This window comes from Malania oleifera, chromosome 13 (assembly GCF_029873635.1).
Source record: "Malania oleifera isolate guangnan ecotype guangnan chromosome 13, ASM2987363v1, whole genome shotgun sequence".
In the NCBI taxonomy this organism is placed as follows: domain Eukaryota; kingdom Viridiplantae; phylum Streptophyta; class Magnoliopsida; order Santalales; family Ximeniaceae; genus Malania; species Malania oleifera.
This window is the reverse complement of record NC_080429.1, coordinates 75,788,272-75,860,360: the sequence shown is the minus strand read 5'-3', so window position 1 is coordinate 75,860,360 and position 72,089 is coordinate 75,788,272. Positions and strand designations below refer to the sequence as shown.

At 36.4% G+C, this 72,089-nt stretch overlaps 2 protein-coding genes across 4 annotated transcripts; both read right to left on the bottom strand.

Annotated features, from left to right (window-relative positions):
• Positions 1 to 31,492: 31,492 nt before the first annotated feature.
• On the bottom strand, positions 31,493 to 48,979 carry LOC131146642 (NADH dehydrogenase [ubiquinone] 1 beta subcomplex subunit 10-B). Of its 3 annotated transcripts, none has more exons than XM_058096370.1 (3): positions 48,263 to 48,979; positions 48,057 to 48,104; positions 31,493 to 31,743 (listed from the first exon to the last, which is right to left on the bottom strand). In XM_058096370.1, the coding sequence occupies exons 1-2, from the start codon at positions 48,549 to 48,551 to the stop codon at positions 48,082 to 48,084; spliced, it is 312 nt and encodes a 103-aa protein (XP_057952353.1). In that variant the 5' UTR covers positions 48,552 to 48,979; the 3' UTR covers positions 31,493 to 31,743; positions 48,057 to 48,081. The 3 variants fall into 3 exon arrangements, with proteins under 3 accessions (XP_057952353.1, XP_057952354.1, XP_057952355.1); XM_058096371.1 differs by lacking the exon at positions 31,493 to 31,743 and adding an exon at positions 33,875 to 34,117 and having other exon boundaries at positions 48,263 to 48,745; XM_058096372.1 differs by lacking the exon at positions 31,493 to 31,743 and adding an exon at positions 37,263 to 37,733 and having other exon boundaries at positions 48,263 to 48,745.
• Positions 48,980 to 60,507: 11,528 nt separating this feature from the next.
• On the bottom strand, positions 60,508 to 62,058 carry LOC131146641 (LOB domain-containing protein 40-like). Its single transcript, XM_058096369.1, has 2 exons — positions 61,525 to 62,058; positions 60,508 to 61,421 (listed from the first exon to the last, which is right to left on the bottom strand). The coding sequence occupies exons 1-2, from the start codon at positions 61,712 to 61,714 to the stop codon at positions 60,820 to 60,822; spliced, it is 792 nt and encodes a 263-aa protein (XP_057952352.1). The 5' UTR covers positions 61,715 to 62,058; the 3' UTR covers positions 60,508 to 60,819.
• Positions 62,059 to 72,089: the final 10,031 nt, after the last annotated feature.

Genomic DNA, 72,089 nt, shown 5'->3' with positions numbered 1-72,089 from the left:
TATGTTAGAATTGTACATGGTTCAAAATTTATTCCTATAGTAACATTTTTTGAAATATAAGATTTTTATAAATGCACATAAATCATTGCAAGTATTTCAATAAAATTATCATTATCGTAGACAGCATGAAAACTTAATAATAAAAATAAATTAAATTAAATTCATGTCAAAAAAAAAATGGTCAACTCATAACAAAACAATTAACTAAAATTATACTTAATATAAGAGCCCAAAAGATGTTATTAATAATAACATTAAATTATATGCCCATTGCCTGATTTTTTAAAGCCCGTCACTCATTATAATAGATTTATCAAATGTAATTGTCTAATTACTTTCTCAATTAATTATTTATGTACTAATTTTTTTAGGTTAGGGAAAGATTGAATATCTTTTTTTACGTGACAAAATAGTCAAAATCCTGACTATTAAATAGATGTAATTGTCTAAATTTAGCAATTTAGCAATGACAAGCTTTTTCATATTTAAGGACAAATATATTATTAATTTAAGACTAATATGAATAGCTATAAATAAATTTATTTTCTATATTAAAAAGTAATAATCCCGCCTGTGATTCACTTAATGTCCTAATTTTTTTCACACACAGCCGGTCCCAAGCCCGAATTAAGGAGGAGGGTTGCGTTAGGTAGCTGACAGCCAGCGTAAAATTTGTCAGATTACTATGATATGAATCCTTACCGAATATTTGCTGGGGCGTCCCCTACGAGTGACGCGTTGCACTTGAACCACCCAGGTGTAGCGAAAAGTGGGCGAGGGTGGGCTAGGTCATCGCCCCGAAGCGACGCATCGTGTCGGCGCCCGTGTACGGTGTCAAATATGCGAGGGTTCCTGCATCATTCTGGACGTGGGCAGGTAAAGACGTTAGTTCAGGAAACTAGGATTAGATTAGCAACTTAGAATATAGGGACACTTACGGGTAAAAGCATGGAAATTGTGGATACAATGATTAGAAGAAGAATTAATATAATTTGCTTTCAAGAAACTAAGTGGGTGGGGGAGAAAGCTAGAGAAATCGATAAATCAGGATTTAAACTTTGGTACACTGAAAAAGAAAAACATAAGAATGGAGTAGACATTATTATAGACAAAAACTTAAAAGATAGCATTGTAGATATAACTAGAATAAGGGATAGAATTATAAAAATTAAGATGGTATTAGGACAAGAGATAATAAATATCATTGGTGCTTAGGCTCCTCAAGTTGGCTTAGTAAAGAATCTTAAGAGGCAATTTTGGGAAGATATGGATAGTATTATACAAGGCATACCGGGGACTGAGAAAATATTTATCGGAGGAGATCTGAATAGACACGTTGGAAGAGATAATAAAAATTATGAGAGGATAAATAGAGGATGTGGATATGGAGACAAAAATGAGTTTGGGGAGATGATCTTAGACTTTGCTATGTCATATGATATAGTATAATGAATACTTGCTTTAAGAAAAGAGAAGAACACTTAATAATCTTTAAAAGTGGACAAAATAGAAGTCAAATAGATTTTTTTTTAACTAGGAGGATAGATCGTTTATCATGCAAGGATTGTAAAGTTATTCTAGGTGAAAGCCTAACCACACAACATAGAGTCTTAGTGTTAGATATATATATTAAAAAATGGAAGAAAAAAGATAAAATAAACCAGTGTAGGAGAACTAGATGGTGGAACCTAAAAGGAGAAAATATAATAAAATTTAAAGATAAAATGATCAAAGATGGGGATTGGACCTCAGAGGATGGGATAGATACTAATACTCTTTGGAATAGATTAGCTAGCTCTATTAAAAAAATAGCAAAAGAGATTTTAGGTGAATCAAGGGGAAGATTCTCGAATAGCAAAGAAAGTTGGTGGTGGGATAAAAATGTACAAAAAATCATAAAGACAAAAAGAATTTGGTATAAAACGTGGCAAAAATGTAGAAACAAAGATAACTTTGAAAAATATAAAGAGGCAAGAAAAAATGCAAAAAGGACCGTTAGTGAAGCTAAATATAGATCATTTAATAGTTTGTATGATAGATTAGGTACAAAAGAAGGGGAAAGAGATATATTTAAATTTGCTAAAGCTAGAGAAAGGAAGGGCAAAGACTTAGGAAATGTAAAATGTATAAAAAGTAAGGATGTGTCTTGGTTAGGGGCGAAGATATTAAAGAAAGATGGTAAAGTTACTTTAGTAAGTTGTTTAACGAAAATCAAATAGAAAGCTTAAACTTAGAATTGTCAAATGAGGAAAATACTAAAAATATAAGATTTATTCGCAAAATTAGAGTTAACGAAGTTAAGTTTGTAATAAAAAAGATGAAAAACGGGAAAGCTATGGGACCAGATAACATCCCAATTAAAGTTTGGAAATGCTTGGGTGAAAACGGAATTATATGGTTAACTAATTTATTTAATACAATTGTAAAAACTAAGAAAATGTCAGATGAATGGAGGAAAAGCATTTTAATACCTATATACAAAAATAAAGGAAATATTCAAAATTGTAAAAACTATCGTCTAATTAAACTTATGAGTCATACGATGAAACTATGGGAAAGAGTAGTTGAATAAAGATTAAGGTTAAAAACGAAGATCTCAGAAAATCAATTTGATTTTATGCTTGGGAGATCTACCACAGAAGCTATTTATCTTTTAAGAAGATTAATGGAAAAATTTAGGGAAAAGAAGAGGGACTTGCATATGATATTTATTGACCTTGAGAAAGCATATGATAAGATACCTAGGGAAGTTCTATGGTGGGTTTTAGAAAAAAAAAAAAAAAAAAAGGGTGTATGTTGTAGGTATACCGACGTCATTAAGGATATGTACGATGGAGTAATGACTAGTGTAAGGACTATAGGTGGAGAAACTAGAGAATTTCCAATTACCGTAGGTATACATCAAGGATCTTCTTTGAGTCCTTATCTTTTTGCTTTAGTGATGGACCAATTGACTAAGAGTATTCAAAAGGAGCTTCCATGGTGTATGCTATTTGCAGATGATATTGTATTAATTAATAAAACTAGGAATGGAGTAGAAGTTGAGTTAGAATTATGGAGAGAAGCTTTGAAATCTAGAGGCTTTAAGATAAGTAGAAATAAAACATAATATATGAAATGTAATTTTAGTAATGATAGGAGAAATATTGAAGACAAAGTTAAACTTGATGATGAAGAAATAAATGGCACTTGTAGATTTCGATACCTTGGATCTATTATGCAAGTTGAAGGAGAAATTGAAGATAATGTAATGCATAGAGTTAAAGCAGGTTGGGTAAAATGGAGAAGTGCTTCAAGTGTGTTATGTGATCGTAGAATACCATTAAAATTGAAAGGGAAGTTTTATAGGACAGCTATAAGACTGACTATGCTATATGGATCGGAATGTTGGGCGACGAAGAAACATAACATCCAAAAAAGTAAAAGTTATCGATATGAGGATGTTTAGATGGATGAGTGGTATAACATTGAAAGATAAATTAAGGAATGAACATATTCGTGGTAAGTTAGGTGTAGCTCCTATAGAAGATAAGATAAGGTAGGGACGACTCAGATGGTATGAACACTTGCAACGTAGGCCTTATAGTGCACCTGTGAGGAAGAGTGTAACAACCCAAAAAAATAACGATATTTAAATATTAAAAGAGAGGAAAAGGGAAGCAAAAACAGAAGAAGCTCATAGTTGCACACAGGGCTTCGTCGACGAACACAGGGAGTTCGTCGACGAGGGCATAAAGGATTTCGCCGACGAACACAGGCCTTCGTCAACGAGAAAGTACCGAGAGGAGTTCTGAGGGTAGCCTGAATTTCGTCGATGAACATAGGGCTTCGTCGACGAATTTAATGAAGGACTCATCGACGAGGTGACGTATCTTGTCGATGAATCTGGTAGTATAAATATTTGAAAACTAGGATTTTTATCCATTTACTAGCGCCCCTCTCTCTCTACGAATCCTCTCCTTTTTCTCTTCGATTCCGGCCCCACCAGTGGTCGGATCGACGATCTGAAGCTACCACGACGCTCTTTGGCGAAGTTCTCTACAAGTTTGCTTGAGTGGATCGTCGGGAAAATAAAGTTGAATTTTATCCCAAATTAAGGGTAAGGTCTTTTATCTAGATTTTGGCCTTGTGACAGTTATAGGAAATGATGTAGGCGGGAAAATACTAATATTTTGTTCTGGGATATTGTGTTTTCAGGATGTTGAATTAGGAATCTTGTAGGTATAGAGCCAGCATTATATAGGGGCTTTTCAAAGTTAAGGTAAGGGAAAATATGCTATGCTAGGAGTTTTAACAAAGTTAACAGCGATTTTATAGATGTATATTTATGCCAGTTTATTATACAATTTTTATCAAATATGAGTTTAAATGATTGTGTGGCCTAAGTGATTTTCATGAGATGAAGTAATCTATATAGCTTTTATAATACATATATCATACTATACGAAATGCATGGAAGTAGACACTATGTACAGTTTATATTATTCTTCTCAGTATATGAAATTATGCAAAATATACAAGTGTAGATATAGATATATTCACAGAGACTATACAGAGAGATTTACATGCACATACAGTATTCTTATGAACAATTTCATGAAACAGATAGATACATATATATGTATACACGCATACAGTTTTATTTAGATCAGTATTTATATTACAGCTTTATACAGAACAGTACACATAGAGTTTTAGCCTGCCATGTTCCTATTACCATAACATACAAAGTATACAGACAGAGTATATAGACAGAATATACAAACAGAGATACAAAGGTAGCATCAAGACGCTACGAATGCGGTATACAATTTTACAGTATATATACAGTACATAAAGATAGTATTATGGTAATTTTGGAACATGGCGAAAACAGTAAAAGAATATATATATATATATATATATATATATGTATATATGTATATAGTATCAAATCCCTGTGAAAAATTATAGACAGACATAGTACAGATATAGTTTACAGAGCACGGTACCGTTGCTATATTCAGATAGAGTGCAACCACACATTTCAGATAGTGTGTGGGTACCGTCTAATCGTGCTCGAAGAGGATGCAGCTCCCTAGTATGCTGGGTAGAGGGGGCTGGTTAGACGAGGTAGCAGCCAGTCCCGCGCCTAGGAGAGGATGCAGTTTGGCTGGGCTGAGGTAGTGTAGAGTATATTGACTTATCTAGAGGGCCGACCAGATAAAGTCCCACCTACGGGCCGCACAATCTTGTCATGAGGGGTCAAATCATGACGTACAGAGTCCTAAGGATAAAGCACAGTTATGTATATGCATACAGTATTACAGTATATAATGAGTATAGTATGATATTATCAGTATGAAAAGTAGAAAATACAATCGATACAACATATTTTAAATTGAGAAAGATAGACATGCTTGAAAGATGTATTTTATAGATCGTTGCATTACAGTTCAGTTATTATTTTTAAAAGTATTCATAACTTAGCTGCCACACACTAGTAATAGCATATTTCCTCTTACGGAGCGTTGACTCACCCCATTACTCTAACATTTTTCAGGTGAGTCAGTTAGGCGAGCAGATCAGACTCGTGGATAGAGAGAGAGTTTGATCACCCTGGTTTAGGGTGAGTTTTTGACAGAATTGGGTATATTTTTGAGTAGATGATGATAGAAGGGCATTTTTGTATGGATATAGTTTGTAGATATTGGATTCTGGTATTGTTTTGTATATATATATATATATATATATATATATATATATATGTAAACGGTTACATGATTTGTGTTTTTGCTACTTAGGTATGGATGTAAATGCACATATATATATTTTTTTTTAAAATGTATGAATTTTGAGGATGTTACAAAGAGTGACTTAGTTACTGTGGGGGGCAGTAGAAGGGGTAGGGGTAGACCTAAAATAACTTGAGAGGAGATAGTGAGTAAGGATTTAATATCCTTGATCTATCAAAAGAAATGGTCCAAGATTGCATAAATTGGCGGAAAAGGATTCATATAACTAACCCCCACTTAGTGGGAATGAGGCTTGGTTTTGTTGTTGTTGTTGTTATATTAAAAAGTAATGATATAATAGACATTGCACAAATCTCTATTGATACTATTATTGACATAACAATACTATTACTTTCATTTTTTATTGATTTATATTTTTTATCATTATAATATAATTTATTGCTATGGATATGTTCAACCAACCAAAATAATAAGAACAATTTAGTCTAAAACTTAAATTTTCCATGGAAATAAATTCGTATGCACTTTACTTCAAGCATCGTTGTCGGTTCTTCTTTCATTTTCTCTCTTGTAGATACTTTCAGTCTTGGTTTTCTTGATCTATGTTGACAATAGCTTGATTTCAATATCATAAACTTCAGTTTAGGATACTAAATTTAAAGGATAATTATTACTCATATTAGTTCCATTTTTAATAGGATGGGGCACTTCTGAGATGATTTTCTAAGCAAATTAATCTCAAAATATGATGAAATTTTAGTGTGTGCGTGTGTCTACATATATATGGTAATGAGATGTGACCTGTTTGGATTTGTTCCCTTTAGTGGATCAAAAGGATGCAAAGAATGAATCTAAAGAAATTTTCGGAGAAGTTTTAAGAACCATCATACTATAAAATAATATTAAATGTAGACAACTGAATAAAATTATTTTAATTCTAAGAATGGAGTTAGTTGCTACAAGAGCAGTAAAAAAGAGATTTGGTTCAAAAGTTCGTAATATATTGACTTCTCAGTTGATCCCATCTCTTTTTCCTTCTTCTTTTTTTTACTTTTAGATTTTTTCTAACTATGAATTAGCTGTTTTTTTTCTCACGATTGGTTCTTGTGGGAAAAAAACTCTTGCTAAAAAGAGAAAAAGATAGGAAGAAGAAAAGGTTATAAATTAACGTTTACTTAGTCATTCAATAAGGATGAGTATACATCTTTTGTTAGCTAATGTCAGACAAGCACATGTTTTATGCTTAAAGATCTTTGTTTTTATAATTATCATTTCAAAAGAATTTTTTAAAACTTCATGACTTTTGCATAGAAGCTAATTCATTTACGATTAATTGTTAGTTTCTTTTGTTAATTTTGTCTTTAATCTCTTGGGCTTTGAACTTAAAATCCATAAAGTTAATCAAATGCTTTTTCTTGGTGAGTGACTTAATATATGATATCTTACCGAAATATAGGTTACGTTATTTATTGTGTGTTTGGTACATAGGAACATGGAATAGAATCAGAGGAAATATAAGGGAATTTATCACTTGATTTCATCATACTTTCCATTGTAATTTCATTTCTTTCATTTTTGAACACTCATTCTATTTCGTGAATCAAACATGACGTCTTATATATAATAATAATTTATTATAACTAAATAATGTTGAAACATAGGTCATTTCTTTTTTTGCCTAACCCGATACAATTGTTGATGATCATTGTATAAAAGAAATTCCATTTTTTTTAAACGCACAATTAATAAACTGTAACAACCTCCTTATAAAGATAAATTCTCTACTAATTTAAATTAAAACAATTCCCTACACAGCGGAAAGCAAATAACATGAAACACAACCTTATATATATATACAATACTAGAGTGTCTAAATATTCCACAAATATTACATATTTCACTGTACTCTCAAGAACTACTCTTACTAATACCAGGGCTAACAAAATGGAACCCCTAAAACACTCACCCTCAAAAAGGACAGACTAATAGCTCCTCTGCGAGCCTGCTCTGCTTGCCCAACTAGCTCACCTAAAAAATAATTCAACACTGGAATGAGTCAAAACTCGGTAAGATGAAATATGTTATCACTAGTGTGTGGCTACTGAGATGTGGATCTGTAAAGATTAATCTGAGTTAAGAGTAGTACGAATAACTAAATCTGAAAAATGTTGATACCACATAACATATTATAACACCTTTAACTACATAATTTAACATATCAAACTATATGGAATTTCTTTTCATAATAATACTACTATTCTGGAAAATCTGATAATATTATAATATCTGATAATATTTCCCTGGATGGCTGTGTGTTATGATTTAACCCCTCATGACAGGGTTGTGTGGCCCGAAGGCTGAATCTATCCTAGATGACCGACCAAGGTAAACCACTCTACTCCTCGGTCAGATTGGCCCTCCTCAATCCATATCTGATGGGGAGCCTATCCACAACTAGGCACAATCAACCTCATACCACTTACTATCTGAGTTAAGTGGTTGCACTCTGAACTGAATATTTGTATATCTATAGTTACGGTACCGTACTACTGTCTAATCCATCAAGGTCTAATACTATATAATACGTTTCTATATACAACTAACTGTTTTACTATGATTCTGTAATAATTGTATAAACCATAACACTGTAATAATCTGTAACTATATCAACTGAATTTTTCTGATATAACTGTAAATCTACCTGTTATGGTGCTGTAAAACTGTAAAATCATGGTATTCTGAAAAATATTGAAAATGCATTTCACTGTCTGTATATTCTGTAAAAAATATACCTAAAAACACTGTAAAAACATGTTTCTATATTGTTTTCATACTCTCATGTCACCCCAATAATTTAAAATATTTTAACATCCATAATAAATTGCATAAATTTCTACTCTGAATAATAATCTGGTAAAACATAAACTTCATACTGAAATCATACTAGGTTTTTCCTAGCATAGCATGTTTCCCTTACTTAACTGTCGAAAAGCCCCTATCGTATACTAGTTCTACACCCACAGGGCTTCCTATTCACACCCTGAAAATCACATTTGTCAGAACAAAATATCAATATTTCTTGACCTACATCATTTTCTACAACTACTAGAAGGTCAAAAACTGAATAAAAGACCTTACCCTGATTCTGGGGAGAAATTCGACTCAATCCCACCGACGATCCACCCCAGCAAACTTGAAGAGAACTTCTCCAGGAGCGTCGTGGTGGCCTCAGATCGTCATTTAGGCGGTTGACGGGGCCGAAATCGAAGAGAGATGGAAGAGAGGCCGTATGAGAGAGAGCAGCACTAAATTTCTGAATTAATCCAAAGTTTTGCACTATTTATACTGCAGGATTCGTCGACAAGTCCTTCAGTAATTTCGTCGATGGACCCTACCTCCTCGTCGATGAATTTCAGACTGCCTAAACCCCCCCCTCGGTATCTTCTCATCGACGAAGCTTGCCCTCATCAATGAGGCCCTAATAAATTTATTGGGGTATTTTTCCCAAAGTGTGATGTCATCGATGAAGTCGACTGCCTCCTTCTGTTACTGTTTCCATTTCTCTCCCTCTTTATTATTTAAATACCATTATTCTTTGGGTCGTTACATAAACTATTAGGAAAAAAAGGGGGTGAATCCAACAAACAAAGACACTAACACACAAACACATAGAACACAAAATAATTGCGTGGTTCGGCCAATCTCGGCCTACATCGACGGGAGAGAAGGAGTCACACTATATGATCAATAAGGAAAAATACAATGGAGGAGGAGAACACACTCTCACTCAACTCTAGCTCAAACCACTCTGCCTAACGCACACAGCACGCAGCGATCTCTGTTCTTCTCTCTGTATATTTTATTTTCACACACTCACAGCTTTACAAAGCAGTGCACATATAAATATATGAGATAGGAGCATTGAGATGGAGCAGCATTGAAAACGGAATGCATGCTCCACGAGCTGTGTCTTCCCAAGCAACAATAAATGCACCCACACAGGTGGGTCAACAAATCACCCCCCCCCCACCCCCAAAGGCAACCAGGTGTCTGTTACTCTGATGCTACAACATTGTGACCTCGCCCTAGAGTCAAGGCATCCGCACCCCCTCGAGAGAGTGCCTGCACCCCATTCCTAAGGTGCACATTGTAGCAACCTCAATTTCTTAATAAGAAATGTAACATAATAAATGGATAAGTAGACCCGAACCCGTGGGTAACGGGGACACATGTCAATCACAGCGGAAACCTAAGCAGTAAAATAAAATCTCAATCATTCAACCATGAAACATAATATCACAGTTATTTACATTCCCAAAATACTATATTTATTTACAATCTTCCAAAAGTCAAAATAACACTAGGATCGTACAAAAAAAATCTCCTGATCCTAGTTCAATGTTTACCCTTCTAGTAGGGAAGCTAAACCCACTCAACGGCGGCCTTGACCTGCCAGTACCTCTGGGTTTCCTGAAAATTATTTAATATTCGGGGGTAGGACACTTCTCAGTAAGGGAAAATAAACTAAATACAGTTGTGTGGTAACATGAATATTTAAGGCACTTATACATATACAGTGCATTTCATAACTCTATAAACATTTATCATATCATACTAAATTCTCATATACTTTCATATTTATAATAAATCATAACATCCATAGAACATCTGTTATAACTATAATACTGAAAATATACCCAAGATGAATAGCTAGCTGGTGTCATGTATTACCCCCCATGACGAGTTGTGCAGCCCGAAGGTAGGACCCGACAATGGCTAGCCGACCACTGCCGAGTCAAATATGTCTGTAAGTACAATAAGCCCGCACACCCTGGTTTGGACTGCCAGGTGGACGTCCACACTCTACTGAAAGCCACATCGACTATCCATCTCCCATCCCCTCGTGGGATGGTTAGCACTAATCTGAACGTAGATATCTGATCTACATATAGCTACGGCACCGAGTTCCTGAACTGAACTAAACTAACATTCAGATTGTGATAACATATAATACATGATCATACATAACATAATTACCGCCTCATGCCGAACATATCATAATTACGGCCTCGTGCCGAATATATCATAATTACGACCTCGTGCCGAATATATCATAAATACGGTCTCGTGCCGAATATATAGTAAATATGGCCTCGTGCCGAATATATCGTAATTACGACCTCGTGCCAAAATCATAAATACATGGCATCGTGCCAGAATCGTTTCAGGTATATACATTCTGAAAATAAATCATTTATCATATATTCATCAAAATCATCACAACATAACTCATCTTTTCATAATACCTGAAAACATACTTTGCTCGTAAAATCTTTCATATCATAATACATTTCACGTAAAATAATATTCATGCCACACATATGCTGTTAAAAGTCATACTTCATATTCTAAAATCGTGGTTTTTTGGCATCTCATACATACATATACATTTTATTCATCATAGCAGTATTTTCCTAATCGTACATTTCATTCGTAATAAACAAATATAACATATGCTTTTCTGAAAATAAATTTACTCATAATTAATAATAATTTGCATGGAAAATAACTGCTTTAGTTTATTCCCTTACCTAACTACTGAGAAAGCCCCTAAAATATCCTAACCTGACCCCCGTAGGATTTCCTGATCAATACCCTAAAACTTAAAATTCCTAGTATTAAACTTCAGTATTTTCTTACGTACATCATTTCCTATAACTATCACAAGACCAAATTTAGCTTAAAAAGCCTTACCTCAACTCAGGGATGATTTCCAACTTCATTTCCCCAACGATCCGCTCTGGTAAACTCGTAGAGAACTTCGTCAGGAGCGTCGTGGTAGCCTCAAATCTTTGATCCTGCGACTGGTGGGGCCAAAATCGAAGAGAGAAGTGAGAGAGTTGTAAGATAGAGAGAGGAGAGAGAGAGGGGCGCTGAAAATGACAAAATATCCTGATTTTCCACTGTTTATACTGCCAAATTTGTCGACGAGACACGTCACTTCATCGACGAATCTTTCAGTAAATTCTTCAATGAATTTTTCAGTAAATTCGTCGATGAAGCCCTGTATTCATCAACGAAATTTAAAGCAACCCAAACCGCCTCTCGGTATTTCTTTGTCGACGAAGCCCAGTGTTCGTCGACGAAATTCTTAAAGCCTTCATCGATGAGACCCTGTGTTCGTCGACGAAGCTTGGCAGCTTTCCTTCTATTCCTGTTTCCATTTTTCCTCCCTCTTTATTATCTAAATTCACCTTTTATTCGGGTCATTACATTCTCCCCTCCTTATAAAATTTCGTCCTCGAAATTTGCTATTCACATAATTCATCATCCCTTATTAAGTTAAATGGTCTACTCGTTTTATTACTTACCCTCACTTATGGTGGAGGAATACCGTGGTTCCAACTCAAGTCTTGGGAGATTACATATACCAAAAGAAAATTCCTCCCAAAACTAAAATGTTATGCTACTAAAACCTTACATGTACCTGCCAAAGAAATATTACATATTTACTTACATTTTCTAATTACATTTAAACTTCTTGGAATAATTGCGGATATTTCAGTTTCATCTATTCCTCAGATTCCCACGAAGCCTCTTCAATTGCATGATTCCTCCACAAAACTTTTACCTGAGGAATCTTCTTATTACGTAGCTCCTGTACTTTCCTATCCAGAATCCGTACTAATACCTCTTCATACCCCAGTGAATCACTAAACTCCAACTCATCATAACTAATGATATGAGAGGGATCTGGGACGTATTTCCTCAATATTGTTACGTGGAATACGTCGTGAATTCTAGATAATGAAGGTGGTAAAGCTAACCTGTAGGCCAACGGTCCCACTTTCTCTAAAATCTCAAACAGACCGATGAACCTAGGGTTAAGTTTACCCTTCCTACCAAATCTCATAACTCCTTTTAACGAAGCTATCTTCAAAAATACGTGATTACTCTTGTCAAACTCTAAATTCTTGTGACGATGGTCGGCATAACTCTTTTGTTGGCTCTGAACTGCACTAATTCTCTCTCTGATAAGCCAAACTTTATCGTATGCCTGTTGTACCAGCTCTGGTCCCACAACTCGCCGCTCACGCATCTCATCCCAATATAAAGGAGATCGACATCTCCTACCGTAAAGTGCCTCAAACGGTGTCATGCCAATACTGGACTGATAACTGTTATTATACGCGAACTCTACCAGTGGCATGAACTGAGTCCAACTACCCCCAAAATCTAGAACACATGCACGGAGCATATCTTCTAGTGTATGTATCGTCCTCTCAGTCTGACCGTATGGCTGAGGATGGAATGTCGTACTAGACAATAACTAAAACCCCAGAGCCTCCTGTAAGCTCCTCCAAAATCGTGACGTGAATCACGGGTCTCGATCTGATACAATAGATGCAGGCACCCCATGAGCACAAACTATCTCCTGGACGTAAATCTCTGCCAATCGGCTGAGGGAATAGCTGATCTTGATAGGGAGAAAATGGGCAGACTTAGTTAACCGATCTACTATCACCCAAATCACATTCTGACCATGCGATGATGATGGCAGCCTTGAAACAAAATCCATGAAAATATGATCCCACTTCCACTCTGAGATAAATAGCGGCTGCAACTGACCTTCAGGCCTCTGATGCTCAGCTTTTACCTACTGGCACATCAAGCACTAGGCTACATAATCGGCAATCTCCCTCTTTATTCCACTCCACCAGTAAAACTCTCGTAAATCCCTTTACATTTTCGTACTACCAGGATGAACTGTATACAAGGATTTATGAGCCTCATTTAAAATAGACCTCCTAATGTCAACATCAGTAGGAACACATAGTCTGGAACGGAACCACAAAGCTCTGTCATTAGAAATGCAGAATTCCTCTCCCTGACCACTCTGCACTCTGTTCATCACCTCTACTAATTCTGAATCTTCTTTCTGGGTAGCTTTAATTCTTTCCTGCAGAATAGGTTATACCACTAGGATGGCGATACATACTGGAGTATTACTCTCTATCAATTCGATGCCGAGTCTTTCTAGATCCATCATGATCAGACGCTGGATCTCCATAGCCGCCAACGCTGATACTCCAGACTTCCTGCTCAATGCATCAGCTACCACATTTGCTTTCCCTAGGCGGTAACTAATAGTACAGTCAAAATCTTTAATCGACTCTAACCACCTCCTCTGTCTCATATTCAATTCCTTCTGGGTGAAGAAATATTTCAAACTCTTGTGGTCGGAGAAAATCTCGCACTACTCGTCGTATAGGTAATGCCTCCAAATTTTCAATGCGTGTACCACTGCAGCCAACTCAAGATCGTGAGTATGGTAGTTCTTTTCTTATTCTTTCAACTGTCTAGACGCATACACCACTACCCTGCTATGCTGCATCAACACACAGCCAAGTCCCTTTAAGGATGCATCACTGTAGATAGTATAACCCTCACCCCCAGATGGGATGATCAATATCGGCACTGTGACTAGCCTCTGCTTCAGCTCCTGAAAACTCTGCTCACAGCCGTCGTCCCATTCAAATCTAGCATTCTTTCTAGTCAATCGTGTCATAGGCCTTGATAAAGCTGAGAACCCCTCGAAGAAAATACGGTAATAACCGGCTAACCCCAAGAAACTCCTAATCTCCTGGACATTCCTCGGTCTAGCCCAATTCACTACCGCCTCAATCTTACTGGGATCTACCGAAATTCCGTCTCCTAAGATAACATGCCCCAAAAACACAACTTTCTCGAGCCAGAGCTCACATTTACTAAATTTTGCATACAGCTTCTTCTCCCTGAGCATCTATAAAACCTGCCTCAAATGTATCTCGTGCTCCTCATAGCTCTTTGAATAAACCAGTACATCATCAATAAAAACAACAACAAACTGGTCTAGGTATTGGTGGAAGACTTTGTTCATCAAGTCCATAAATACTGCAAGAGCATTCGTCAGACCAAATGGCATAACGAGTTACTCAAAATGCCTATACCTGGTCCTAAAATCCGTCTTCGATACATCTTCTGCTCTCACTTTCACCTGATGGTAACCTAATCTGAAATCGATCTTGGAGTACACTCGTGTACCCTGGAGCTGATCGAACAAATCATTGATACAGGGTAAAGGATACTTGTTCTTGATGGCCACTTTATTAATCTCTCTATAATCTATACACATCCTTATAGACCCGTCCTTCTTCTTTACAAGCAGCACTAGAGCTCCCCACGGTGATACACTAGGTCGTATAAAGCCCTAATCAAGCAAATCTTGCAACTGATCTTTCAGCTCTGCCAACTTTACTGGCGCCATTCGGTACGGTGCTTTAGAGATCAGCGATGTACTTGGAAGCAGATCAATAGGGGAATCTACCTCACAATCAGGGCGAAAACCTAGTAATTCATCTGGAAACACATCTGTAAATTCTTTCAGCACAGGCGTATTAATAAGTTTCAATTCATTTTCTGACATTTCTTTCACGAAAGCCACGAATCCTAGATAGCCATTCTGGAGCAGTCTCCTCACCTGAACAGCTAAAATCATCTAAGGTAAAGACTGCACTCGTGACCCTATAAATCTGAATTCTGGTTTCCCTGAAGGTCTGAAAATCACTTCTCTTGCACGACAGTCTATAATAGCATAATTAACCGTTAGCCAATCCATGCCGAAAATAATGTCAAACCCGTGCATATCTAATACCACCAAATCAACAGATAAAATCATCCCCTGAACATCAACTAAACAACCGCAGAGTACCCTACTACATCTCATCGCTAACCCATTCGATTTAGCCATTAATAACTAGACAACTAATGATTGCATTTCTGCCCCACATAACTTAACACACTCCAAGGACACAAACGAATGTGTGGCATCAGAATTAAAAAGTACAATAACTTTAAATGAAAACATACTAACAGTACCTATCACCACGTCGGCGTCAAAGCAAACACTCTGGCTGGAGCCGTATTCCTCTACTGGCCTCCTCGTGGTGCCTGGTAACCTCGTCGTGCAGGTCTAAGAGCAGGAGCAGTACCAGTCTGTGTCGGACACTCCCTCATCATATGCCCTGGCTTCCCGCACCTGTAGCAGACACCTCACCCGGCATGACACTCTCCCAAGTGCCTCTTCCCACAAGATAGGCAAGCTAAAGATGGCTGCACACCCTCGAAACTGCGATTCCTGGTCTCCCATCTCTAGTCTCTATAATAGCCACCTCTCTTCCACGTAGCACGGCCGACTCCCTGTTGGGAACCGGAAGGTGTGGATCTCTTCTTCTACCTCTGCTCCTCTACCTCCAATCGCTCACCAATCTCGGCTATAGTGGCTATATCCACTAACTCAGCAAAATCCTGCAACTTTAGAATCGATACCTACTTATAAATTTCTCTCCTTAGGCCTCTCTTAAATTTTCGTACCTTCTTCGCTTCATCTAGAATGATGTACAGGGTGAAGCGAGATAACTCAACGAACCTCGCTGAGTACTGCTATACTGACAACTATCCCTGCTTCAGATTCAGGAACTCTTCAATCTTAGCCTCCCTAGACGAGGTTGGAAAACACCTGTCGAAGAATATTTCTTTAAACTGCTCCCATCTCATCTCCATAGGTATAGTCCTCTGCTGCTCTAAAAGTCTCACTGTTGACCACCACCTCTCGACCTCCCCAGTCAGTTTATAGGTGGCAAACAACACCTTCTGCTCCTCTGAACATTGCATCACTGTAAATATTTTCTCTATCTCCTGCACCTAGTTTTCAGCAACTGCAGGATCTGTCCCTCCTAAGAATGCTGGATGACTCATCTTAATAAACTTCTCTATCGAGGTACAGTGGCCTACAGATGAACCACCCTATTCCTTCGAACTCCCGGCAATTTCTGCCATAACCTACTGTGCTACGCTGCGTAAGACTACATCTGAATCACTACCCGCAGCGCCTAAGGGTCCAACACCCTCACTCCCACTAGCGTGGGAACTATTGCCACCAAGGTCCATCCTGAAAAACAAGTAACTTAACTCAAAACCTCCTTCTCTATACATATCACTCAACTCATATAATATTTTCTCCTAATTAACTCGTCACTCCTGATCTTAATTCAAGGTTCAATCCTGCAACTTAGATACCCAACCCAATGATAGTTTACAATAACTTTCCTGAAATCGTCACCCCAGGAAAATCACACAAACCACCATGAAAGCTTTACATCTAGACTACAAAATCAGACCTCAAATTCTCTTATCCAATACTCTGGTATTATTACTGCTGCACTCTAGAGTCTACAGAACCTAGTATCCTAGGCACTGATACCAAATGTAGCGACCTCAATTTCTTAATAAGAAATTTAACATAATAAATGGATAAGTCGACCCGAACCCATGGATAACAGGAACACCTGTCAATCACAGCAGAAACCTAAACAGCAGTAAAATAAAATCTCAATCATTCAACCACGAAACATAATACCAGAGTTATTTACATTCCCAAAATACTGTATTTATTTACAATCTTCCAAAAGTCAAAATAACACTAGGATCGTACAAAAAAAATCTCCTGATCCTAGTTCAATGCTGACCCTTCTAGTAGGGAAGCTAAACCCACTCAATAGCGGCCCTGACCCACCGGTCCCTTTGGGTTTCCTGAAAATCATTTAATATTCAGGGGTGAGACACTTCTCAGTAAGGGAAAATAAACTAAATACAGCTGTGTGGCAACATGAATATTTAAGGCACTTATACATATACAATGCATTTCATAACTCTATAAACATTTATCATATCATACTAAATTCTCATATACTTTCATATTTATAATAAATCATAACATCCATAGAACATTTGTTATAACTGTAATACTGAAAATATACCCAGGATGAATAGCTAGTTGGTGTCATGTATTACCCCTTATGACGGGTTGTGTAGCCCGAAGGCGGGACCCGATAATGGTTGGCCGACCACTGCCGAGTCAAATATGTATGTAAGTACGATGAGCTCACCTCACCCTAGTCCAAACTGCCAGGTGGACATCCACACTCTACTAAAAGCCACATCGACTATCCATCTCCCATCCCATCGTGGGATGGTTAGCTCTAATTTGAACATAGATATCTAATCTACATATAGCTATGGTACCGAGCTCCTGAACTGAACTTAACTAACATCTGGGTTGTGATAACATATAATACATGATCATACATAACATAATTACGGCCTCGTGCCGAACATATTATAATTACGGCCTCGCACCGAATACATCATAATTACGGCCTCATGTCGAATATATCATAAATACGGCCTCGTGCCGAATATATTGTAAATACGGCCTTGTGCTGAATATATCGTAATTACAGCCTCATGCCGAAATCATAAATACATGGCCTCACGCCAGAATCGTTTCAAGTATATACATTTTGAAAATAAATCATTTATCATATATTCATCAAAATCATCACAACATAACTCATCTTTTCATAATACCTGAAAACATGCTTTGCTCGTAAAATCTTTCATATCATAATACATTTCACGTAAAATAATATTCATGCCACACATATGCTGTTAAAAGTCATACTTCATATTCTAAAATTGTGGTTTTCTGGCATCTCATACATACATATACATTTTAATTATCATAGCAGTATTTTCCCAGTCGTACATTTCATTCGTAATAAACAAATATAACATATGGTTTTCTGAAAATAAATTTACTTATAATTAATAATAATTTGCATGGAAAATAACTGCTTTTGTTTATTCTCTTACCTAACTACTGAGAAAGCCCCTAAAATATCCTAACCTGACCCCTATAGGATTTCCTGATCAATACCCTGAAACTTAAAATTTCCAGTATTAAACTTCAATATTTTCATACGTACATCATTTCCTATAACTATCACAAGACCAAATTTGGCTTAAAAAGTCTTACCTCAACTCAGGGATGATTTCCAACTTCGTTTCCCCAACAACCCACTCCGGTAAACTTGTAGAGAACTTCGTCAGGAGCATCGTGGTAGCCTCAAATCTTCGATCCGGTGACTAGCGAGGCCAAAATCGAAGAGAGAAGTGAGAGAGTCAAAAGAAAGAGAGGAGAGAAGGAGAGAGGGGCGCTGAAAATGACAAAATATCCCGATTTTCCACTATTTATACTGCTAGATTCATCGACGAGACACGTCACTTCGTCGACGAATCCTTCAATAAATTCGTCGATGAAGCCATGTGTTTGTCGAAGAAATTCAAAGCAGCCCAAACCGCCTTTCAATATTTCTTCGTCGACGAAGCCATGTGTTCATCGACGAAATTCTTAAAGCCTTCATCGACGAGACCCTGTGTTCGTCGACGAAGCTTGGCAACTTTCCTTCTATTCCTGTTTCCATTTTTCCTCCCTCTTTATTATCTAAATTCACCTTTTATTCGGGTCGTTACACACATGCAAGGATCAACTTTTGGATGATTTCAATAGATCTTGGAGACCACTAAATTTGAGCATAACTCCAATTTCTCTTTAGTCACTGTCTTTGTCGACATATCTTCTGCGTTTTGACTACCAAGGATTTTCTCAATTGCTAATACCCCTTCGTCTAAAAGAGATCTGATGCAGTGATAGTGGAGTCCAATGTGCTTGGTTTTTGAGTGGAATGTTGAATTCTTTGTTAAGTGTATAGCACTCTAACTATCACTATACAAAACACTCTTCACTTGCTTGAACCCCAACTCTATCAACAAACCCTGTAACCAAATCATCTCTTTGCTTGCTTCTGTCATGGCTACATACTCTACCTCTGTAGTGGATAGAGCAACGATTTCTGAATCTGTGATACTCAACTAATGGCAATAGCACCTACTATGAAAACATATCCATTAGTGCTTCTTCTGTGAACTATCTCGCCAGCAAAGTCTGCATCTACGTATCCCTAAAACGTCAGATCACTTTTTCCAAAGCATAAACATTTGTTAATTGTACCTCAGAGATATCGAAATATCCATTTTACCACTTCCCAGTGGATTTTTCCTAGATTCGACATGAATCTACTGACGATTCCCACTGCATGACTGAGATCCGGTTTCATGCAAACCATTGCATACATTAAACTTCCTACAGCTAAAGCATATGAAATTTTGTCCATTTTTTTTTTCTATTTCTATAACTCTAGAGACTGAGTCTTTGATAACTTGAAATGAATGGCTAATGGTGTACTAACTACCTTAGCATCACTCATGTTGAACCTTCTGAGAATCTGCCTGATGTACTCGGCCTGAGACAACTGCAAGGTTCCCTCCTTTCTATCTCTAGTGATTCTCATTCCAAGTATCTACTTTGCTAGACCCAAGTCTTTCATTTCAAATTAAGTGGACAACTGCCTTTTTATTTTTCTGATCTCGTCCATGTCTGATCCTGTAACTAGCATATCATCAACATAAAGCAAAAAAATTATGTAACTTGATTAATACCTCTTGAAATAGCAACAATGATCAGCGTTGCATTTGTGGTAGTCATTCTTTTGCATGTAGCCATCAAATTTCTTATACCACTGCCTTGGAGCCTGTTTCAAACCATACAGACTCTTGTTCAACCTACAAACAAGTTTTTCTTTGTCTTTCTCTACAAAACCTTCAGGTTGGTGCATGTATATCTCCTCCTCTAGATCACCATGGAGAAAAGCAGTTTTTACATCTAACTGCTCGAGGTGTAAATTCTCTACTGCAACAATGCTCAAAACTGTCCGAATGGTTGTGTGTTTCATAACTGGTGAGAAGATTTCTGAGTATTCAATACCTTCTATTTGTTGGAAACCTTTGACCACGAGTCTTGCTTTGTATCTTCTTGAACCATCATGCTCTTCTTTTATGCGGTACACCCATTTGTTTTGAAGAGCTTCTTTTCCCTTGGGTAATCTAGCTAGCTCCCAAGTCCTATTGTCGGTGAGAGATTTCATCTTATCTTTTATGGCAAGTTCCCACTTGCTAGCCTCATCTACCTGACATGCTTCATCATAGCACTCTGGTTCACCCGCATCAGTTAATAACAAATAATCCAAATATCTCCTATTCGATACATGCGGTCAGGAAGGCCTCCTCAGAGTCAAAGTAGGAGTCGGAGTTGGAGTTTGTGGTGCTTCAGAACACTACTCTGTGATAGATTCCTCTGTCTGGTAATTATCAACAATATGTTGTGCCACGTTGCTGTTAGTGTAATCATCCAACTCTACAATATTAGGGTTATATAGTGCGGAATTACTTAATGATGTTGCGTCTTTGTACATAACCTTTTCATTGAAATCAACGTCTTGACGTCTGATTATTTTCTTGTTTTGATCATCCCATATGTGGTAACCAAACTCATCTTCACCATATCCAAGAAGTGTGCAATTTTGAGATTTTGGATCAAGCTTGCTCCTAGCCTGATCACTTATATGTACATAAACAATGCAATTGAAAACTTTTAAATGTGAAATTTTTACCTCTTTTCTGCTCCATACCTCCTCTGGTAACTGGAACTACAATGGTACTAATGGACTTCGATTGATTAGATAAGCAGCTGTGTTGATTGCTTCTGTCCAAAACTGCTTTAGTAAAACTTCTTGTAATCGCATACTTCTGGCTCCTTTAGTCAAGGTTCTATCATTCATTCTGCTACGCCATTGTGTTGGGATGTACCTGGCACAATTCTTTAAAGTATGATCCCATGCTCGTAGCAAAACCTTTTGAATTCTCTATCTTCATATTCACCACCATTGTTTGATTTCAGCTTTTTGATTTTTAAACCTGTTTCATTTTCTACCTTGGCCTTCCATTTCCTAAAACATTATACACTTCATATTTATGTCTTAAGAAATAAACCCATACCTTCCTGGAATGGTCGTCAATAAAGGTGACAAAATAGGATTTCCTACTAATGGATGAAACTGGGCTCGGTCCCCAAACATCGGTGTGCATCAACTCTAATTTTTCTTTCTTTGAAGTTATGCCGAATGTTTGAAAGCTTACTCTTTCTTGTTTGTCGAGGATGCAGCTTTCACATTGGTCAATATTAGCTAACTGGAGACCTGGTATCTTTCCCTTTGAGTTCATTATTTTCAAACCTTTCTCACTCATGTGACCGAGTCTCTAGTGCCATAGGTTTGAATCTTCATTCCCTACAACAACTGAAATTGACATGCAAGCATATGTGGTCATATAAAGAGTACTAGTTTTCTTACCCCGCAAGCATGTCATTGCACCTTTGCAAATTTTCCAACTATGGCCACAAAAGGTTGTATTAAATTTTTCTTAAGATCAGGGATATATCTGACATCAGTCAAACTCCATGTGGTGCCTGTCAAATTTATTTTTGCTTCTCCTTTTCCTGCAATTTCACAAGGTTTGTCATCACCAAGATAAACATTGCCAAGATTACCGGGTACATACCTATTAAGCATTTCTTTGTTGCCTATTGTGTGAAACAAGGCTCCAGAGTCTAATACCCAAGATTCTCCCTTCCTTTCCAAAGAGCAAAACAGTGCATCTCCTTCTCCTTAAGAAGAGGCGACATTTGCTTTGGTCTTATTTTCTAACTCCTTCTTCTGAGATCGACATTGATTTTTGTAGTGGCCAATCTTGCCACAATTCCAACACTTGATCTGCTTTTTGTTTTGAGTGTTTTTGGAATTTCCTAGAGCTCTTGATTTGGACTGTCTATGTAATGACCCGAATAATAATGGGATTTAAATAATAAAGAGGAAGGGAAATGGAGACAATAACAAAAGGAAGGAATAACCAAGGGGAATCATCAGGGCTTCGTCGACGAATACAGGGGATTTGTTGACAAGGGTTTAAGAGAATTCGTCGATGAAGACTGAATTTCATCAACGAAGAAATACTGAGAGAGGTTTGAGCCAACTGAATTTCGTCGACGAGGATTGAATTTTGTCGACAAATTTATTAAAGGATTCGTCAACGAATGACGTGACTCGCCGATGAATCTAGTTCTATAAATATCAAAAATCTAAATTTTTACTTTCAAATTAAGAAATCTCTTTCCTCTCTCTCTCTCTCTCCCCTTCGGTTCTCTCTCTCTCTTTCGTCGATTTTGGGTCAGATTTACGCCGGATTGACAATCTGAAGCCACCATGACGCTCCTGGGACAGTTCTCTACAAGTTTGCCGAAGCGGATCGTCGGTGGTGCTAAGTTGGAAACCATCCCAAATCCAGGGTAAGGCTTTCTACTCAATATTTGGATTTTTGACAGTTGTAGAAAGTACTATACGCTTAGAAATATTGAACTTTAGTTCTGAGGAATGTTGTTTTCAAGGTATTGAGTTGGAAGCCCTGTGGGTGCGGGGCAGATTTTCTTAGGGGCTTTCTAGGAATCAGGTAAGAGGATAAACTAAGCTAATTCTTTTTAAGAAAATGTATATGTATATATAGCATTCTATTTTAGCAAATAATATATTTATATATGATTTATATATTTGGGAAAATACTGTTGAAAATGATGGTATGTTAAATATGTGAAAACCTATTAGTGTGGCATGAGAATAAATTGTTATGAAATACTGTTTTCTGGGAATGTGTGAATGATACAGATTTTTATAATGGAAAACCGGCATACGGGCCGAGATTTTTATATGTTTTTTGGGCGTACGGGCCATGCTATGTGTATGATTTGCCAGCGTACGGGCTGAGCTATGGATATATTTTGCCGGCGTACGAGCCGTGATATGGATGTGATTTGCCAGTGTACGGGCTGTGTTATGATATGATTTGCCAGCGTACAGGCTGAGCTATGTAATTTTCCAGCGTACGGGCTGTGCTATGATTTGCCAACGTACAAGTCGAGCTATGATAAAATGTAAAATACCAGCGTACGGGCCGATGATTTTATGATATACGTATATATGCAAAATGATATGATTGATCTGATAATTAATGATATGAGATATCCATGTATCACAGTTTCAGTATATGTTATATGATATCAGAACCTGGTTGGCTTGGTCTAGGCTAGCACTTGCACGATACCGTTGCTATGTGTCCATGGTCTTTGTGATCATGATATATGTGTTAACGCCGCTATACGGAGTGGTGTGAGATTGGATGGTCAATGTGGTTTTTAAGAAGTGTGTGATCGCCCCTAGTGTACGGACCAGGTCAGGCAGACCCATCAGATTTACAGACTATACTTTTGACTTGGCAGTCGTCGGCCAACCATTGTCAGGTCCCGCCTTCAGGCCACACAACCCAGTCATGTGGGGGTAATACATGACAATAGCCAGCTAACCTACCAAGAATGTTTTTGTATTATTATTATATGAGATGAAATATGTTTATGGAAATGCAGTATGTTCTGCCATGTTTTAATGATATATATATATATATATATATATATATATGTTTTCCCAGATTTGATATAACAGTTACTGAATATGTTCTATATGGTATATGTATGACACGGAATACTCATGTTACCACACACTGGTATTAGTTTATTTCCCTTACCGAGAGGTGTCTTACCCCAAAATTTTATAAACTTTTCAGGAGCCCTTGATAGGAGAGCGGAAAAAGCCCCACTGATCTAGAGTTGTCATCTACTCTTTTTAAAGGGTAAGTTTTAGTAGGAACAGTTGGATTTTTGTGGGAAATGCCTCTAGATTTTGTTTTTGGGATGTATATGCTGAGATACAGTGGATATAGTGACTCTGGTATTTGTAGTAATGAGATGGATGTTTTTGTATTTATAATATTGTGATTATATGTTTCCTGCTGCTTAGGCTTCTGTTTGGTGTTCTGATGTATCCCTGGTACCCACGGTCTAGGTGGACAATGATTTGTTGAGCTGGAATATGTGATATTGATTTTTTTATTTTATATATATATAATGTGTGGAAATTAAGCAGGTCGTCACAGTCTGCTTCTTGATCTTCCACGGTTTTGATTTCTATTTTGATTTCTGCCCTTGGACTATTTCTCACCTTGTGTGATGAAGGCGCGCCCTTGGAGGTTAACAGTTGGCTTTCTCAGGGTGTCAGTATCCTATAGTGAAGTCATCACTTCTTCCAAATTCAAGGTTTCCTTACCAACAAGCAATGTTGTGACAAGACTATCATAAGAAGGTGGTAAAGATGCCAAAAGAAGAAACGTTTTATCTTCTTCTTCAACTTTTACACCAAGACTCATTAACTAGGTCACGATCTTGTTGTAATCATCTATGTGGTCAAAAATATTTAACCCTTCTTCTATTTTTAGCTGATAGAGTTTCTTCTTCAAAAATAACTTGTTTATTAGAGATTTTGCCATGTATCTCTGTTCTAATTTATTCCATAGCTCAACAGGTGATGATTCATCTAAAACAGAATATTTAACTTCATTTGACAGGCATAAACGAATAGTACTAATCGTTTTCATTTCCATCTCTGCCCAATCATCATCATTGATATTTTCTGACTTCTTCCCGATTAACGGCTTGATCAAGTCATGCTAAATTAAGATATCCTTGACTGTACTCCGCCATAAACTGAAATTGTTACGACCATCAAATTTCTCTACGCCAAACTTGGATAAATTGTCATCGATTATAAAATATCAACTTAGAGGCTAATTTTGGCAAAATCGATTGCATCAATGCGTCCGAAACAGTCAAAATAGCTAGGAATAGGTCAGACCCGATATATGTGGGCCCCATTGATGACGTGGCAGGTGAGCCTTACTGATGATGTGGACAAAAAATTTGAATCTCTGGGCGTGTCAACAAACGCTTCTACACATAGCTTCTCCAATGCAAAATGGACTCCAAAGCATAAAAGGTAAGATGTGACCAATTTTTATTTTTTTTATTTAAAAAAAAAACACCTTTGTTGTTAATAATAAAAAAACCTCTCCTTGACTTGTTAGGGAAGATTGAAATTATCTTCTTCCTTCACCTGCTCCATCTTTGTACAGAGAGCACTCTGCTCCGCCTTTGCACAAAAGAAAAAAAAAATTGTGATTTTCACACCCAAAAAATCAGATGCTGCAACTCGAGGGGCTAGTAGATCAGAGGAGATTAATGGCGGTGCATAAAAAAATTCCCTTCACGTCTCTGTGACGTGGTTTGCTGTCGCAGCTCCAACTCGACGTCACCAAATCCAAACCCGAAGGTAAGCACAAATCATGCTCCTTACCCCTTCTAGCTCTGATACCAGTTGTCAGGAAAAAAAAGAGGATGAATCTAGCAAACAAAGACACCAACACACAAACACACAGAACACAAAATAATTATGTGGTTTGGCCAATCTCGGCCTACATCCATGGAAAAGAGGGAGTCACACTATATGATCAATAAGGAACAGTAGAGGAGGAGAACACACTCTCACTCAACTCTAGCTCAAACCACTCTGCCTCACGCACACAGCACACAGCGATCTCTGTTCTTCTCTCTGTATGTTTTCTTTTCACACACTCACAGCTTTACAAAGCAGTGCACATATATATATATATATATATATATATATATATATATATATATATATATATGAGAGATGAGCATTGAGATGGACCAGCATTGAAAACGGAATGCATGCTCGAGGCTGCGCATGCTCCACGAGTTGTGCCTTCCCAAGCAACAATAAATGCACCCACATGGATGGGTCAACATAAACTATATATTGTCACTTTGAAATGAGAGCCTAATTATGTGCACCAAATAAACGTGCAAAAATAGCCCTACATCTTCAATAAGGTGTTGGGCTATTCATGGTAACAAAATTAGGACATTTCTGTTTTATATGGCATTTGACAAGAATCACTCTTCACGCCATTTGAAATTAATTCAAAAGCGCACTATATGCTTATTATGATTTTTTGGCAAATATCTAAAAACATATTGTCATGTTGTATGAGTTTGATTTCAAAATCTTTTATATTAATGGGCAACATGATAACTATACCTTATTAGTTGGTTAAAAATTGTGCTCATAAAATCAATTTTATTCCAATATGTCTTTTACAGCTCATTTTTTCTTCTTATTTAGTCATTATGAAGTAAAATATAATGTGACAGCTTCGGCTCAATTCTAGTGAGTTCTTATGGCTTATAAGTATGATTCAAACTCTAACTATTTAGTCATTATGAAGTAAAATATACAGTGACAGCTTCGGCTCAATTCTAGTGAGTTCTTATCCATTTTGACTCGTTAACCTTACAGTATTATCTGATAAAAGGTGTCTTATATAGTTAGAGTTTGAATCATACTTATAAGCTCAAGATTCTTAGTACACATTTGATGTGGGACAAAGACATACTCTCTCTTCTGACCTCAATAATGCCCTCTTTAGAGTGGCCTACACTTTTTTAAAGGATCCATCCACATGATAGAATGTTAGGATCCTACATAACTCTGATGAGGTATTGTCTGTTTTGATACACTAGCCTCACAGTTTTGTAATGCCCTTTTTAGAGTGGCCTACACTTTTTTAAAGGATCCATCCACATGATAGAATGTTAGGATCCTACATAACTCTGGTGAGGTATTGTCTGTTTTGATACACTAGCCTCACAGTTTTGTAATGCCCTTTTTAGAGTGGCCTACACTTTTTTAAAGGATCCATCCACATGATAGAATGTTAGGATCCTACATAACTCTATTGAGGTATTTTCTGTTTTGATACACTAGCCTCACAGTTTTGTCTTAGAAAAGACATCCCGTATAATTAGAGTTCAAACTATCCTTATAAGTTCAATATCTCCATGGTACACATTTGATGTAAGATCATGACACATAACATACAGATTTTTCTAGTATACAATAACCTAATCTACTTTTTCTGTTTTTTTGTTCTTGATTCATCATGAATTTGTTAGGATTTTCTTCTTGTTATGTCTGGAAAATAAGAAGAAAAATTTTGACAATAAATACGGCAGTGGGACTCATGTTGTTTCGTTTGGTCAACCATTGCCACTTATACCTATAACATCACAAGCCAGTGTTGTCTAGCTTTTTCTATTAGTCATTATCTTCTTTACATATACAAAACAAAAATTGGGAATCGTAGAGCAACCTCACTGCTTTTTGATAACTAGCACACTAAGAGTCCAATTTCTTTCACACCGCAGTAGACATTTGACCACCAGAGCTAGGTATTCTTGCTAGACCAACAGTTAACTCAATCATCAAGGATAACAATTGGGTTTGGTTAAGAAGACTTACTGCCAATGTGGATGACTTTAGAAATGCTATAAACTTTAATCCGGTTGTCGACAAAAAAAGACACTGTTTGCTGGGCTTCCTCATCAAGTAGCAGTTCTCCTCCAACAGCAGTTGGGTGGTTTTAAGAAGTAAGGGTGATCCTATCACTTGAGCAAAATCTCTATAGTATAAATACCATATTTCTAAGCACTGTTTCATTGCTTGGTTGGCTGCCATGAAGAGGCTACACTTGAAAATGTGAAAAAATCTCTGGTCCTCAATGAAAGAATTGTGTTTTAAGTGGGAAATCGAGAAATCATCTATTTTTCAAGTGTCCAACTTTTGAACAAGTTTGCTAGTCACTTTGCGTTGAATTTAATATTCAAGGAGTCTCAAATGTTGGAATGAGAATTTGAAAGGGTTTTCTAGCTTACCTGACTCCAACAAGGATAAGAATGGCAAGCTCATATGATAGCAATAATGTATCATTGTTGAAAAGCAAATAAGCTTCTATTTGAAGAGACTCAAATCTCAAGTCAGATGATTGCGAAAGAGATAGTTGTGAACATCAAATTGAAGTAGTTTAATTCATGGGGAAGACTCTTCATTAAGCATGCACACACCCAGCCGCTTATGTGATCATAAGGATCAATATGGAATTTCAACATCTTTTATAAATTCATAAGAAAGAAATAGATTAGGAATTCATATTTCTAAATTTCACTGTAGGAAATATCTATTCCTTTCTTATAATGTCTTTGATGAAATAATAAGGAACATCTACAAAATAGTTATTTGCTCAATTCTCAAAATTCTTCTTATAGTTTCATTATATTTAAGAAAATAGTTATTTTGTAAACTAAACGTAACCAGGTTTATCTATACTTTTCAACTAGATTGCCACCAAAATGCTTTGTGCTCTTTGACAGTAGCACAGTAATTATATTATGCATACCTCGCTCGACGTTCCCGTTCTCATTCCATGTCAATACTCTTTTTTTTAACATGTCCCTTTGGAAGGTAGAATACGTGGAAAAAGGGGGAGCAATGTGAAAGAGACTTACTATAATTATTTAGTATCAGACTTTAGAAAAGTGATTCCTTTTATGGTTTTGTTTTTTTTTTTTTTTTTTTCTTTTAGAGAGAGAGAGAGAGTGTTGTAGTTTTGTCTCCAAAAAAAAATAAGAACAAAACCAAACTTCAAGTCCCACTAGGTGGGGTCGACTATATGAATCTTTTTTCGTTAATTTATGCAATTATGAATCATTTCTTTTGACATATTTAAGATTATTAAATCCTTATTCACTATCTCATTGCAAGTTATTTTAAGTCTACCCCTACCCCTTCTACTACCCTCTACAGTAACTAACTTGTTCTTCCTCATTGATGCATTATGTGACCTATGTTATAACTGTTCAAACCATCTGAGTCATCCCTACCTTATTTTATCTTCTATAAGAGTCACGTCTAACTTCTTACGAATATGTTCATTCCTTAATTTAACTTTCTATGTTAAACTACTCATTCATCTAAACATTCTCATCTACGCAATTTTAAATTTTGGATATTTTATGTTTTTGTCGTCCAACATTCTGATTCATATAACATAACTAGTCTTATAGTCGTCCTATAAAAGTTTCCTTTTAATTTTAAGGACATTCTACGACAAAGCATACTAAAAGCACTTCTCCATTTTACCTAACATGTTTTAACTTTATGCATCACATCATTTTCAATTTCTCATTCACCTTGCATAATAGATCTAGTGTATCAAATCTACAAGTGTTATTTATTTCTTCATCATCAAGTGTAACTTTATCTCCAATATTCCTTTGACCGTCACTGAAATTACATTTCATATATTGTGTCTTATTTCTACTTATTTTAAAGTCTTTAGATTTCAAAATTTCTCTTCATAATGTTAATTTAGCATCTACTCCGCCCCTACTTTTATCAATCAATATAATATCTTCTACAAACAACATACAGTATGGCACCTCATTTTGAATGTTTTTAGTCGGTTGGTCACTCACAAAAGTAAAAAGACTTCGAAGAAAAAGAATACTTAATTTAATTTTTTTTTTCTCTCATTTTGAGACATGAAAATTAGAAATAATAAGAAAAAAACCTAATCTAATTTTTAAACTTGTATTGAATTTGAATAAAATGTAATATAAAAATATATTAAAAATTATCCAAATCTATTCAAATTCAAATATAAGACCCAAAATTTATACTGTCAAACAAGTAACTAAAAAGAGAAGAGAATATGATGAAACTTTAGATTTCATTTTATTGTCATGTCACTTCCTCTGTCCTCTCTGGCATTTCATGTGATGCAAGGAATAGTGTGTTGTAGGTACGGCTGTAACTGCGGAGTCCTGCCTCCAAACAAACACGGGTGAAGTTTAGTGCGAGTTTTTTTTTAGCACTGCAATTTCTGATGTAAAACGATTTTGGACCTTTGAATTTACATACTTGTCTCGTCTGAGATTCCCAAAAGTTTTTTACATTTTATTTTTCCTTTTTTTCTTATAATTTAGAAGCAAAAAAGAGTTGAAACAACAGACGGAAAGCCTTGTGGGAAGAGTCACGTAAAGCCCTGGGATTGGGCGTCAGGTTGATTCATCAAGATATCCTCACAAGTCACAATCCATCCAAATATCCAGTGTGTTAGCCGTTGAAACCACGACAAAAACAACACCCAAAACCAAAATAAACAATAAATAAAATGAAAGGATGGATTGAATCCTCATGCATCATTGTCCAGCCAAAGGTACTTGTACCCAAAAAAACATCCATCTCCTGTGCGGAAGAAAGAGGGGCCAGTATTTAAGAAAGCTTGGTGAGGGGGCAAAGGGACCATGCCCACAAACACATCCCCTCTCATTTGCTTCCTTCCTCGTTTAAGAGAGAGAGAGAGAGAGAGAGCTCCCTTTGGTCCAATGCAGGGGGCTGAGGGGCGGACAGAGCTGCCATCTCATGGATTGGGCTATGGTTACTGTTTTGTTTTTCCCTCTCCCCACGCGATGATGCAGAGTCGAACTAATAATAAGGAAGGCTGCAAACGTTAACTTTGGCCAAATGCATGACGTGGGAGCAACTCCTTCCGCATTGCTTCGCCCACCTATTGGACTGAAGGGAGCTCCCCCTACCACCACCGATTTCCTCTCATTTTTTCACATCAGTTGTTTCATGAGTGCTTTCATATTTCAAGAATCGACCCATTTTTGTGATTTTACTTCACGATCATACTCGTCACAGTTTTGACTTGTTAATTTACTTGTGTCCGTCTCCCTATCCCCCACCATCATGCACTCATAACTTTCTTTCTCATCTCAAGTTCGTTTGCTTCACAGGGACACAAACGCAGTGGCAGAGACACCATGCAGCTATTGGCGTGCACTGCTGGGGAATGCAAGATGCAATCCTCTGGGAAACCAAGTGGAGAAGACAACTCACACAGAGCTATCTATTGGTCATGCCATAGTCGGTTTGACCCACTCCGGTTCAGTTCGGTTTCAGTTTTCAGTAATTCTTGTACGCTCCTACAAACATGAGGCTTTAACTTGTTCATACCTGCAGGGGGGTGGCAAGAGGAAGTAACCACGCCAACTAAAAGAGCACTGGAAGCAATGTGAGATAATTTTATTGATTTATTCCATCCGATGTGAGATGAGCAGAAATCTGAGAAAAGCAATCCAAGCAACTGTGTACAAGGGGTAAGAAAAAATATTTAAAGGAAAGAGAAGAAAAATGTCTGGGCATGCCAATGAAACACAGTAACAACAATGCCAACCAAACTGGCTATTCCACGTTACAATGCCACAACATCTCCCAACTTGATGCATTCGACCACTGGTGAAATTTTCAGTCACCTGCAAAGGAAGCAACACACACCTTCACTTCTCCAGTTGCTTTAGTGATCTATTTGTTAACATCCCATATTGCACAACTGATGACAAATTATCCAATATGTTTAAAATTTTATTTATGCTCATCATTGATAATATTTTCTTCACCTGTTTTCTAACTTCAGCTGCATTATCACCCAATAAGATGGAGACAAAACAAAACCAAACCAAAACAATGAGATGATGAAACTCCACCAGCCAACAAATATCTCCAGTCTGTTAATCTTTTCATTCAGAGAGGAAAAGTAAAATAATGAAGTGCTACTAGCTAACCTGTCAACCAATCCAGCTTTATTGATAAGATTTTTTATCAGATTTTCATGGTTCTCCAATGAAAAATTGCTTCTTTATCTTTTCTCATGCTTATATTCAGCAATCAGAATCTGCAGTACAACAGAATTTACTAAAGGACGCGTCCATAATGCATTGAGATAAGGATGATTTCCACATACAAGCTATCTGGAAATCTCTAGTATGCATTCCTTCATCAATGCAAGAATTTAACAAATTATGAATAAACCTATATTCCAAGTATCAACTTCCATTCCCACTTAAGAAGGCACATTACACAACCTATATGCATTGAACCACATACCAATATTGCCATGAGCCACATAACAATGATGTCTCCACCTCCAAACCCCAAACCACCCCCGGAAAAAAAAAAACAAAACAAAACAAAAACAAAAAAAAAACTAAAAACCAAAAACCAAACAAAACAAAAAACAACAATCAAAGGACAGCTAAGAAAGTTCGTGTGTGAGAAAATGAAATTGGAAGATCATGCAGATCATGGCGTACTGGCGTATAATATATTTTACAAGTACACTTCTTCCCATGAACTTGCCACTTTTGAATTTTAGTATCGACCCAAGCCAGTGAGCAGTAGCCAATAATCTGTGTTAATATTAATACCTTTTGAGCCTAATAGGCTTAATGAAATCTCACTTTTTCAATCTTATAGTTGCTGGAACAGGCTAGGCTAGCAACATAAAAAACGCAATGCCCAATACATAAGGCTGGGTCTAACAACATGCAAGGCAAATAATTTCAAAATCAATTGTCCTTTATATATATAATTCTTCACTGCTGACGTCAATCAACAGCACCTGATAATTTATAATCAAGTGAGAAGGGGAGGAGAAGGAGAAGAAGACTACAACTGTAGATTGATCTAAATCCCAAAGTGATTGCACTGCACCAGTCTCTATGGCTATGCCCTCTAAATACAACTCATTTGCCCAAAATTATCATGAAACATCTGCCTAAAAAACAAATAAAAAATAGTAAGCCAAAGAACACATTCGGTCAATCATACAGTGTAATTAAATAAATAGCTTCACTCATCTAAGCACAATCAAAGACAGCACGGACACAAATGAAGTAACTCATCTTCTTTTCAGTACTCCAGTAAAAAAGATAGAAGGATCTGGCCTTTGGATTCTTCCAGGGAATTTTCTAGAAAATCTCCTCTGTGCCCATTTAATTTGTGCCCCAATGTTGATTCTTCTCATCCAGAAACTGCCATTTGAAAAGACAAGATCCTTTTCAAAGACAAAACTTTTACCATCAAATCTGTCATATCTTTATGAATCGTCCCTTCTATCGGTATTAGTGGAATAAGTTGTCTTAAGTTGTCGAGAAAAACAGCTATGTGCTTCTTCTTTAGAAGGTTTTCTTCATCGTAGCAGTTTTGTAGTGCAGTGAATTGGATGGTAATGCTAAAATCTTTCAGAGTCAAGAGGTTCCTTCTGATTAGTTATGAACTATGCACATGCAATGAGAGAGCAAGGAGGAGAAATAGAAGACATAAAGAGAGGGAAGGAGTTGTGATTTTTGCTTCGCTTTGGTGTTTAGCATTTGGTACTTTTAGGGGAGTCTTAAGCTCAAACTCAAGGGGTTGGCAAGCTTTGCTCCCCTAGTTATCATTTTAATTTTTGTTTTCCTTTTCCTTTGGGAGGATATCTTATTCTCCTTTTCTGTATTCCTTATTTTTCGTTAATAAATTTTTTTGCCTTTTGCTTTTTCAAAATGAAGTCGCCATCTCACTGCCACTTTGATATGCCCATGTCAAATATATGGGCCCCTCATTCAAAAATATAATGAACTCCAACCACTAAAATTATGAATAACCACACATTCTTCATATACATCACCAATATAGAATGCCTATGCAGCTGAAACATGCAATTCCACATTTTATAGCGCCAACAGAAAGACTTCAAAGTTCAAACTCTTCAGGCTTCAATTATAATCTATGTGCCACCCAATATCCAGCTAATTCTCACACTTCTCCCCATTTGATCTTCAATCCTACCATTTGACAAGTTCCTCCCAACTGAATAGTACATTTTTATATAAACAAAGAAATATATTAATAGAGAAAGAGAGAAGATATAAGAGCCAAGAAGATAAGGTATCCTCCATCAAAGAAAAAAAGAGAAAGGGAGAGGGTTAAAAGTTTATGTTTTTCTATCCAACATGGAATGGGATAGGAATAAGCATTCCCATATTGAAATTTGTGAATAGCCATTTCAATTCCTTGTCTTTTCCATGTTACTGGCCAGTAAAATTTTTACATGGTCATTTGCTTTGTGATGAGAACAAATTTCTTTTGTAAAGCAATTATATCCCCATACTAGGACCATTTCGTTCCAAACCTATATTATTCCACAAACCACATGTAACCTTAAATATTCTCACAGTAGGCTCCAACCAAATGCACCAACCCAACAAGATCATTAGTCTCCCTCACTTCAATCTTGCAAAATGAAAATTCAGAAAATTCAAATTCCCTCAACCAAGGCAAGAAGTATGAAGTTCAGAAAGACAATAAAGAGTGAAGACAGAAAATTTCATACAAAAGGGGCATTTTCAACCCAAAGATGCCTCACCTGAAAAAAACAAAAAAGAATCCTTTTACTGTTCCAATTTTATACAGCACCTTTTTTTTTTTTTTTTGGGGGGGGGGGGGGGGGTTGCGAAAAAAAGACAGATTTGAGAAACAAATTTCCATGGGCATGCATGCCCCTAAAATTAGCACCAGCACTAGTATCCCACCTGTTTTGCTCGAGCCTGTATGTGCCATAAAGTGAGTGAGGCTAAGAACGACCATAACTACTTCGCCACTAAAGAGGTGTTTCTAGACACTAAATTACCCATGCCTAAACTTCCCTTGCTTTTAAGATCGCAAAATAATCTCCAAGTTAAAAAGTGATCTCTCTTGCTAAACCTAAACCCCATACCCCAAAAAATCTCTCAACAGCTTTTCTAAGTACTAGCAATAGACCCTCAATCTGAAGAGACAAATAATACAAAGGGACAGAAGAAGAGCAAGCTTGAATAGAAGAAATGCAAACTCCAAAAGAAAAGTATGCGCCTCTGCAACCATCCAACATCCTAGAGACTCTCTCAACAATTGGATCCTAAAAAAAATCATTGTACATTACCAACTATAGGAACATCAAGATATACGACAGGCCAGCCCAGAATACCCCACCCTTCTGCTGAAGCATGACAGGAAAACGCTAGAATCAACATTTGTACCTGCAATAACAGTCTCAGAAAAATAATTCCTCAACCCCGAAAACCACCTCTAAAATTTGCAAAATAGGCAGAGCACATTAGAGAAATTATCCATATCCTCAAGGGAAGGCATCATTTGCAAACTGTAAATGAGATTATATGCACATTGCCTAACCCCACCATCATCCCCTCCACAAAACCTGCATCAAAGCCCTTTAAACATCCTACTCAACACATTCACCACCGAAGTATTAAAACATAAAAACAAATTAAAAAAAACAAAAAAACAAAAACAAAAGAACAAACAGAAAACAAAAAACAAAAAAACAAAACAAAACAAAAAAATTAAAATAATATATATAACAGATCCAGTCTAATTCCACTTGTACCTCTAAATCAAAACCTTTATCTTAACACGTTAAGAAACTTCTGGTACACCCGATCATAGGCCTTTTTCAAAAAAAAATCCAACTTCAAAACCACAGCATCCCTACCTCTCCTAGCCTCATCCATCACCTTTGTAGCTACATGATGCCCTCCAACGAAAGCACTTTGTGTGCAAGACATTGTATCAGAAACACACAATCTGTTCGAAAGAACCATGGCCAAAATCTAATACACGCTCATAACAGGCTTATCCCTAAAATCCTTCAGCTTAATATGTTTGTCTTTCTTTAAAACAATGCACATAGAGACCAAATTAATACACCCCATCACCACACTGTTAGCATAAAATTCAATTAGTACTCCCCTGAGATTACACTGAAAAGTATGACCCTCCATCTAACAGGACTCGACCAAAAAATTATAGGAGAATGATCAAAATCTATCCTCAAAAGCACCTCCAGAGAAAGATTAGTGAAAGCACGCTCTCACTCCATAGTAAACAAGAATTGCCAATTGAACTGGCTGTACATTAGCCAGCAGAAAACCATGTGAACCAGACATTAGATAACACAATATCACAATTCACAATGCTATCAAAATCTTTAATTTACTCTTGAGAGAACTTATTCATTATGAGAAAAGCAAATGACACTGAAAAGACCTTCTATAGACCAATTTGGGGAAGAGGAACTGTACAATGCATACCACTCCCATAAGAAAACCCCTGGCTAGGACAGTTAGGACTAAATTGACAAACCATCACTGACCCCTGCTTCTTAACATTCAAAAGGACGGACAAGGAAAATGACCCCAAAAACTGATCAACCTAGGGAGCAAACCATAATTACCAAAAAGCACTAACACCCTAGGTGAACCACGTATTGGTACGAGCATTCCAAAAACATGGAACATTTTCGTTCTAGAACAATAAACCTGACGATTCAAAGTTTTAATGCAATATTTCTCACATAACATAACTTTTTATTACCAGAAAACGCTAACCCCCTACCTAGGGAACCAAGAATTGGTACAAGCATTCCAAAAATGGAACATTTTCGTTCTAGAACACTCAATCTAACAATTCAAAGTTTAAAGCATGGAACATTTTTGTTCTATAACACTAAATCTAACAATTCAAAGTTTAAAACATGGAGCATTTTTGTTCTATAACACTAAATCTAACAATTCAAAGTTGAATTCAATATTTTTCACATAACATAACTTTTTATTAGTTAAAAGTGGGCATATCACATTCTAGTTTTACTCATTATTAATCTATTTCTCAACAGAAAATCTCTTCTACCTTTAAAAACACCTCAACATCCTCTCCAAAGTATACAAGTACACTTCTTCCCATGAACTTGTCACTTTTGACTTTTAGCATCGATCCAAGTCAGTGAACAGTAGCAAAAAATCTGTGTGTTAATATTAACCCCTCTTGAGCCTAATAGACTTAATGAAATCTCACTTTTTCAATCTTATAGTTGCTGGAACAGGCTGGCCTAGCAACATGAAAAAATGCAATGCCTAACACATAAGGCTGGGTCAAACAACATGCAAAGCAAATAATCTCAAAATCAATTGTCTTTTATATATATAATTCTTCACTGCTGATGCCGATCAACAGCTGCTGATCATTTATAATCAAGTGAGAAGGGGAGAAGGAGAAGAAGACTACAATTGTAGATAAATCTGGATCCCAAAGTGATCTCATTGCACTGCACCTGTCTCTATGGCTATGCCCTCTAAATACAACTCATTTGCCCAAAACTATCATGAAAGATCACCCTAAGAAACAAATAAAAAATAGTAAGCCAAAGGAAACATTCAGTCAATCATACAGTAATTAAATAAATAGCTTCACTCATCTAAGCAAAACCCAAGACAGCACGGACACAAATGAAGTTACTCATCTTCTTTTCAGTACTCCCGTAAATATGATAGAAGGACCTGGCCTTTGGATGCTTCCAGGGAATGTTCTAGTAAATCTCCTCTGTGCCCATTTAATTTGTGCCCCAATGTTGATTCTTCTCGTCTGGAAACTGTCATTTGAAAAGACAAGATCCTTTTCAAAGTCAATACTTTTACCATCAAATCTGTCATATCTTTATGAATCGTCCCTTTTATCGATATTTGCGGAATAAGTTGTTTTAAGTGGTTGAGAAAAGCAGCTTTGTGCTTCTTCTTTGAAAGGTTTTCCTCATCATAGCAGTTTTGTAGTGCAGTGGATTGGATGGTAATGATAGAATCTTTCAGAGTCAAGAGGTTCCTTCTGATTAGTTATGAACCATGCACATGCATTGAGAGAGCGAGGAGGAGAAAGAGAAGAGATAAAGAGAGGAAAGGAGCTGTGATTTTGCCTTCGCTTTGGTGTTCAGCAGTTGGTCCTTTCAAGACAGTCTTAAGCTCAAACTCAAGGGGTTGGCAAGCTTTGCTCCACTAGTATCAGTTTTATTTTTGTTTTCCTTTTTCTTTGGGAGGATATCTTATTCTCCTTTCCTGTATTCCTTATTTTTTGTTAATAAAATTCTTTGCTTTTTGCTTTTTCAAAATGAAGTCGCCATCTCACTGCCACTTTGATATGCCCATATCAAATATATGGGCCCCTCATTCAAAAATCTAATGAACTTCAACCATTAAAATTATGAATGTCCACACCAATATAGAACACCTATGCAGCTGAAACATGTAATTTCACATTTTATAAGGCCAACAGAAAGACTTCAAAGTTCAAACTCTTCAGGCTTCAATTATAATCTATGTGCCACCCAATATCCACCTAATTCTCACTCTTCTCCCCATTTGATCTTCAGCCTACCATTTGACACGTTCCTCCCAACTGAGTAGTACATTTTTAGACAAACAAAGAAATATATTAATAGAAAAAGAGTCTTATAAGAGCCAAGACAGTATGGTATCCTTTACCAAAGGAAAAAAGAGAGAGAGAAAAAGTTATAAGGTTATGTTTTTCTATCCAACATAGAATGGGATAGGAATAAGCATTCCCATATTGAAATTTGCGAATAGCCATTTCAATTCCTCGTCTGTTCCGTGTTACTGGCTAGTAAAATTTTTACATGGTCATTTGCTTTGTGATGAGAATACATTTCTTTTGTAAGCAATTATATCCCCTTACAAAGACCATTTTGTTCCAAACCTATATTATTCCACAAACCACATGTAACTTTAAAGATTCTCACATTATGCTCCAACCAAAGCAAGGTCATTAGTCTCCCTCACTTGATCTTGCAAAATGAAAATTCAGAAAATTTAAATTCCCTTAACCAAGGCAAGAAGTATGTCGAAATTCAGAAAGACAATAAAGAGTAAAGAAACAGAAAATCTTATACAAAAGGGGCATTTTCAACCCAAAGATGCCTCACCTGGAAAAATAAAAATAAAAAAATAAAAACAACCCTCTCACTGTTCCAATTTTATACAGCACATTTTTTTTGGTGGGGGGGGGGGAAGGAAGGAATAAAAGAGGAGTGGTTTGAGAAACAAATTTCCATGGGCTTGCATGGCCTAAAATTAGCACCAGCGCTAGTATACCACCCGTTTTGCTCGAGCCCGTATTTGCTATTAAGTGAGTGAAGCTAAGAACCACCATAACTACTTCGCAGCTAAAGAGGTGTTTCTAGACACTAAATTGCCCATGCCCAAACTTTCCTTGCTTTTAAGGCCACAAAATAATCTCCAAGCTAACAAGGTGAAGAGACAAATAATACAAAGGGACAGACAAAGGGCAACCTTGAATAGAAGTAACGCAAACTCCAAAAGAAAAGTATGTGCCTCTGCAACCATCCAACATCCTAGAGACCCTCTCAACGATTGGATCCTAAAAACAATCATTGTAGATTACCAACTATAGGAACATCGAGATATATGACAGGCCAGTCCAGAATACTCCACCCTTCTGCTGAAGCAGGAAAACCATAGAATCAACATTAGTACATGCAATAACAGTCTCAGAAAAATAATTCCTCAACCCCGAAAACCACCTCTAAAATTTGCAAAATAGGCAGAGCACATTAGAGAAATTGTCCATATCCTCAAGGGGAGGCATCATTTGCAAACTGTAAATGAGATATATGCACATTGCCCAACCCCACCGTCATCCCCTCCACAAAACCTGCATCAAAGCCCTCCAAACATCCTACTCAACACATTCACCACCAAAGTATTAAAACATTAAAAAAAAATAATAATAATAACAGATCTAATCTAATTCCACTTGTAAAACCAAAACCTTCATCTTAAACACATTAAGAAACTTCCAGTACACCCAATCATAGGCCTTTTCAAAAAAATCTAACTTCAAAACCACAACATCCCTACCTCTCCTCCTAGCCTCATCCATCACCTCAGTAGCTACATGATGCCCTCCCACGAAAGCACTTCATGTGCAAGACATTGTATCAGAAACACACAATCTATTAGAAAGAACCTTGGTCAAAATCTAATACACACTCATAACAAGCTTATCCCTAAAATCCTTCAGCTTAATATGTTTGTCTTTCTTTAGAACAAGGTCAATAGAGACCAAATTAATACACCCCATCACCACACTGTTAGCATAAAATTCAATTAGTACTCCCCTGAGATTACACTGAAAAAGTGTGGTCCTCCATTAACAGGACTAAACTAAAATTATAGGAGAATGATCAAAATCTATCCTCAAAAGCACCTCCAGAGAAAGATTGGTGAAAGCATTCTCTCACTCCATAGTAAACAAGAATTGTCAATTAAAGTGGCTGTACATTAGCCAGCAGAAAACCAGGTGAACCAGGCATTAGGTAACACAATATCGCAATTCACAATACTATAGAAATCTTTTATTCACTCTTGAGAGAACCAATTCATAATGAGAAAAGCTAATGACACTGAAAAGACCTTCTATAGACCAATTTGGGGAAGAGGAACTGTACAATGCATACAACTCCCACAAGAAAACCCCAGACTAGGACAGTTAGGACTATAAACTGACAAACCATCACTGACCCCTACCTCTTAACATTCAAAAGGATGGACAACGAAAATGACCCCAAAAACTGGTCAACCTAGGAAGCAAACCATAATTACCAAAATGCGCTAACCCACTGGCCCCTAGTGAAACACATATTGTACGAGCATTCCAAAAACATGGAACATTTTCATTCTAGAACACTAAACTTAACGATTCAAAGTTTTAATAACATAACTTTTTATTACCAGAAAATGCTGACCCCCCTACCTAGCGAACCGCGTATTGGTACGAGCATTCCAAAAATGGTACATTTTCATTCTAGAACATTAAATCTAACAATTAAAAGTTGAATTCAATATTTTTCACATAACATAACTTTTTATTAGTTAAAAATGGGAATCATCACATTCTAATTCTACTTCTATCATTATTGATTTTTTTCTCAACAGAAAATCTCTTCTACCTTTAAAAACACCTCAACATCCTCTCTGAAGTATACAAGTGACATTACACTTTTCTCACCAATATATCCATTTATGTATGCCCCTAACAATCCACATTTTTGCGCATGTGTTGTACCGCAATCCTGCTCCCATTCCACATTCTAGGTAACTCTATAGCAAACCAAGTCTCTCGAACACAAGAATACCCCCAAGAAATCACATGAAAGTAACCCTCCCAATCCTTAAACCTAGATTCCTACACAACCAAAACCCCCAGTCCACCCATCTCCCTCTAAATTCAACTCCAAGTGAAACTTTCAAAACTACTTTAATCTTGGGTGCTTTTTGCAATCCCTAGACCCCTAATATTCCAGCTTAAGATTCTCAACTAAGGCACCTTTCCATCCCCTACAATCTACCCTTATACCCCATTATTGATGGAAGTATCTAATTTTTGTAACTCCTTCACTAGTCTATTCTTCTTTCTAAGATAAATCCTAGGGCTCACAGCAATATGCAACTCCTAAGCATTAGGAATTGCTGACTTACTAATCCAAATCCCAACCTATTCAACATATCGGTGAGTCCTGGATGTTCCTCTTACCTCCCAGAGATTTTACAGACAACATCCCTTTTAGGTCCTATTTCCTTTGGCAGTTCAGAAAAGCTATATCAGCTTGAACAGGCATAGATAAAATGCCTTTGCCAGATTTAAACTCAACGGGAGTACGGTATTGGTGAACGGCTAGTATCAGGATACTTGAAAGGGAGTTGATCCATATTTCCCTCCATACCGAGTAGAACCCTGCCCTAAACATGTCCCTACAGAATACTAGAATTAAAACAATCTAACTAGAGTTTGAAGAAACATTAAAAGTTGAGTCATCCCTCTGCATCATACCATGTTCACCTTGATCATGATCTGCAAAATGAACCTCTTCTAAGAAAAAAGAAGATTCAGAAAAAAATGAAGTAGGAGAGTGAAAAGGATTACAACTATCCACTTGAACCCCCAACAAAAAGACCCTCATGATCATCAAACATCAGACCATCCTCTTCATCCTGGGAAACCATATCATCAGCTTGCTTTTTGGCTAATGATCAAGCACAGACGCTACATTCTGGCATTCTGCTAAAAACCAGGATTAGGAGCTGCAGGCAATCTTGCATCATAAATACCAGAATTTCCCTCCAAAGCCCAAGTAAATCTGCAAAAATTTACTCATGGACTGTGAATCCACTCATAAGAACCATCAAAGAAAATTATTTTGTAAATATTGGGTTATATTTATTCTTGAAAGAAGTTCATTTAAAAGGAGTGAATTTTGAAATGCACATTTAAGGAATCTTTCTTTGATTGAGAATCCATTTTAGAAAATTTGGACTATAACTCTCTTTGATATTGTATTTTTTTTAGGACAGTGGCAACCAATGGAGTCTTAGCAGACCAATCCTAGGCCTAATACTTATCAGTGAACAGAGGGCTTCAGAGACACAGTAGAGTAATAAAAGATGGTTAGAGGAACAATGCTAAATAGGAAGTTAAGATACAACGCTGCAATAATAGCAAAGCTGCATCACCAGTGCTGCTCCAAACAAAGCTGCATCGCCGGCATTGCTCCGATGTTGACCCAACAGTGTTCCGACACCCAAACAATGAGCTTTTCACCACCCTATGAAGACAATGAGGACAAGGCTGTTGGATTTTTTAATCTATCAGACCTGAATTTTCATAACTTTTCAGCTTTTTATCCTGTTTTCTCCTCCAATGCTACCTAATTTTCTTTTTACCAATTTTCATCTTTCAGACTTCTTATCCAGGCTGCTTTTATACGAAAAGCTGAGTTTCTAAAGGGTTTTCATGTGGAAAGGAAAGTTCTTAACTTTGATAGATTGGAGAAAGACTCAATTCATATAACCAAGTTTGTGGTAGCCGACTGTCCTTTTTGGTGCTGAAAATTGAAAATTTTCAGTGGTTTTTGACTCAGATTGTGGCTTTCTGAGCAGGGCATTGTGGGTTAGATAAGAACACAGCGGGTTTACTTCTCAAAGTGGAAGGAGGTTTTCTCCATCTAAGGCTACTTGGGAACATGTGGGGAAGAATTTTGTGTTTGGAAAGATACAGAGAGGGAGCCAGAAGGTCCTGAATAGATGGATGGTGGAAGCGCTTCTGTACCTTAAAGTTAATTGTTGATTGAGAAGACAGAAAATTGAAGGCTGAATGGATGACGTTTTGTTGTGCCGATTGTGAGTCCACAGATCAGTAAAGAATTGAGAAAATCAGGATGGTCATGGCACTGAGAAGAATGAACACTTCCTACACTAAAGCTCTTCTATCAGCTCCAACAAAGGGTGCCTGTCGCTGGCAAGGGGGTTGTTCACAACTGCCAGTACCAGATTGCAAATAATTTGGGGTCTTCTTAGGGCATAATGGTGGGAGGGGGGAGGTGTTTCAAAATTGGGCTGGGGATTTCAATTTTAGAACAGTTGGGAGGTTAAGATCTGGTTTTATGGTAATGAGCTTAACTCTACTGGGCCTAGTATGAAGTTAAGATAGGCTGTAGTAAACCAGTATAGGCCTCTTTCTAAGGACAGGGGAATGAGTCAAACTTTGGTTGTGATTAAAAAAACTCAAGATGGAGTTACTAGGATTAAAGAAGCCCAACTGGCAGAACAAAATGGATAGGGTGAGGACCCACTCTACTCCAGAAACAAGAACAGCAGATAAAGATCTAAATGCTGTAGAAGCGAACCGTAAGCTTGGAAAAGATGTTCTACAAGTGATTGCTGAAGATGATACCCCAACATGGTGTTGAAGCATCTGCAGGAAAAATATTGGGCAACTTAACAATTTACAGATGACTATTCCTGTGCAAAAAGCCATTTCTTTCCCACTATTTTCTTTGGATGGCTCTAAAAATAAAATGGATGAGCAGCACAAAGAGATTTCATTGACGGAATGAGTTGGAAAGGAAAGCTTGTATGAGTCTGATGGTGTTTTGAGAGCTGATGAGTCTGATAAGGGCTTATTGAATCAGTTAATGGCAGATCAAGGGAGAGACGAGGGGTTTCTGGGTTATTAACCAGATAGGCCATAGTGTGAGGTAACATCTGCCAATCCTCAGGCACCATCTGACAATAAAATGGATCCAAGTAATTGTTCCCCATATCAAGAGTATGAGGCATGGGATAAAGTTTCTCAATGAAATAATTTGGTACTACAAGGCCCCCAACTTCACCCACCTAACTTAGACTTCATCTTCAACTAATACCATCTCAAAACAAGATCAAATCCAAATCATCACTAAGGTGACCCCTCCTAATCCTATCCTCCTCACCAACAAGACCACACTCCTCCCACCTAATCAGGCCTTCAATTTCAACAAGGACAGCATTCCTTTGTTCCCTTAAGTCACCAAAAACATCTTTACTCCACACTTTCAATTTGTTTTTCACAAACTTCAACTTACTCATAAATCTAACCCTCGCCCACCCTTAAATGCTACCCTCCCTACAATAAAACGTAACAGAATCCCTAAAAGAAGCGTGTATCGACCACATACTTTCAAATTTGAACAGGTAGGCCCCACTCCATGGTATAAACATCCAAACAATTAGACGATGATCCAAAACTAGCATTAAAATAACGTCTAGCGCAACATTGGGAAAAAATTCTTCCCATTCATTAGTGAACAGAAAACAATCAATGTAGGAAGAAGAAAATCTACCCCCAGAATCAACCCAAGTAAAATGACCCTTAGTCAATGCTATATCCCTAAGCTCACAAATTACGAACAAAAGAGTCAAATACCCTTATACTGCTAGTCACCATAGTGCCCTGTATCCTGTCACTAGCAAGACGAATAACTTGAAAATCCCCACCAACAAATGCAGACTAGCTAAACCCATCAAAAAAAGAAGCTCGCATGGCAGACCTCATATGCCCATAAACTGAAGTAAACAACCAATCCCCATAACCCCTCACACCTCTAACAACACGAAAATAGAAATAGAAAATGAACCCACCACAAAAGTCCCCAATAGATGCTACCTTTGCATCCCACACAATAATCTGCCCTACTCCAAAGGAAGGACCAAATGCTCCCAAAAACTCACCAAAAAACTATCCACCACCTCTACCTTAGATTCATGCAAGAACAAGATGTCAGGGGGACTATTAATTGTCTCGAACCACTCTACGCTTCCTAGTACAACTCAAGCCCCCAACATTACAATACAAGAGCTTCATTGATTAATTCTACTACTACCCAAACATCTCTCTCCCTTTTTATAATTAATCAAGAAAGCAAGTTTGCCTGGTTCCCTACTCAATGTAGAAGATTTTCTCTTATCTCCTCCTATACGCCCTCACCAATCCTAACAACTTCCCATTATGGTTCACCACTCATCGAGAAAGTTTTAAGCCACTCAGTTGCCCCTTTCATCACCCAGAAGGACCATAGTTCAAAATTTCCCCTCTTTGATCAACTCCCTACGACACAAATGAGAATTAAAAAAAGTAATAAAATGCTTCAGAGTAGGAAGGATGCTTTCAGAATTGGTAGCATTTATTAAGCAAACCCCAAGAGGTTCATTAACCATATTGCAAACTTCATTTGATAAGATTCAAATATTGAATTTGAAACAACTAAAGAAATTGCATTGGCTTTGGCCCCCTCCTGAGAAAGGCTAGAAACCTCTAAATGCAAAGTCTCATCCATACTCCTCCCTTTAAAACCTTTAAAACCAAAACTTTTGTAGTCTAAGGGAACAAGATTTGATCCCAATCCATCCATCTCCATGTCATACACTCCACTTGGCCAATCTATTGCAATTTGCAATGGCTCCCCATCTTCAAAATCACAAAAGGTCGTGTGTCTGAATTGATCCAATAACAACCCCTCAAGGTCATAAGAATGAAAAGATTCTACCTCTTCACCAATTTCTTCAAAGGACAAAAGCTCAAGCTAATCATAAACTAGGACTCACTTTCTTAGTAGGCAAAGGGACTCTCTTGGGCTTGGGGTTCTTGCAATTTTTTCGTCAAACATATGAGGTCAAAGCCTCTAAAATCTTGACCACAAATTTGAGTTCAAATCCATGCAAATCTCTAACATGTCATCTTGGATGGATCTACGTCAACCCATTTGTCAGATCCTCCCATAGCCTAATGGGTATTAACCAGGGCCTATTCGGATACCCCCTAACCCCCATACACGGCACCGCATAACGCAAGCGACTCCAAGGAGTCATGCAAATCAAATAAGACTAAAACCAAGGATCTATGCTTCTAAAGGTTCTTATCGTGGCTCTCCCCACCACTCATTTTCCCATTGATGTTTGATGAGGATCAACATGCACCTCGAGTATCTTTTGCGGATATTGTTACATATGGACAACCGCCCGAAGTCCACCATTGGATGTGAACCTTATTTGAAGCAATTGAAGCTTCTCTTGGAAGCTAGCTTGGAAAAAGGATGACAACTTAAGAGTCAAAGAGTTTTGGTTTTTCAAAAAGCATGACAACTTGCAAGTCAAAGAGTCTTGTTTTTTTCAAGAAGCATTTATTTCATTTTAAGTTCGTAAACTTCACTATCATAATTATTCTAGTTCCTAGACACCAATTACCTATTACAAACTATTTCCGAGGAACCTCATTACCTATGTTTTAAATGTTTTATTTTACTTTTTTATTTTCTTTAATCTTTTAAGAAGCCATGTGCAAGTCATGTGCATGTAAGACAATAAATATGTCATCACTTGTATTGTAGAAGGCATCATTGCATTATCAATTAGAAGAAAAAAAAAAAGGAAGCCTTTGCTTAAACTTGTGAATCTTGTTCCTCTCATTGTGAGTGAGTAGTGTGAGGTGACATTCCGTCTTCCCGGAGATTGGGTGGTGAGAGACCACAACAACATCAACGTCATCATCAACACTACACGCCCACTCCTCTTTCATAGCTCACAGCCACAACTTTCCTCAAACTTCATTCTTGTCTTAAGATTCCTAAGGATCAACAAGCTTGTTTGTGGTGCGATCGAGTACTCGTGTGTCTTGGTTTTTGACATTCCGAACCTTTTGGTAAGCTTGTTTCAAATTATTATTTGTGACCATCTAAAACAGCCCCTAAAGGTACCTTGTAAGCCTTGAAACTCTACCCGAATACTTGATTGAAAAACCTTATTCATTTTCTTTGAATCTTCCTAAATTTTCAACATGAACATGCTTGCTAATACTGTGCTTAGGGATATTTGATTTGTACGCTAAGACTTGTGATCTAAGATTTTTAATATAACATCTTTTAAGTGAACATAATTACTTGAATGAAATGATCAACTAATGGCTTTTAATCAAATCATATACGTTTTTCAAATCTCAACAACTTGTAATCATTAGAATATGTTTGTGATGTTCATGCTTGGTTAATTCAATTCTTCCCATGTATTGTGATATTGTGTGTGCTACAAAGAGGGTCAACCGTAGGACTAGGGCTACTTAAAACCATCCTACATCAGTGTTCCTATAGAATAGCTTTTAAACATGGTGCATACCCTTCTCATTTGCAGATTTCTAAACATGAAATTGAGCAGCACAATGTTATGATGCATATCCATTATGCGTTTCTCATTTGTAAGAAAGAGGATAGTCAGCAGCCAAAATGCAGTTTGCAAAATGCTACTTTTGGTTGCTGAGTAAGTAAATACCACAAGAACAATAAGATAAAAGAAAAATCTGAAATCCTTTCAATCATCTGGCAGCCAGAAAATAGAACTTTCACTTGAACTAATACAACAGTCTGGCTTGGTAAAGTTGAGGTTCTCAACTTTTTGAAACCAGACTGGCAGGACAAAAAATTCCATATTCATTTCCCTTTTTCCCAGTTTTCTGGCAAGAGAATTATAAACAAAATGCATTTCAACGGAAGACAAGAATTTTGATAAAAACATGAGTATACCTCGAAAATTCCGTTGGGAAATCAATTACTCGGACTCGACCTTAGGACCTGTTGATTCAAATTTCAGAACAAGCACAGCTGAGAAATGTGAAAAAACTAACCTAGATTAAGAAAAAAAATATCAATGTAACTTATGCCCGATTAAATAATTAAAATGCTTGCAGTGTCTAAGCCAGTGCACATTTAGAGAGAGAGAGAGAGAGGACCATGGAGGGAAGGATGACGACCGTCCTTGCCCCAGCCGATGCCACGGGTGGAGTCGAGGTACTGTTGGACAAGGTGGCGACACTTCTGGAGGTGGTTGACGCCCTCGATGCGGTAGCACCACTTGAGCTTCTCACGGATGATCTTGGCGGTTTCGATGTCGATCCACTTCTCCCTCACCAAGTGCTCCCTCATCTCCAGGAACGCCACGGGGTCCTTGTACGGCGTCGCCGGATCGAAGTCGTCCGGCGCACCTTCTTCAAACTCCACCGTCCCCTTCTTCCTCCCCATCCCTCTCTCTCTCTCTCTGAACGGAACTGGATACAGTTATCGTTGGAGAGTTTAGGGCTGGGGTTTACCCGTCAACGATCTGCGCTCAAGAGTCCAGAGGACTGGACAGGAATGAACTTCGAGAACCAATTTTTAGAAACCCTTTATTTTTTTCCCTCCCCGAGTTCATTACGAGTTTTATATTGATGATCCTATCCTCAGAAATAAATTATCTTAAATTTTAATTTTTATTATATAATTGTGATGTTTCATTCATAATAAATTTTATTTCCTTTTTCATCGATTTATTATGAGCTACCTACTAATAGTCACAAAGAATACCTCATGCCAACTGATAGTTAGAGGAAGCGACTACACCATCAAGAAATTGTAGATGTCCTCCCTCTTATGTTATATTCTCTCTTGATATTTATTGATCATACAATGACATTCGAGTTAGGGTTGAATTGGATGATAAAAAAACTTTGTGCCTAAGAAAAATTTGAACCAAATTAAAACATAAATAATTATATTTAACTTTGTTAACCATGCAATTAGAAAATAAATAAGTTTATATATCTGTATAAAAATATTCCGAGAAGAAAAGGATAATTAGAGGAAGAATATAACAATTTATAATGGTTGGATTGACCTTGACCTATATCCACTCCACCAACTTGTTCAAGATTTCACTATTGTCCACTAATCAAAACACATTGTGTAACTCACTACTCAATTGGACAACATGTCCTTACAATTCTTCTGTTAAGCAAATATGGAAACAGAGAATTAAATGATGGGACTTAATGGCCTTGATGATGATGAACTGCAGATGAGAATGAGCCGCGGAGAAGTCAGCTTTCATGCACTGGAATGATAATACCACGTGCTAATTCATCCCATTACATCACAATGACTCCCTTCCTTTACTATCTATTCTATGTAACTATATAATGAAAGCATTTGTGCCTGAATGTGTAAGTGAGTGTGAGCGAGGAGTGTGAGAGTATTGTGGTGAAGGTGAGAGAGAGAAAAGTGTGAAAAGAGTGTGAGTTGAGTGGTGTCTCCTCTTGTTTTTCTCCTATGTTATAGTAAATTTGATGTGCTTCGTGACATAGGTCAAATTAGACCGAACCACGTAAAACTGATGTTCCTATTTTGCGTATTTATTTTGCTTATGTGTGATTGTTGTTCCTAGATTTCTAACATCTCTCATTCTCTCTCTCTCTCTCTCTCTCTCTCTCTCTCTCTCTCTCTCTCTAAAAAGCCACTCTCAATGTAAATATGCACCATGAGCAACTTGCCCTTTCTTTAGGTTCCCTAACCTTTCAAATTGGAATAAAAAGATATGCGACTTCTCAAAAACTTTTGAGTTCACTTCAAAATATTTATTGATGAAACAAAATTAAACTACAAAGACGAATATGATCTCAGCATATAGAGAACAAAAATAAATATTACGATAAACACAATGATAAGAGAACAAGAATATCATAATTTATAAATGAGTATCAACAAGGTAGATGCTTTTCAAGTGGTTGAATGTGATATATTCAAAGTTTTCTCACTCGTAAATTTCTACATTGATAATTTTTCACACAAGCACAAAAAGTTTTTATGCAGTACGTCAAAAATAATTTCCTTGCATGTTTGGTGTAGAAATAATTATGAAAAAATAGAAAATTTCATAAACATTTAGAACATAAACTAGAAAAATAGGAAAATCTAAAAAAAAATAGAGAAAATTCAAAAGTTCTAGAAAAATAATTTCTTTATATGTGTTTAACTTGTCTTGCTTCTGAAAACGCTCACGACGGGATAAGTATTGTGCATATGGCTGTGGTGGCTCCTTTCGTTTTAAACGACTCTAAATGAAATGCTCTTCCACTACTATTTACTACATATGTTTTTCGATTGAACTCATTCTCGTTTTGGCTCTGCGTTCATGAAATTCCAACACCAAAAAAGGAAAGAAAATTTCTTCTATCTAAATTTCGGGTGTATGGAATTTGTTCATCTCTATTACTAAGGATAGAAGGCGAAGGGTACAAAATAGTAAAGGTTTTTGGCTTGCAATAAAGCTAAGGTCCTAACCCAGAGTCATGATTTCCTTATTCGTAGGCTAGGTTATTGTCATCTTTTCTTGAAGATTGGATGATCGAGGAAAGTTGATGTTGTTAGCCTCAAGGTTCTGTGAGCTAATTTTGATGAAAACAATTTATTTAAGAACTAGTTACCATGAGTTTAAGTGTGATGCATAGGTTGTTAAAGAATTTATGAAATGGACGAAACTTGAAAGATATTTTTAAAGACTTAAAAATAGGCAAAACTTGAAAAAAAAAAATCAAGATTCTTTCATTATGTATTTATAAATTTGAGTTATATGTAATCTATAAGAAAATGAATGATCATGTCGCAAAAGTAACAAAAATAGAAAAAGGAGAAGAATGGAGACTGGTCAGGGCTTGCAACCCAAGGTAATGGCAGAATAGGTTCACCTTTTCCAGAGACTTCAATAGTTTGATTTTTACTCTAATGGCTAGTATTGGTCGACCAATCTCTGTAAGTAGTAGGTCGGTCCAACTAAAAATCAAATCCCAATAGGCAAAAAATGGCTAGTTTGGCATAATTATATAGATGTATATATATTCTCCTTAAAGCATGATTTACAATACCTAAGCTATTCACATTGAGATTGAAAGTCACTAAAGTTCTCCTCTCAAAAATTCATTTTTAGTCAAATTTGTTTACTTTGAAAATTGTTTCAAAAACTCTTATGTCAAAATTTTGTTCATTCCATTGAGAGTTTATGTTTGTGTTTTCTTTTGCATTTTCTTCCTAATGAGGAATTTTTTATATTTCTCTATCAAACTTATTATAATTGGTGCCCTCGACACTAGGTGAGGCAAGGGGTTTGTACAAAGTTTGAAGTTAATAGAACTTTAAGACGGATTGTTCCTTAAGAGAATGGACGTAAACTTGAGGAAACTAAACTACTATAAAGAGTTTGCATATTCCTTCTCCCTATATATTTTTTTTAATTTGTCTGTATTAATTATTTATGTGCATTTATTTCTTGTCATTGAGTCTAATTTTTTAAATAACTCAATTCATCCCCCTCTTGGGTTGCCTTTAGAACAGTAGGTGTTTCAATAAGGAGTAGGTCATAAGAAGCATGCACTTGTTGTTGTTGTTGTTTTTTTTTTTTTTTTTTGTGAATCTATCTTGTTTAGGTCCATAATAGTCTTTTAAAGTAATGAAATCTCGTAAACATTTACAAAATCAAAACTTTTCAATGAAAAAAAAAAAACTCTCTTTGAAAATGATTTATGATGAAACCTTAAATTGTCATTTAAAATTTTTTATTTTAAACATTTTTAAGATTGTTTTCAAACATAATTTCTTTTCTAATTTCATCTCTTTTTTGGAAGGTTCTCCCCATCTCCTAAACATCTTCTCCAAAAATTGACAAGTAAATTCAAATCTTTTCCAATTTCACATATTCCGCAATCCTCTTTTAAGAGTAAAATCAATGGCTCTACACCCTTGCATACTCTTTGACAGTAAATTTCTTACTGAATGACCTAACAAAGGAATTGATTTTTCTTTTTATTTTATTTTTCTGGGGCACACAGGTTACACATCAGTAATTGTTCTTTGAATGGGTGAAAATAAGGGTAAAAATTGACCATTTATCCTTTAAATGAACGGTTATCCACCTTTTGACCAAAATTGTATCCTAAATTCATTCTTTTTTTTTTGTAGACTTCTTAAGGCTTTCTTTTTATTTTTCTCTTGTTAAAAAATACGTGGTGACTTTGTCTTTTGTTTCATTTTTTTGTTTTTGGGTAAAAGAGGGCGGCTCCTCCTTTCTTTATTAGAAAACCCTTCACTTATGGCAGAGAAAAACTATGGTTCCAGCAAAATAAATTACAAATAGATAACCACTAAACAACTCTAAATAGGCCTAGAAAAAATCAAAACCTTAAAACAAACCTAAACCCACCAAACAAAAAATGAGAAATTGAACTAATGACGATCAACATACAAGAAACCCTTTAATATTGCCTTTTCGTCTTCATTATAGAGAAACTCTTTAGCTACCGATCTTTAATGGTGGATGGTTAAGGCGCATGTTCACACATGCTTCTTATTAGAGGGAAATGGAGTGATGTTAGCCCAATTGGACCCAAGCTACCACGAACACAAAATAAACCTCCCACATAAGCAATTCTAATGGAGGGGTGTTTCTTCTAAATGGAAAAGGGGATATTGTAACACTTTGTAAAGTTTAGTGATCCAATTGCAACAATTGAAAGTTTAGTGATTTGAATAGGATTTAATCATTATAGTTCAGTAATCATAGGAGAATTCACTCTCTCCCTTTAGTATTTTTTTATTGAATTCATAACCTTCATTTTCTATTCTTTTTGGCTTGATCTTAATAGGAATATAAATTTCATAATTAAAAAACTCCAAGAATGTCTTGCCATGTTCATAAGTATCTTAATTTATTCCACAAGTGAGACATTTCAAATATTCAAGTATCATTGAAGGAAAGCAAGTAAATCACTTACAAACACAACTTTCACTTCACATTGTTTGGGCTTCTAGAATATGGCGCCCTCAATAGGAACATCAGTAGCAACAACAACAACAAACAAATCAAACCTTAAGTCCCACTACGTGAATTGACTACATAAACATTTTTTCTACCAATTTAAGCAATCGTGGACAATTTCCTTTGATAATTTTAGAGTTATATTTATTCATTGTTTCATTTTAAGTTATTTTAAATTTGCCCTTGCTCCTTCTACTGCCCCTAAAAGTAACTAACTCACTTACCCCTCGTATTTTAGTATTTGGCTACATTACAAATGTTCAAATCATCCAAAGTGCCCTTCCTTCATCTCATCTTATGCACGAGGAGCTATGCTTATCTTATCATGAATATGTACATTCCCTAATTTGTTTTTAACATTACCACTCATCCACCCATAGACAAGAGATAATTATTGTTTATAATCCAAAACAACAAATGGCGGTTTTTTAAGTCCGATCTCTGTTTTGATGCTGACAAATACAAGTATCTCTTATGTGTGTGTTTTTGTGCATAAACAAGTATTATTCAAGTCATACATAAGATCAAGAGAACATAGAAGCCAATACAGGTCTTAAAGCACAAATCTGGTGCATTCCATGATGTCAAAAAGTAAATGAGAAGAAGAAACATGTTTTTAATTATATATGCATTTATTTTTTATTATTTGGTATGTAATAATGCATGCATCTACATGATATGACTTGAATGCTCATATGACTGTAGACTGATCTTAGGGCATTTAGAGTTTAACCAAATACTCTTTTCATAAAAACTAAAATCAAACAAAGGTTTTGGAAGAGCTTTAGATAACTTCGATCGACCGACGTCGGGTTTTTAGGCTTAATTCAAAAGTCTCAGTCGACCGAACCTTTTAGTATAAATTAGCTTGGTCGACCGAATCAGCCCTAAGTCAAAGTTTGACTTGCCCGTTCGACCAAACATGTGGCAGTATAAATGCCACAGTCAACCAAACGGTCAAAAGTCAACATTTGACTTCACAGTCGATCGTTCTAAATTGAACGTATTGTCCCTAGTCGACCAACACGTGTCTGACACCTCAACTGTTCGGCCGACCAAATGTATAGTTCAAATTGGCCACGGTTGACCGAACCCTATGAATGGTTAGCCAAACCTTAGCTTAGTTGACCGAATCTATAAGAATGATCAACCGACCTTATCTTGGTCGACCGAACCCACGAAGGGGTTCGAATCGCCCTGAGACAGTCGATCGAACCTGTAGTTCAAAAGTTCTACAATTGATTGAACTTGTCAATATAGTCGACCGAACCTTCTACATAGCTAACTGAAACTCCCGGGTTGGAAATTTTTTTAAAGGGCTAAAACGTCATTAACTTTTAATTAAACTTTTTCAAAATACCGAGCATGTCCCCAACGGTCATATTTTCTTGAAAATCTATAAATACCCCCCTCATTTGCTTTGATTAGCAACTTTGATTAACCTAAATTTTCTCTCAAATCGCTTGTTTATCAAAGTTCCTCCAAATCATTTTTATTGTCAAAATCATTCTTTTGGGACAAAAACTTTTATACAAATCTCTCCAACTCTCTTTCATGCATTTATTTCAAAATCATTTTTGAGGAGAATATTTTATTTAGGGCATTTTATTTTCACATACTCTCACTAGACACTTAATGTAACGACCTGCTATTTAACTTGGGTTTTTTTTGTACTATAACATTTATAATGTTCTGATACCAAACTGTCAACCTAAGCAGCAAGAAGTTGAGTTCATATAACCATATCCAAAATATACAATACCAGAGTGCTAATATGTTCGCAAAATATACATGTACGACTGTTTCCCAAAATACCCTCATTTGGGCTAGGGCTATACAAAAATACTCCAAAAACATACTCACTCTCTACTGACAGGGCAGTATTGAGGCGCCTCTATCTGCGAGTCTGATCTGCTCGCCTACCTGGATCACTTGAAAAATGTTAAAGTAATGGGATGAACCAACGCTCAGTAAGACGAAATATGCTATTGCTAGTGTGTGGCAAATGAGTTACAATACTATGAAAATCTATTACTATATAATCATGAATCACTGAAACTGTAAAATACAATACCAGTAATATACCATCATTTTTCTCCTGTTGCTTAACATTTATGTACTTTAAGTTTCTACTCAAAATACTTCTAATACATATATATATATATATATATTTTCTGTCTTTGTAAATCTGTATAACCATGGTAATAACTGATAACTTTCCTGTGGATAACTGTGTATCATGATTTAACCCCTCATGATAGGGTTGTGCGGCCCGAAGGCTGGATCTACCCTGGCTGGCCAACTAGGAATAAATCACTATACTCCATAGGTCTGATCAGCCCTCCTCAACCCATATTTAATGGAGAGCCTGTCCACTCGTGGGCTCTATACGATCGACTTTTATACCACGTATTATCTGAATAGGTGGTTGCACTCTATATACTGTATGTAGTTACGGTATCATGCTCTGTAATCTGTAATGGTCCAATAGGGTCTGATACTATATAATACATCTCTATATACAACTATCTATTTTTACCATGATTCTGTAATAACTGTATAAACCATGACGCTATGATAAACTGTATCTATATCGACTGTATTTTTGAAATGAACTGTAAAATTATATGTCATGGTACTATAAACTATATTTGTATCAACTGTAATTCTATAATAAACTGTAAATATGTACAATCATGGTATTTTGAAAATGCTGTAAAACATGTTCACTATCTGTATATTATGTATAACATACTTTGCAAATACTGCAAAACATACTTTTGTACTATATTAATATTCTCAAGCCACACAGTAATTTAAAACATATAAAATATACTTGATGAACTGTATAATTTCTGTTATGAATAATAATCTGATAAAATATACATTTCATACTGAAAATCATTCTAAAACTACCTAACATAGCATATTTCCCTTACCTGACTATTAAAAGCCCTTATCGTATACCAGTCCTACCCCCCGTAGGGCTTCTTACATGACTCCCTGAAAACAACATTCGTCAAAACAAAATATCAATATTTCTTTGCCTACATCATTTCCTACAACTGCCAGAAGGCCAAAAATTGACTAAAAGACCTTACCCTGAATTTGGGATGAAATTCGACTCAATCCTACCGATGATCCGCCCTAGCAGACTTGAAGAGAATTCCGCCAGGAGCGTCGTGGTGGCCTCAAATCGTCGATCCGATGACTGACGGGGCCGAAAATGAAGATAATTGGAAGGGAAACTGTAGGGGAGGAAGAGAGGGTTTCTTGACTGAAATTTTCTGCATAAAATCCAAGTTTAGCACTATTTATACTACATGATTCGTCGACGAGCCGTCGACGAGCCACATCACCTCATCGACGAGTCCTGTAGAAAGTTCATCGATGAACCTGCACTTTCGTCTACGTATTTCAGACTTCCAAAAATTCTCTCTCGGCATCTTCTCGTCGACAAGACCCTCTTGTACCCTCGTCGACGAATCCCCTGTGTTCGTCGATGAGGCCATGAGAAAATCTCCTGAGTTATTATATTCAAAATGCAATGTCGTCGATGAAGTTGACTGCCTCCTTCTATCATTGTTTCCATTTCTCTCCCTCTTTATTATTTAAATACCATTTTTCTCCGGGTCGTTACACTTAATCTTTGAATAACATTTTTGAGAGTATTGCTTAGGTTTCTCCTAGTTATTTTTTTGATAAATATTTTTAGGAGAAAATTATTTAGCGCACAAATATTTTCTTGAGCTTAAATTCCTAGATTCTCCAAATATTCTCTATTTGCAAAAATATTTATAGGAGAACAATAATACTCATTTTTCATATATATTCTATTTGTGCAAAATTATTTGATAGCGCCCTTACTCTACTGAACATATTTCATATCATTATAGAGTGCATGTTTTGGGCCTTAAATTTGTACACATATGCTTTTTTGAGAAGCATTCTCTGTTGTACAAAAATTTATTATTGTTGATGTTGTATTCCCGACGGATTGTTGGAAGAGTGAGACTAGCCCTGTAAATAGTCGTGGACTTTCTTAGACCCTGCTAGGAGAGCACCGGATTGGTTCAAATCCAATTAAGAGAACTAGGAGATACACCCTCTTGGGAAAGTGTGCATGGTGTTGGCTCCATCCGTTAAGTGAGCTGGGGAATGTCCGCCCTGTAAGGACATTGTAAACGGCTTCTACTCCGCCTATTTAAGTGAGCAGGTTTAGTGGAATCCTTGGGGGGTATGCCCAAGGCGGGGACGTAGGCTGGTTTGAACGAACCTCGATAACAAATATTGTCTGTCACTCTCTCCTTATCTCATTTAATTTATGCACTTTTAATTCAACATGTGTATGCTTGTTCATTTACGGTTATAACATATTGCATGCACACATTTATTTTAAATGAGATACACGTGTATGTTTGCACATATTGCTTATTTAGTTTTTACATGCACAATCATAATTAAAATGGAATATGATATGTGGTGAATCGGCGTAAGTGTTTAAATTAGCCGAAATATTTTTAAAACTTAATTCACCCCCCTCTTGGGATCACACCAATTACAACAACAAATTAAAAAAATTTATCATAGTTTTATTCTCTCTTTTTGTCATGTATAAATTATGTAAATTTTTTTCCTTCTTTACATGGGAGCTTTGTCACAATTTTTTCAAAATTAATGAGAGGTGGTATTATTATCTTTATATAGACTTTCGTACACACAACAATAGTATATTTTTAATCGAATATTTGTGATTAGTACACTTTATTATTTTGTTAAAATTGTTATTCTTTTTCATTTATCAAATATTATATATACATATCATATATGTGTATCTCTATACACGTACATATCTTGGACTTAGAAATTACGGTGCAAATTCATGAACATAGGAGATTCATGTATCAAATATTCAACCTAAGATTTATACCTTTTACATAAAGTCATCTTAAAAGTCATCTCCTTTTCCAAGAATTAGCTATTTAATTCAATGAATCATATTAATGAATTTAATATAAAAATGCACATACATTAACATAAAACTTTTGGTCCATCTCACCAAATATATAATTTGTGCTTGACCTAGTCAAATGTATAATTTTTAGAAAATCTAAGTTAAATATATAATTTTTGGTTAATTTGTCTAAGCATCCATTCCGAAGTTTAATTTATTGAATCCTTGCTAACTTGGTCAAGCTTAAAATTTTTGGCCAACTTGAGCTAGATAAATTTTTTTTGACGAATTTGGCTAGTAAAAACATGTTTTGACTTTAATGGACAATCCAAATGAACCGGTTAAAATTATAAACATAAATTCAAATAACAATTCAAGTCTAATAGAATATCAATTACTAATAGCATGTGCCATGTTCGATCACATACAAGTCTCTCTCTCTCTCTCTCTCTCTCTCTCTATTTTTTTTTTCTATTCTAAAATTTAGTTTTAAATTAATAATTAAATTTTTTATATTGGAAAATAAATCTATTTATTATAATTTTATAACTAACATGGATAAAATTAACACATAATATAATGATGGCAAGATATCTCTTTTTTGCTTGCTTGTTATTTGTTTGTTTTCATTTTTATTATTATTTTTGTTTTTGCTTTATTCTTATTATTTTCATTTAACTAAGTCTGGACTTCTTTATAATATTATAGAAAGTAATTCAAGGTAATTGTGTGAGACCGTTAATAGCGAAATCAAGGTCTATTAGTTACCACATATGTTCTTAGTTTGTAGTTTTGAAAGTCCTTTTTGTTTTTGTATTTTTTAGGTTGTTATTTGAAAAGCATTTCTTAAGACAATTTGAAATCAGGGGTTGTGCAATCGGTCAGTTTCAGTTAGTTCGACTAAAAAAAAATTAAAATTCAAAACTTTTTAATTATTTTGGGGACAAAGTTGCCCAATTCAGTACATTTTTTAAACATGAACAACCAAATCAAATCAAACTAAATGAACTTTGAGTAATAAAATAAAAACCAAATTGCAAGGTGCTAACTAGTCACTATTGAGGGCCAAAGGTTCAAAGGTTGGGCTATTGAGTATTGACTATTGTGATTAATTCAAATTTTCATAAAATCAAAATTTTAAATTCAGTCAAAAATTGAATCGAAGAAAGTTCAGTTATCATAACTAGAATTTAACCAAATTGAATTGCATATGTATAGAAGCCAAAGTTTATGAATTGAACTACTTTGATCAGTCAACTCTTTCAATTTAAATTGAATTATGTATAACCTTACTTTGGATCAATAAAACAAAGGAAAATGACTATTGCTACTATACACACCGATACCCATTAAGCGAATGTTTTTGTATGAATTACAAGAGTAACTTGCTAAATTGAATGAAAGCAAAAGGACATGCCGGAGGAAAATGGAAGCCTAAAAATATTCTCAAGTCCAACTTTTCCTCCTCTGTACTTTGTGACTCGTCTCAATCTTTGATACTTCAACTTCCTAGTCTACTTTTTCATAAGTATTGCTCTTATCGGCTTTTTTCTTCAAATGTTATTGTGTTCTAAATTTTGTCTATCTCCTTAATTGTAGTTGCAGATACAATAATGATCTTTCTTGAGGCAATACATTTTAAATAAATGTTGCTTAACTACATTTCTTCAATTTTTATCACATTTTCCATTATATTCTCACAAAGACATTTTTTTTAAATCAATTGTTAAACAATCAGTCTATTTTGAAGTTTCCAAAAGAAAGCGCGCACACTGTCACACATACTCACACTCACACTAATGGTAAACGTTCTCCGAATGGGCGAGGATAGGGTGCTGATTGATCAATCGCCTTTGTCATAATTGATTAACAAGCTTCTTTGTGCACAATTTAACTCTTGAATCCCTCTTTGGTTTTCAAAGATTATTCTAGTTTAAAAAAAAAAAAAAGTATTTTTCTCTGTTTGTTTTCTTAAATAAAGTGAGTTAGGGACTTTGTTTCTTTTAGTTTTCTTTTGAGGAACCTTGTTTTTTCTATCGACTGCTTTCGAGGTTGAAATACAAGGAAGAGTTCTCTATCTTGCTATTAAGCTTGAGGGAGTCTTAATGGGTGAACTTGATATATATAGATGAGCTTGTTAGTGGGGGTGAGCATGAACATAATTTGGGTAAAACTAATTTAACCAAATTAACCTTCAAAGTATCTCCGTGCACTTGCTCGTATTGCGTCATTGGAAACTGCCATTGCACTTAGCTGTAATATTATTGGGGAGACTATCACTTCTCCAGAATACTCTTCCACATAAGAGTCTCCTCCTCGTTTTAGTATGTTCAAGATATATAATGATTGGATGCACTATGCTGACATTATAAATAAAAGAAAAAAGATCTTACAACTTTCAATTTTCTCAACAAAAATCAAATAAATATATATATATATGAATAAAAATGGAAAAAAGATTGGAAGCGAGCTCTCAAGACAGCTAGTCTGAATTTGTTTTACTATGTCCACGTGTACAGTGTACACCTCAGCAGAAAGCCACCCCCAAAATATTTTAAAAAAAAAAAAAATTGTTATTTTTTATCTGCCGGACAGGACACCCCAAACTTAGAAAAACAACAAGCTAACTACAAAATAAAAGAACCAAAACTGGTTTGCACATTTGTTCATGCTCCCACCCGCACCGCACCGCACCGCAACCACATATTTACTCATCATGCGGTAAGATGAAGCCCCATTCCCACCCTACACGTGGCATCCACGCCGCCCTTCATCCCCAGACGACCCCCTTTCTGGGCCCTCGCCCCTCCGTCGAGGCCCAGCGTCAGCTCCAGCTCCACATCGCTCCCGTCCCTCCGATCCTGATCAGGCTTCGCCAGCGCAGCCTCCACCGTCTCCACGGACACGCTGTCACTGTCCCCTCCCCCGCTCCCCAGGCTCCCGGACACGTTCAGCTCCTCCATCCGGGTCGACTCCGCCACGAGCTCCGCGGCCGGTTGCTTGTTTAGCTTACCCGCCGAGCGCTTGAACCGGGTCCGAGTCCTGACTCGGGTGAACTCCTGAGACGCAGCGGCAGCGGCAGCGGCGGCGGCGGCCTCGCTCTTGGACACGTGGCGGATGTCGCAGGCCTTGAAGGGGGGGCTGCCGTCGCATGCGGCGGAGTCCGAGGAGGCGGCCATGATCGGAGCGCCGCTCAGGACGGCCTCCACGGCGGCCTGGCAGAGGTGCCAGTTCCCCGACCAGAGCAACCCGGCCGACCCGTAAACCGGGTTAACGATCCGCCCACAAGCTTCGTACAGCAAGGATCTGAATATAGCTGAAAGAGGGAAAAGCCGAAATGCCAAAACATTAGACATGCATGCATCAACAGAATTGGGCACAGAGAGAGAGAGAGAGAGAGAGAGAGAGGGAAATGTTACAGGGGCGGAGATGAGGGGGCCCGGCGTTGATGAGGTTGAGGAGGCCCGCGCGGCCGTAGAACTTGGCGAGGAAGACGGTGGCGTTGGCTTGGGAGTCGGGGGATTTGATCCAGAGGAGGCAAGGTCTGATGGTGCAGGATTCGCTGCAGCCCTTGCGGAGGACGCGGCAGCCATTGCAGCTCATCCTCATACTGCCTGGCCTGTAATTGTAATCCTGTAGTAGTGCTCTGCTGCACCTGTACCCCAATGAAGTAGTTCCAATTTCTAGCTAGGTAGCTAGCTTCAGGAATTAAGAAGCGAAGACAGAAGATGGTTCTTCTGTTCTGGGTAGATAGGTTGGGAGTTGGGAGAGTGGTGCAGAGAAGAAATAGGGGCGGTGGGGGGGAGCGTATTAAAGGTGTGGGGGGGGAGGGCGTGGGGCAGAGGACGTGGGTTTGGGGGTGGGGGTGAGGAGGCAGGGGCGCAGTGGTTTCTTCCGAAAGGGCGGTGGAGACAGTGGTGGGAACTGGGAAATCTGGTTTCAGGGCTTTGTTGTTTTCTATGTTTTCTTTAGTTTTTGGGTTTTAGAAAAGTGGGATGGGATTGGACGTGTGGGCTGTGAATTTCCAGGATTGCCCCCTCCTCTGTCTCCTTCTTACATCCTCTGTCTCCTTCTTACATCCAGCCAGATTTTCCTCTCTCGTTGCGAAAACCCATAAATGCCCCCTCTTCACCATCTCTCTCTAACCAAGCCTGTTCTCATGAATTTAAACAAAATTAAATGTAATTTTATATTATTTTATTCAAATTCACACGAATCTAAATCCAAACTCTTTTTTAAATATGGGGTCCACTTAATTGAAGTATATATTTCCATATTTGATTTATATTTGAGTAATTTAATGAAAATTAATATAATTTTATATTATATTTTATCCATATCCATATGAATCAAAATTTAATATCTAAATTCAATGTTTCTAAATATAAGATAAGAGTAATTTTATATTGTTAGTTGAAGTTTATTTTGAACATATTGGTACACTTAATTTTAAGCATATTAATATATTAAGTGTAACAGTACATTTTCGCACTTTAATTATCCTTTACAATCATCTCTTATATACTATAATGGAGATTCTCCCTTTACTATTATTTTTCAAAAAATATCAAATTTATCCTTACTAATGATTATTTCAAAATAGCCCTTTAATTATCTATAACTATTTCAAAATATCGTTATAATTATATCAAATTTATCCCTATAATTACTCATAAATATCTCAAAATATCCTTTTACTATTTAATTTTTCGTTATTTTATATATAATTTTTTAAAAGTTTTAAAAAATAGAGAGTCGTGGAGCACGCACATAGTGCATGCCCATGGCTAGTAAAAGATAAAGAAGATTATTAAGTTGCATAGTAATTCTTGATTTATTGGCAAAATCTTAATCCCTAATGTGGGAAGTAAACTAATTTTTTATATTTATTACATGAACTTTTTATGTTTAATCTTGTGCACAGAAAGGAATCTTTTTACTTACCATATGAGTTTCGTGTTTAGACTAATGTATGCACATCCATAATTATTCTTGGTGGCTCTTTTTTATAAGTGAACAAAGCAAATAAAAATTGGGTTGCTTGTTGTATTTGATGTCTCATTTTTTTGGAATGCTTGACATACATAAGGAGGAGAACATAGTTAATATCAGCAATTTAGAAGAAATCGTCAACGATTTGACTAAAATCTCAGAAATTTGTTCTCGGTATTTTTTCCCTTCGAGCAATCGTTGCAGAGTTTCTAAAATCGTCAATGATTTTGTTCTGGGCAGCGAGGTTGAATTCAAAATTTTAATATGAATGTTAAGTTGGTTGGGTTTTGGGGGGAAACCTCCCAAGGAAACTTTATTTATGCACTTGTTTGAGTGCATTTAGGAAATAAGATAATTGTTTATTGTATTGTATTGTCTTCTTTGACATTTACATAGTGAAAACCCTTGCCGATTGCTCCCGTGCATGTAGGCATTGTTGAACCATGGAAATCTTTGTGTTGTTGTTCTTGCTTTTAGATATACTGCGCGTGTGTGTTCCACATTTGTTCTTCATTGGTTGCTACGTTTAAATACACAACAATTGGTATCAGAGTGTTGTTGTTATGGAATCGAGCACTTCATCTGCAAAATTTGATGTTGTCAAATTTGATGGAATCAAAAATTTCAATTTGTGGCAGAGGAGAGTGATAGATTTGCTTGTGCAGCAAGGGATGGTGAAGGCCTTGTATGGTGTTCAATCGGAAGGTATGGATGAGACTAATTGGAAAGAATTAGAGGCAAAAGTTATTGCTACAATACGATTGTGTTTGGCCGAAAAAGTGTTTTATCATGTCATGGAGGAAGATTCTCCTACGGCTATTTGGAAAAAGCTTGAAAGCCGGTACATGTCTAAATCCCTTACTAACAAATTATTTCTTAAGTAGTGTCTTTATTGGCTTAAGATGGTGGACGGTTTAAACTTGAACCAACACATCAATGCATTTAGTCAAAACATAAGTGATTTAATGCAGGTTGATGTAAAATTTGAAGAAGATGATAAGGCATTGATGCTACTAAATTCCTTGCCAGGGACTTACACATATGAGAACCTAATTACCACTCTTACATGGGGGAAAAAGACCCTAAACTTGGAAGAGGTGACAAGTGCTTTGTTGGGGTTTCATCAAAGGATGAAAATCTGCGATGATAATTCACACGGAAAAGGACTTGTGGTGAAAGGTAACCATGATCGTGGGAAAGGAAAATTTAGAAATGAATCAAGTCAAAAATCCCAAACTCAATCGAAGAAGAAAAAGGATATCTGGTGTTATAACTGCGGTAAAAATGGGCACATTAAACTGGAGTATTCGAATTGGAAGAAAGGAAATGGTGAAAAGCATGAAGGGACTTCAAAATCAAGCAATGTAATTCAAGAAGAAAATTCAGTTTGTAGTTATGGTGATGTACTTTCAGTTTCATCAGGGTTGGATCGCCTCACAGACTCATGGATCCTACTCGACATGTTCTTACTATATGATTTCTGATGCTGTGAGAACCTTAAATAATGTAAGACACATAGCCTTTGGATTGTAATGGATTCAATTAGTGTTTTACGGGAATTTAGTTCGTATTTTGTACATTTTCCATCCCTATGAGACGATTCAAATTTCGGATTATCTACAAGAGTTGTGAGATACGGGCTCAGAAGAGCAGAATTGCAATGAACAGAGAATGAAAAAAATGAAAAAATAGCAATTCGGGTTTCCTATTCGGGTCTAGGGTTGGCTTTCTTAAATGTCTTTCCTCCCTCATCAGTTGGACTCCTTGTTCTTTCGTTTATTTTACTTTCTTGAAATCTTGAATATTGGTAATTGTTCAAGTTAGGGATTAGTAAAGTTGTGTTTTTATTGTGTTCCGTTATTGTTTACGGTGAGATGCATTTAAATTGTGATTTGAATTGTGCTTAAATAGTTTAGTTTCCATTGTGTGCTTTTAATTCCATGTTCTAGGTTGCCATTTTTAATTAACGCGTGTCCCAATGTTTCTTTAAGTAGATGTAGGGTTTCTATTCTTATTTTCTTTTATTTAGTGCATGTTAGTTTAGAGTTTTAAATTACGTGTCATTTAATTCATCAAAAGTGAAATTGAACAATTTTGAAAAACCCCGAATTTCAACCAAGTTCAGTGCATTTTTAATTTCAATTGGAAAGAACGTAAATTTTGAGATTAAACGCATTCCCTGAGGAGACGATCTAGCCCTTGGGCTTAATATTACACGACAGAACTCCTATACTTGGGATAGCTTTCGAGCTGCTCATTTTTCGAGTGAGTCAATTACAAGTCCAAAAGTGGGATTATGAAGGTGTGCAAAGATAATCTGACGGTGATGAAAGGAAAAAAGTTAGATGGAAATATTTATATACTGTAGGGAACTACTGTTGTAGGTGGAGCTGCAGCCACATATTCTGAATTTGATGAAATCATTTTGTGGAATATGTGGCTTGGGTATATGGGTGAACATGGCATGAAAGAACTTCATAAGAGGAAACTTTTGAATGGAATGAAAACATGTAAACTGAATCTTTGCAAATTTTGTGTTCTTGGAAAGCAAAATAGGGCGCAATTTAAATCAGCTATTCACAAGATGGAAGGTATTTTTGATTACATACATTCTAATGTTTGGGGGCCTGTTAGAGTGGCATCACGGGGAGGACATGTTTATTTTGTGAGTTTTGTTGATGACTACTCACGGAATGTCTGGGTATACTTCATACAACACAAGTCTGATACATTTTCCAGGATTAAGTTATGGAAAGCTGAAGTGGAAAATCAGACGGGGAGGAGAATCAAATGCCTCATGTTAGACAATGGGACCGAGTACACTGATTCTAGGTTCATGGAGTTTTGTGAGTATCAGGGCATTAATAGACATTTCACTATTCGCTAGACACCTCAACAAAATGATGTGGCTGAAAGAATGAACCAAACTCTAGCTGAAAAAAGCTTGGTGTCTCAAGTTTAATGTAGGACTACCGAAGAATTTTTGAGTAGAAGTAGTTAGTATGACTTGTTTCTTAGTAAACGAATCACCAAGGGCATCACTAGAAGGGAAAGTGGCGGAAGAGGTATGGGCCAGAAATGCAGTAGATTATTTCAAATTGAAGGTATTCGGTTGTCCAACCTATGTGCATGTGTCTAGTGAGGGGAGATCAAAGTTTGACACAAAGTCTAGACCCTGCATCTTTTTGGGATATCAAAAGGGTGTAAATGGGGTTTAAGCTATGGGATCCAATAGCAAAAAGGTGGTGATTAGTAGAGATGTAGTGTTAATGAGAAAGCTATGGTGAAGCATACTAAAGTTGATGATGAAGAGAAATAGGAGTTTGAAAATTGGAGCAAAGACGAACATGTTGTGCAGGTGGAGTTAGAAACTCAGGGCAATAATAATGATCTTGGTCCTTTAATTGCATGGAGTTCTAACTCAGGAAACCAGCAAGTCAACAATATTCCTATATGAAGATCTAGACGCACTATCAGACCACCGCCAAGGTATGGGTTTGAAGAGTTACTATCTTATGCTTTCATTACAAGTTGTCATGATCCACCTACTTTTTAAGAGGTAGTGCACGACCAAGAGAAAAGTAAGTGGATGGGTGCTATGATTGAGGAAATGGAATCGCTGCATAAGAATCAAACTTGGGAGTTGGTGAAGCTTCCAAATGGGAAGAGGGCAAAGGGGTACTCACAGAAAAGGAAGAAGAGAAATTTCAGAAGAGAAACAATTTCAGAAAAGGAAGAAGAGAAATTTAAAGTACGGTTAGTGGCAAAGGGGTACTCATAGAAAAAAAAGAATAGATTATGATGAAATGTTTTCACCTGTGGTCTGACACACTTCCATCAGGGTAATACTGGGGTTAGTAGCTCATTATGATTTTCATTTGGAACAAATGGAGGTGAAGACGACATTTATCCATGGTGACTTGGAGGAACATATTTATATGGTACAACCAGAGGGATTCAGTGAATCAAGGTAAGAACACTTAGTTTGCATATTGAATAAGTCTCTTTACAGGCTAAAACAATCTCCAAGGCAATGATACAAAATATTTGATTCCTATATGATCAAGATAGACTACAGAAGATGTGAGTATGACTGCTGCATGTATGTGAAAAAGCTTGATGATGGTTCTCTTATCTTCTTATTGTTGTATGTCCATGACATGTTAATAACTACGAATGATTTAACTGAGGTAAATCAGTTAAAGGGTCTGTTGTATAGAGAGTTTGACATAAAGGATCTTAGTCTAGCCAAGAAGATACTTTGGATGAAAATTCATTAGGACAAAACTGCAAGGAGGTTGTGGCTAACTTAGGGTAGTTATGTGGAGAAGGTGTTGGAAAGGTTCAGCATGGTTGATGTTAAACTGGCATGTACACCTTTAGCAAGTCACTTTAAATTATCTATTATTGAATACCCAAGTAGTACAAATGATGATATCAGGGACATGTCAAAGGTCCCCTATGCTAGTGTTTTGGGGAGTTTAATGTATGCCATGGTATGTACAAGACCAGACTTAGCACATGTAGTGAGTGTGGTGAGTAAGTTTCTCTCTAATCTAGGTAAACAACATTGGAAAACTATCAATGGATTTTCAAATACTTACGGGGTACTTCTAGTTATGACATCATGTTCGGCAAGTAACAGAATAGTCCATCAGTTGTGGGGTTTGTTGATGCTGATCATGTAGGGGATATGGATGACAGAAGGTCTACAACAGGTTATGTATTTACCCTTGTGGAAGGGCTTATATGTTGGAGGTCCATGGTATAATCCTTGGTGACATTGTCTACAATTGAATCAGAATATAAGGTAGTTGTCGAAGCTGCAAAGGAAGCCTTATGGCTTACCAGTTTATTCAAGGAGTTGGGTATACAATAAAGTGGAGTTATGCTGCATTGTGATAGTTAGAGTGCCATTTATTTGGTAAAGAATCAAGTGTACCATGCTAGAACCAAGCATATTGAAGTAAGATTCCACAGAGTCCTAGAATTGATTACTTCAGGTGAACTTGTATTAAAGAAGGTTCACACATTTGAAAATGCAACAGACATCTTGACAAAACTGGTTACTACTGAAAAGTTCAAGCATTGCTTGGACTTGTTTCATGTCTCAAAGTTCTAGAAGGGAGACGGACCCAATCTAACATTCTAAGATCAAGGTGGAGCATCAGGCTACGTTTTTAGGGTTCTCTTAAGGGGTAGAAATTCTCCAAGGTGGAGATTGTTGTGTTTGGTGGCTCATTTCTTGGAATGGTTGACATACACAAGGAGGAGAACATAGTTAATATCAACAATCTAGGAGAAACCGTCGATGTTTTCACTAAATAGTCAAAGGTTTGACTGAAATATCAAAAATCTACTCTTGGTATTTTTTCCCGTTGAGCAACCATCGCAGGGTCTTTGAAACCGTTGATGGTTTTGTTCTGGGTAACGAGGCTGAATTCAAAATTTGAATATAAAAGTTAAGTTGGGTGGGTTTTGAGGGAAAACCTCTGAAGGAAACTTTATTTATACACTTGTCTGAGTGTATTTAGGAAATAAGATCCTTGTGTATTGTATTGTATTGTCTTCTTTGACATTTACATAGTGAAAACCTTTGCCGATTGCTCTCGTGGATTTAGGCATTGCCGAACCACTTAAATCTTTGTGTTGTTGTTCTTACTTTCAAATATAGTGCCTGTGTGTGTTCCATATTTGTTCTTCATTGGTTATTGCATTTAAATTCCGCTGTGCAAATACAAATTTATACACAACAGTTGCTCTCAATTATTTCATGAAATTTTCATCTTTGATGAATTAATTTTTTTTAATCTCACATCTAGTATAAGAGGTTGTTCATCAAGATGGTGGGGGTTCAATTTGCAACACCAAGATCTAATAAAAACTTTTTAAAGCAATATAGAATATAGATATAAATATTCTTTGAATTCCCAGATACCTCAAATGTTGTAAATCAAGGTCATAGAGAGTTTGCATAATAAAGAAACTAGATACTTGATCAGAAAACGACATTGATCACAACTAGATAGAAAAAACATAAAGGCATGACACTATATTTTTCAGGTGATTGATCCATAACTTTTTAGAAGGTTTCTTGCACAAAAAACACAAAGTAGGCATAGATGCATTATTAAAGTCATACTAATGTGTTAAAAGAATTAAAAAATGCGATTCCAGACTTATGACTATAATACAAGCTTTTACATATAGAGAAAATATAAATAATTTCTTATTATTTTACATGAAATTAGCTATTGTTAATCAAATGAGAGCTAATGGCAAGGAAAATGTAGGATGATTAGATTATTGAGTATGAATACACATTGAGAAGTCTAAGGATTTACTTGCATTGATGCAATTATTGGTGTTATTGTAGGCTCTGAAAGGTAATAGAGAGGAAAGATAATTTTGGAAAGATACCAAAATCGTGAATATCATTAAACTTATATAGAATTTACAGTTGAGATATCAGATTACAATAATAACTAACATAACATGCGGGATATACATCAACATAATACAAAGTTTGAAAATCAAATAGCTTAGTTTGTAGGAAGCACCAGATTGATATCCTTGATATCATATTAGAATAACAACCAACATAACATGCATTGTGACAGATTGAACCCAGTGGGGTCCAGAATGCCACTTTCCATAAATAAAAAATAATGCAAGTAGCGAGAATAATCTAAAACCTTAAATATTATAATACCAGAGTACTAAACCACCATATTTACATGAGTATCTCCAAATAACAATATTATCATGTGAAACAAAAAACATATTTAACTAATTTTACGCAAGCACTTACTCTAAATTATATTTTTCTAACCCCGCTTAGAAGCTTGCTAGGCCTGGTCTTCGAAACGTCTTGAAATATGAATTAATTATTGGGGTGAGACAACTCTTAGTAAGTAAGGACTAGATTATTATCAGTGTGTGGCTAAGATGAGCTTTAGTGTGGAAATAATTAAATAATAATTATATTTGAATAAAAATTTTATTTGTAAACTATAGATCACATGTATAATTAAATATACGTACTTTTCGCCAAAATATCATTGGCTATAATCACATAAATACCCAAATATGTATAAAAGACTCATTTTTGGCCGATACATGTCATGTTTAACCCCCACGACGGGTTGTGCTGTCCAAACACTGGACTTAACTTGGTTGGCCAATCAAAGTTAAATCAAAATATTACGTCTGTAAGATCGATTTGCCTATCACATCCTCGTCCAGAAACAAGTGTGTACACCCCTACTCAGGCTAAATCGACTATCCACCGCCAACACTTCCACAACAGTGTGGTTGCACTAATATTCTTCTGTAACTATGGTACCGAGCATTCACCACATCCGGCCCATTAGGGTTCTTAAAACATATAATTGCAATTTATGCAATACAATAGTATAAAAATATCATCATTTTCCTAACGTAAAATTTGTGATAAATCTCATCATTATTCCCAATCAAACACATAATAAATATAACTCCTAAAAATTCCAAACTTGTTCAATTATGCAATAAAATAAAATAAACTCATGCCACACGATTTGTATAATAATTATAATTTCATAATTTACCTGAGAAATTCTTATAAATATATACATAGTAAATTTAAATAAAAACGCGGGTATGATCAATTTCACCAATTTAATTTACCTGATATGATCAAATCCCCGTAGTATAATTTAGCCCAGGCATATGAAAATATTAAATTCACAAAATCAATTTAAATCAAGAATATATTTAAAATAATCGGTCAAATCCTTGGAGAGCGGAATTGGGACCCATAGATGATTTTCGTTCTTTAATTTTTGCAGTGCAAAGCAAGAAAATTTGAGAGGGAGAGAGATGAATGGAGGGAGAGAGAGTACAGAGAGAGCGTTTGAGAGAGGGTTAAGCAGAGAGAGGGGGGGTTTCAATTCCTAATTGAATCAATTAGGAAGCTTCATGATGATTGATGTGTGTGTGTGTATAAATATATATATATATATATATATATATAATTATATTATATTATTAGATTAGATTAGATTATTTAATTAATAATAATTATTTAATTAATTAATTTTTTTTTGGATTATTACATCCTACCCTCCTTATAAAAATTTCATTCTCAAAATTTGTTAACCTAACATTTAACACAAATCTATGAAATTTATCTAAATGGTTACCTGACTTTAAGAAAAAATCCGGTAGCCACCCATAGAGCGGTCCTGTCCCAAATTTATTAAAAACCTTCATTTGTGGTGGAGGAAAATCGTGGTTACAAGTAAAGTCTTAGGGAGATTACAAATAGAAAATAAAACTCTCCCAAAAACCAACCATAAACATAAACCAAAAACAAAAAAATCAAAAAACTAAACAAGCCTACATCAAAATAGTCAAGCGAACTACACAAATAGCCATGGTTACTTGACTTAGTGTTGAGTCTCGTTGAACAAATGTGGATACTTCTAATGTATTTCTTCTTCTAATTCCCACGAGACTTCCTCAATTGCATGATTACGTCAGAGTACTCTTACTAACAGAATCTTCTCAGTACGTAACTTGTAATCCTTCTTGTCTATAATCTAGACTGACATTTCTTCATATGAGAGGGTGTCACTGACTTCCAATGACTCATAGCTTATTACATGAGAAGGGTCTGGATCGTAATTTTTCAATATTGAAATGTGGAATACGTCATGAATCCTAGATAATGTTGGGGGTAAAGCTATTCTGTAAGCAACTGGACCAATCCTCTCCAGTATCTCGAATGACCCAATGTACATGGGGCTACGACTTACCCTTCTTTCCAAATCTCATAATTCCATTTATTGGAGCAATTCTCAGAAATATATTATCTCCTACATCAAATTCTAACTCTCGTCGGTGGTGCGTATTAGCATAACTTTTTTGTTGACTCTGAGCTATTTTAATTCTATCCCGGATGAGTTTGATTTTATCAAAAGTTTGCTGCATAATCTCTAGCCCCAAAATT

Coding starts and splice junctions, on each gene's coding strand:
- LOC131146641 (XM_058096369.1), bottom strand. CDS start 61,714: ATGAGGATGAGCTGCAATGGCTGCCGCGTCCTCCGCAAGGGCTGCAGC. Junction 61,422..61,524: donor GCCCCCTCATCTCCGCCCCT/GTAACATTTCCC, acceptor TCCCTCTTTCAG/CTATATTCAGATCCTTGCTG.
- LOC131146642 (XM_058096370.1), bottom strand. CDS start 48,551: ATGGGGAGGAAGAAGGGGACGGTGGAGTTTGAAGAAGGTGCGCCGGAC. Junction 48,105..48,262: donor TCGTCATCCTTCCCTCCATG/GTCCTCTCTCTC, acceptor TTGAATCAACAG/GTCCTAAGGTCGAGTCCGAG.